General features: G+C 40.3%; 1 protein-coding gene and 1 long non-coding RNA gene across 2 annotated transcripts; both read left to right on the top strand.

Annotated features, from left to right (window-relative positions):
• Positions 1 to 24,851: 24,851 nt before the first annotated feature.
• LOC110874597 (myb-related protein 315) lies at positions 24,852 to 25,987 on the top strand. The gene is made up of 3 exons (XM_022123152.2): positions 24,852 to 25,023; positions 25,131 to 25,260; positions 25,361 to 25,987. The coding sequence occupies exons 1-3, from the start codon at positions 24,891 to 24,893 to the stop codon at positions 25,893 to 25,895; spliced, it is 798 nt and encodes a 265-aa protein (XP_021978844.1). The 5' UTR covers positions 24,852 to 24,890; the 3' UTR covers positions 25,896 to 25,987.
• Positions 25,988 to 34,408: 8,421 nt separating this feature from the next.
• Positions 34,409 to 36,063, top strand: LOC110874598. Its single transcript, XR_002556075.2, has 2 exons — positions 34,409 to 35,646; positions 35,727 to 36,063. It is a non-coding gene; the product is annotated as an uncharacterized LOC110874598 (long non-coding RNA).
• The last annotated feature ends 36,026 nt before the right edge of the window (positions 36,064 to 72,089 follow it).

The following is a 72,089-nucleotide window of genomic DNA, read 5'->3' as shown; positions in this document are numbered from 1 at the left end:
GGAAAGTCACGCACTACAGGAATATCCTCTAATCTCTTCTCTTTCGATGATGCGTCAGTAACCAGTGCCAAAATGGCAGTGTGGCCCTTTCGTAAACACTTCTGGGCCTTCAGGAAGGAGATGATGCCAACCACGGCACCACTCTTGTCGCCTTGAACTTTGAGAGGTTCTTTACCAGAACTGGGAATACGAACAATCTTCTCCTTGCATAAGATCTCCGCTTATTGTTGGGATAACCAATCCATCCCAATGACGATGTCGAAACTACCCAGAACTATGGGAATGAGATTGATAGAGAAAGTCTGACCAGCGAGGACAAGATTACAACCCTGAACTATGTGTGTGGCCTCTAGACTTATACCATTAGCTAACTCTACGACATGCTTGGTGTTTAAGGGTGTTGGTGTACGCTTTAACAATTGACTAACTTTTTGAGACACATAACTGGTATCGGCACCCGAATCAAATAATACAGTAACATAAAAGTCGTCGAGAAGGAACTTACCCATCACGACGTTAGGATCATTCCTTGCATCACCCTGACCTAGCACAAATGCTCGACCCCTAGCGCCGTTGTTATCATTGTTTCCCCCGTTGTTGTTCCCATTGCCCTGATTATTGTTGTTGTTGTTCTTGTTAGGACCTGAGGCCGTCTTGATTGTGTTTGTTTGCATAAAATGAACATTCAAAACATATGTGATGATGTAAGTGCAGCGGAAATGAGTAGCAAACTTTGTAAACACAATCAAAGGAAGAAAATAGTTTGATAAACACATGCTTTTCATTGAGTCGAAGGATTAAACAATACAAAGCAAATGATTACAGCATGTTTACATACTAAACTCCCCCTCAGCCTGATACTCTAGAGTTGGTTGCACAAGATGAAAGGATTGAATTGAGGAGGAGAACTCACTCAAAACGAATCAAATGTAACAGTACAAAGTACCGCTCCATTTATAGGCAAACCAAACTACTGATGTACCTCAGCTGACGTCACCATGATAGTGACATCTAACGACCTAACAAACTATAAACACTGACCTATACAAACTACTGTTGTCTAAACAACTGATTGATAATACAATACAAAACAAGTCTAACACTGTTCACGTTCCACTATTGTAACCTAAGCACTGATTACTTGAACATCAGTGCTTTCTTCAAAAGGTGATCAGTCTTTGAATGAGCAGTGCTTGAATCTTCAGCAGTACTTATGAGACAGCAGTAGATAGAGCTCAGAGTTTGTATTCAGCAGTCTTTAAGAATATCATCAGTGTTTGGTTCATCAGTTGTTGTAGTTGAGCAGCACTTAAGGTCCATCAGCTGTTAGATAACCACTGTCAAGGGGAGAGCTAAGAGTAAACTGCTGCTTATTGGTAGTCCACTGATGTGATCCAGTTTTGGCTTTACATTATCTGTTCCTCTGGTAGGGTTCAATCCCAACAATCTCCCCCTGGAACAGATAATGCCAAAACCCTTCATTATTCAGGACCTTTATTACTCATCAAGAGTGTCTTAGCTTGATCCTTGAATTCAGCTTCAAATTCTTTGGCACTCTGGTCATCTTCATCCCTACACAGTGAAAGTTCAAGGAGATCCTGCAAATCTTCAACACTAAGGCCTAGTGCTTCTTTCCTTGATATGTACTTCACTTCGCCATTGGCTCTGACCAGGGTCAATACGTGGGTCTTTTGATCAGACATCCACTTTAGTATTTTTAAGCCAAGTGGGTTTCTTGGGAGAGACTTATTTGCTGATGAGTTGAGGGATGATGGCCTTGAGAACACATGCAAACTATCAGACATTCTTTTGAAGGCTTCTTCAATGACTTTGTTTGCTGCAGCTATGTCTTCTGCAGTTTCTTGTTCAATAAGCTCTTGCCTCTCAGTTTCTGATATGTCTGTTGCAGTGTTCGGTGATGCAGGTTTGTTTAACACCTTCTCAAAAAGGTTCTGAAGCTTTGTTGAGCTATCTTCTTTCAGACCCATTTTCATGATGGTGTCCTTGAAGTACTCTGCTTCTTTTTCTTTGACCTCTTCTTCAGTCATCTGTTTACCTTCTTCTTGGTTTGACACAAGAGTAGGTTTGTACGCTGATTTGAACATTGTTCTGAGGTTTTCTATTTTCTGTTCAAGCTTCATCATATGTTCTCTTTTCTTTGAAGCATCTGAAACAGTGATCTTCCTTTTCTTTAGCCTCTCATAGGCTTCATCAGTTTGCTGCCTAGACCATTTTGATATGGCTTCAGCAGTGTCCATCTTAGCATCCACTAGCTCCTTTTTCTTTCCTTTATATTCAGCAGTGAGGTCAGCAATGAGCTTTTTGTATTTACTCCAATTTGGAGCTTTTTTCTTCTTTGAAGGATCATTCTTGATTCTTTGGATTCTTTCAGCTTCATGCTTCAAAGCTACTAATGGCCATTCTTTAAACTTTTGTTCTTTAGCAGGATAGAACTTTTCTTTCATGATGAAGGCTAGAAGTTGTTCTCTTAACTTCTTCTTTTGATCAGCCTTTTCTTTTTCTAGCTCTTGTGCAAATTCTTCTATCTGCTTTACCTTTGTAAGGTAGAACTCCAGTCTTTTAGCAATGCCTTCTTCGCTTAGAGTTTCATTTTCACTGTCAACCTTAGCTTTAACTTTAGCTTGCCTTGTCTTTATCTTGAGGTAATCATTTATATCTTCTGGAGCCATATAGCCTGTGAGTGAGGAGAATTTTCTTTTTGAGGGATCTGCTTATGTATAAAACTGCCTCATCTCATTTTTGATGGCTTCAAGCTCCAGTGGATACTTTGCAGCATTTGGATCATGTATCCCTTCATTGGCAGTGATTGGCTTTCTTTTTCTGCTAAAGAGCTGTGGTTGTGATATAGGAGAGAATAGAGCAGTGGTGGATGGTTGACTAACAACTGTTGAAACAACTGGTGTCTCAACTGCTGTTGTCAATACAACTGCTGATGTATCAGCAGATGTCTTCTGCTTTTGAGCAGGGGTTATTGTGGTAGTTGTTTGGGTGGTGATCAGTGGTTGACTAGGAGTAGTTGAAACAACTTGTGTTTCAACTATTGTTGCCATTACAACAGATGTTGTGACACCTGTTGTCTTCTGCTTTTTGGCAGGGGGTGATGATGGTTTGGTAGTTTTTGGTTTTGATGGAGGTTTTTGTGCTGTGGACACAGATGGTGGTGGTGGAACAGTAGTTGTGGTGGTGTGTGGTGATGTGGTGTGTGTTGGAGGTGTTTGTGTTGATGATATGGCAGCTGTTTGGTTACAACAATAGTTTTTGTAACTGTTGAAGTATCAGCTGTTTGATTTGAAGATTTTGTATCAGTTGTTTTTGTAACTGCTGATGTATCTTTTGGTTCAATATATATTCCATCTTCAATTCCTTTCTTTCTTAACCTGATTTTTAGGAGAATTTTCTTTTTGAGGGATCTGCTTCTGTATAAAACTGCCTCATCTCATTTTTGATGGCTTCAAGCTCCAGTGGATACTTTGCAGCATTTGGATCATGTATCCCTTCATTGGCAGTGATTGGCTTTCTTTTTCTGCTAAAGAGCTGTGGTTGTGATATAGGAGAGAATAGAGTAGTGGTGGATGGTTGACTAACGACTGTTGAAACAACTGGTGTCTCAACTGCTGTTGTCAATACAACTGCTGATGTATCAGCAGATGTCTTCTGCTTTTGAGCAGGGGTTATTGTGGCAGTTGTTTGGGTGGTGATCAGTGGTTGACTAGGAGTAGTTGAAACAACTTGGGTTTCAACTATTGTTGCCATTACAACAGATGTTGTGACACCTGTTGTCTTCTGCTTTTTGGCAGGGGGTGATGATGGTTTGGTAGTTTTTGGTTTTGATTGTGGTTTTTGTGCTGTGGACACAGATGGTGGTGGTGGAACAGTAGTTGTGGTGGTGTGTGGTGATGTGGTGTGTGTTGGAGGTGTTTGTGTTGATGATATGGCAGCTGTTTGGCTATTGACAGCAGTTTTTGTAACTGTTGAAGTATCAGCTGTTTGATTTGAAGATTTTGTATCAGTTGTTTTTGTAACTGCTGATGTATCTTCTGGTTCAATATATATTCCATCTTCAATTCCTTTCTTTCTTAACCTGATTTTTAGGAGAATTTTCTTTTTGAGGGATCTGCTTCTGTATAAAACTGCCTCATCTCATTTTTGATGGCTTCAAGCTCCAGTGGATACTTTGCAGCATTTGGATCATGTATCCCTTCATTGGCAGTGATTGGCTTTCTTTTTCTGCTAAAGAGCTGTGGTTGTGATATAGGAGAGAATAGAGCAGTGGTGGATGGTTGACTAACAACTGTTGAAACAACTGGTGTCTCAACTGCTGTTGTCAATACAACTGCTGATGTATCAGCAGATGTCTTCTGCTTTTGAGCAGGGGTTATTGTGGCAGTTGTTTGGGTGGTGATCAGTGGTTGACTAGCAGTAGTTGAAACAACTTGTGTTTCAACTACTGTTGCCATTACAACAGATGTTGTGACACCTGTTGTCTTCTGCTTTTTGGCTGGGGGTGTTGATGGTTTGGTAGTTTTTGGTTTTGATGGTGGTTTTTGTGCTGTGCACACAGATGGTGGTGGTGGAACAGTAGTTGTGGTGGTGTGTGGTGATGTGGTGTGTGTTGGAGGTGTTCGTGTTGATGATATGGCAGCTGTTTGGCTATTGACAGCAGTTTTTGTAACTATTGAAGTATTAGCTGTTTGATTTGAAGATTTAGTATCAGTTGTTTTTGTAACTGCTGATGTATCTTCTGGTTCAATATATATTCCATCTTCAATTCCTTTCTTTCTTAACCTGATTTTTAGGAGAATTTTCTTTTTGAGGGATCTGCTTCTGTATAAAACTGCCTCATCTCATTTTTGATGGCTTCAAGCTCCAGTGGATACTTTGCAGCATTTGGATCATGTATCCCTTCATTGGCAGTGATTGGCTTTCTTTTTCTGCTAAAGAGCTGTGGTTGTGATATAGGAGAGAATAGAGCACTAACAACTGTTGAAACAACTGGTGTCTCAACTGCTGTTGTCAATACAACTGCTGATGTATCAGCAGATGTCTTCTGCTTTTGAGAAGGGGTTATTGTGGCAGTTGTTTGGGTGGTGATCAGTGGTTGACTAGCAGTAGTTGAAACAACTTGTGTTTCAACTACTGTTGCCATTACAACAGATGTTGTGACACCTGTTGTCTTCTGCTTTTTGGCAGGGGGTGATGATGGTTTGGTAGTTTTTGGTTTTGATGGTGGTTTTTGTGCTGTGGACACAGATGGTGGTGGTGGAACAGTAGTTGTGGTGGTGTGTAGTGATGTGGTGTGTGTTGGAGGTGTTTGTGTTGATGATATGGCAGTTGTTTGGCTACTGACAGCAGTTTTTGTAACTGTTGAAGTATCAGCTGTTTGATTTGAAGATTTTGTATCAGTTGTTTTTGTAACTGCTGATGTATCTTCTGGTTCAATATATATTCCATCGTCAATTCCTTTCTTTCTTAACCTGATTTTCTCCCCCTTTTTGGCATTATCTGCCAGGGGTGTATACATGAAGAAGATGGTAGATGGAGCTTTTTCACTCTGGGCAGTCTTTTGGATGCTAGCCTTTATAGCTTTGATATCTGCTTGAGTGTCTTTGAACCTTGATTCCACCATGTTGGTCAACATTTGTACTTGAAGAGCATGCTTTTGAGCAGCCATTTGTTGCTGTTTTTCAAGCATGGGTTGAAAGATATTCCATAGCTCATTTGCAGCAAATGCTTGTGGAGCAGATGCTTGAGCAGGAGGAACAGTTGATTGGGCTTTTTGAGCTTCTAACAGCTGCTGCACCATATCTTTTATCTCGGCAACAGAAGTTTCCAAGTTTTCAACTCTGGCCGTCAATTCATTATACTTTGAATCATCACCTGAATTAACAGGATCATATGAATCCCCACCAGTGGTGGTTGTATCAATGTGTGACTTAGGAATAGAGTCCCAAAAATCATCCATTGATGCCCCTTTTTCTTGGTACTGGGGACTTCTTTCTTCAGCACTTGATAAAACTTTGATGGTACCAGTGTTTAAAGTTAACTCACTGGTGGTTACCGAAGTTGCCATGGAAGAAATTGCCTTCAAGGGAGTCTTATTGATGTAACAACTGTCCAACTGAAGATCTGTTGATCCATCAGTTGTAGTTGCTGCTCCACTTGAACTACCTCCGAGAGTTACTTGTAACTCAGGGGGTGTAACCTCCTCAACTGTTGCTGGGATAACAGAGGTATTAGCATCAGACCCAGTCACTTGTGGTGGTATACTCTCAGTAATGGGTGATTGAGAGGAACTGGTTTGTGTCTGTGCAATAACAACTGCATGCAACAGGGGTATTATTGATTGTGGCAGTATGATTGGTGAGGGTATGGGTGTTGAAAGAGACATGTCCTTGGGATCAGGACTGTGGAAGATAGATCCGAGTGGATCTAGAGCTTCATATTGTGGTGACCCTGTGCTTACAACCTGATCCTTTTGTGAGGATGCAGGAGGAGTTTTAGGCTGGGTTTGAAATCTTTCTTCCAACTGCTGTGAGGAAGTAGCAGCAGTGGTTATTGGTGACTTTTGTGCTGTCACTGGCATTGTCTCTGGGATCTCATCTTCCAAAGATGCCTTTGATTTGGGTTTGGTGGGTTTTCTGGATGTTTTTCTTTTGGTCTTTTTGGTGGCAGGTGTGGGTTTCAAAGCAGTGGGTGTGCTACTTTGATCACCTGGAGCAGTGGGCTCAGCAGAGGTTGCCTGAGGATCAGTGGCAGTTTCTAAAATCTGCTCAGGCTCCTTTGTTTTTAATTTTATTGGTGCCATCATTCTTGAAAATGTTTCAATTGTTAAACCGTTTATTTTGAAACAGACACCTTGTTTGGGCAATTTTGCATCTTTTTCTACAAATATTTGTTCAAAATAGTAGCTTAGAAATCTTGGAAAGAGCAGAAATGCCTTATTATCAACTTTCTTTACCAAATCATCAAAAATTTCCTGGGAGTAATTATAGTTTTTATCGTTTAAAATTGCATACCACAGGCATTGGATTTTTGTTGGTATCTCATTAAAAGACGTTGTTTTATTAGAAACACACATGAGTAGTGTGTGGAATAAAAATCTGGGTGCAGAAAGGAAGTAACCCTTTTGTAGGGTATCCCTATTTGGTTGTTCTGCATAGCCCCTGTTCATGAAATCCTTTATCAACTCGTCTTTAGTAAATGAGGTTTCTCCTTTCAAATCATCGAGTTTAAAGATTTCAGAGATGGATTTTGGAGGGATTTGTACCTTCTTACCCTGTATCGAGGAGTTGATGGCGGCGATGATGTCTCCTTGTTTTTCAAGGGTGGCATTTTTCCAGAACTCTCTCTGGGTATCAAGGTAAATGGGAGCGTCTGCTGTTATCAAAGTTTTGTACTTTGATGCAGAAAGGATGTCAAGGATGGAGTCGAAGGTGTGGTTATCGGTAGGTTTTGTGAGTATACCTACATAGTTGTGTGGAGCTTTGTAGCGAATCTCCGGTGTTTCAGCGGCCATTTGAGTGGCATCTGCTGTTGTGGAGGAAGATGATGGTTTTGATTTTGTTTTCGATTTTGGTTTCGTCATTTTTGATGAAGAAGATCGAAGAAGATTTTTGGAGTTATGAGAGGGAAACTGCTATGAGAAGAGAACTTTTGGAATTCAATTCGATAGTAAAACCCTGTTTTGGTGTTAGGGCAGAGTTTTATTTAGGAAGAAAAAAGGTGAATGCTGATGTGAGAGCGGTTATAATGATCTGACGGCTAAAAGCTGACCACGTGCCAACCCCTGATGAAATGGTAAATAATGGAGGACAGTTGTTTTGACAACTACTGATGGAACAATCATCAGTAGTTACAACGGTAATGAAATGAACAGTGGATGTATCAGTGGATGAAACAAAGATTTTAAACATCAGTGTTTTGAAGAAGCAGAGGTTGACTCTCAGCAGTGGACAGGCTTTAGAGAATAGATGTTGAGGCACAACAGCATTTTAAGAGCAACAGAGGATAAGGACAATTTGTATAACAACTGGTTGTGCAGAAGTGTTTTGACTACTGACAGATAATTTTAGCATCTGTTTGTTCAGATATAGGAATCTATCATCTGTTGAGTACCAGAAATGCTATTCTTAACAAAATACATTTTAGATGTAAAATATTAAGATTAAATTGTCATCAGTAAACTTCAGAAATTTTGTTCAAGGTTTTGCCAACTGTCTAGTTTTTCAGACAGTGGTTTAGCATCTCAAATGATGAAGACTTTTCTACTAAAACTACTCATTTTGTGTCTAATTACTTGAACTAGAACATGAGTGTCTAGTAGTTCAAAATTAATTTGTAATCAATTTTTGATCAGTGATAATCAAACTTGAGCTTAACATGACCTTGATATGAGTGTCATTTCCTTTTGTTCAGTTTTAAGGATAGTAATTTCACACAAAAAATTAGGAAATTCCATCCTGACCAGAGATGAACTTTTACTATAAAAAATGAGTAAAAGTACAAAATATATTTTATAAAAAGTAAAACATATCTGGTTTTATTTAGAGAAAAACACCTTAAGAAAAATTAAAGGAAATTTTGAAAAATAAAAGGATCTAACAACTTTTCAATTAGGTTCATGATCATATCATTCTCAAGTTATTTTGACCATAGTTTGGGGTCATTTTCTTGACAATTGATTGTAAATCCTTCTTTTAAGAGCTATCACTGGTGATGCCATTGTTACCTGAACAATTCCTGTATTGATGAATGCACACAGTTGCATGACTTCATTGTTTTACCCAACTGTAACCTCAAGAGTGTTTCATGCTTATACTCTTTTCCTTTTGGATACAAAAGTTTTGAGATAGCCACACTTTGAGAGTTGTTCCTTTTCTTTTTCCCTTTCTACCCTTTTTATTCATATGTTCAAAAATGCTCACTAGGAGATTTTATTTTGAACATGCTTAGTCCAGAATCACTTTGAAGTAATGTTTTGAAAGATCTAGTCATATTTGTACATGTTTCATTACCAGATCTCACATTACGCATGATTTGGACTATTTTGACACCTTATTTTCTTAATGTGTTTTGACAAAGTTGATTTGGTCCTTTTGAGGATACTCAACCTACCTTTTAGCACATAAGAATTTTTTGACTAAAGCTTTATTTCCCTCTTTTAGAATTGGCAAAACACTAATGGTTATATGAACTTAGATTTTGCTAATTCTGAGGTACATACTTTAGTGAAAAATATGAAAAACATCACAAATAACAAAGCAACAACTGAAATCAATTTGAAAATATTGAACGATCCCATAATTTATCAGATACTTTACAGATCTGAAAACTATGAGTTACATGTGAATGATAACACTTGTTGTGTGAGATTTGTGTGTAATATGACATCTTGGTTGATATACAGAGTTTCTGAATAATCATTTTGATCATGATTCACTCGTTACTCTGTTTTTCAACTGAATACAACCATCCCTTAGTATCAATGAATTTTGAGCTGAACTGTTATGTCAAATTGATTGTTAGATCGAATTTGACTGTCCGAGCTCTGATACCAATTGTTAGGATCTGAGGCCGTCTTGATTGTGTTTGTTTGCATAAAATGAACATTCAAAACATATGTGATGATGTAAGTGCAGCGGAAATGAGTAGCAAACTTTGTAAACACAATCAAAGGAAGAAAATAGTTTGATAAACACATGCTTTTCATTGAGTCGAAGGATTAAACAATACAAAGCAAATGATTACAGCATGTTTACATACTAAATTCCCCCTCAGCCTAATACTCCAGAGTTGGTTACACAAGATGAAAGGATTGAATTGAGGAGGAGAACTCACTCAAAATGAATCAAATGTAACAGTACAGAGTACCGCTCCATTTATAGGCAAACCAAACTACTAATGTACCTCAGCTGACGCCACCATGATAGTGACATCTAACGACCTAACAAACTATAAACACTGACCTATACAAACTACTGTTGTCTAAACAACTGATTGATAATACAATACAAAACAAGTCTAACACTGTTCACGTTCCACTGTTGTAACCTAAGCACTGATTACTTGAACATCAGTGCTTTCTTCAAAAGGTGATCAGTCTTTGAATGAGCAGTGCTTGAATCTTCAGCAGTACTTATGAGACAGCAGTAGATAGAGCTCAGAGTTTGTATTCAGCAGTCTTTAAGAATATCATCAGTGTTTGGTTCATCAGTTGTTGTAGTTGAGCAGCACTTAAGGTCCATCAGCTGTTAGATAACCACTGTCAAGGGGAGAGCTAAGAGTAAACTGCTGCTTATTGGTAGTCCACTGATGTGATCCAGTTTTGGCTTTACATTATCTGTTCCTCTGGTAGGGTTCAATCCCAACAGTTCTGGTTCTGGTTTAACTGGGGGCAGTCTCGCTTGAAGTGGCCTTCAGCACCACACTGATAGCATCCCCTGTTGCCTCGTTGCTGCTGGTTTCGTGGAGCTGGTGGTTGTTGTTGCTGGTTCTGATTCGCAGGTCGTGAGCTCCTACAATCTTTAGCTTCATGGCCCATCTTGAGACACCTCTGGCAACGACCCTTGTTGCACTGGCCATGGTGGTGCCTGTTGCATATATTGCACCTTGGGAGGTTTCCTCGATATCCACCCTGCCTTTGACTACCAGAAGATTGCTGACCAGGGCTCTAGTAGTTATCAGTCTTTCGCTGTTGTGCCTGGGACTGAGCTGTAGCTGAACTCTTGCTGGAATCCCCATCCCATTTCCGCTTGTTGTCACTGGGAGTAGCGGAAGTACTATCATTAGTAGCACCGATACATTTGGGCAGCTTGTTCTGTTCCACTGCCTGATCTGTGAGGCGATGAGCAAGACGAGTAATATCTTGGATATTAGCAAGGTTGGCCAATGTCACATGACTCTGGATTTCTGGTGCTAGTCCTTTGAGATACAACTCAATACGTTTGATAGGAGGGTCCACCATAGTTGGACACAAGATGGCCAGTTCGTTTGACCTCTTCGTATACGCCACAATCTCTAACCCCGTCATTTTCAAATTAAAGAATTCCACTTCTAACTTGTCGATGTCATCCCGTGTGCAGTATTCCTGCTTGATCAGTTCCTTGAAATCATTCCAAGGGGTGGCATTAGCAGCTGCCAACCCTAAAATCTGAACTTGCGCATTCCACCAGGTCAGTGCAATGCCTTCGAGAGTACCAGTGGCATACTTCACCCTGCGAGCCTCAGGGCATTCACACATCTCAAATACGGACTCGAGCTTTTCAAACCAATGGAGGAGTCCAACTGCTCCTTCAGTGCCACTGAATGTGCTTGGACGACAGTCCATGAAGGTCTTAAAGGTGCATACAGGTTGCTGAGCGTGTTGACCTGTTGTGTGTAAGAACAGGACAAGGTTAAGCACAAGAGTTGGTTTAGGAGTGTAGGATCTAAAGATCCTAGAGTGAGTTGCTACTGCAGGATATACCTACTGCTTGGGCGGCTGCAAGTGCCGCAGCAACTTGTTCGTTAATCAGAGCCGTCAACTGGGCTTGAGTCATGTTAACGCGTCCACTCATGATCTTCATATCAAAGGGAACATAAATGAGAGAGGTTCGCGAAAATTGCGATGACAGAAGAGAGTAAGCACGCAAGTGTTCTCAAGCAGTAGTGGTTATGTTTATCTAAGCATACCATGAGCAAAGTTCTATGTAATCTAGCAAGTAGGCAATATAAACATGAATAGCAGTACCTATAGTGTTGAGTCTTGCACGTGGAGCGAAGCGTCGTTGTGGATCGTTGAGCACTGTACAGGTTATAGTCTGGTTTCAATAAAAACATTTTCCCCTTATTAAAACCAAGTTCACTATAACCAATGGCTCTGATACCAATCTGTCACACCCCCAAAATCCACACGCGGAGTATCACCGCCTGGAGGCATGACATGACCAGCATCAAGCCACCAATCATATTGAACAATGTAAATAGTAAATGTAATTCGTCCCAACAATATGAAAGGTGCTCCAAAACAAAAGTATAGTTTCAATGTTTAGCGGAAGCATAAATGTAAAACCCAAAATAAGTAATAAGTTTGAAATGTCATAAATGTTTAACATGGCATCCACGATCCATGTCCCACAACGACTGCGCCTCCCTGTGCAAGCTCCCTGAGTACCTATTGACCTGCAAGGCATGTAACAACGAGTCAACAACAAAGTTGAGCGAGTTCACAGCTGATTGTTTAGTTATAGTATTCGTTTCGTAATTCACATGTTGGTTTAAGTAGTGCACGTGTATGTTCTAAACGTATTCTAACAAGTTGTGTACAAGTATTGATCATGGCATACACATGTAATTATGGCAGTTAACATCAGTTCATACGAATTCAACAGTTAGCATGCCCACAAATATACACAACCCAAATGTGCGGCCCAAATAGTTGGGCTCGTAACAGTATGCAAGTCCAAAACAGTGTGCACGTGTATATGGTCTCGAGTAGAGACTAGATATCCCGAGTCGAGACTGTGCGGTCTCGAGTTGTAGCCTACGAGTTCTCGAGTCGCAACTGAGGAGGTCTCGGGTCATTCGTTCATCACTCGAGACTAGGCAGTCTCGAGTCGCAACAAGACTCGCAACCATGATCTCGAGTCATGTTGTTTGTGCTGGTGGGGAGTGGCTCGAGTCGAGACCGTGAGTTCTCGACTCGCAACCCGTGTCGAGATCTAGAATGTAACAGATTTCCTTAATTGCAGCTCCCTAAATTTCGTAACAATTGCAAACAACTTTGGCAGTTTTAAACCGGATCAAACAACATTTAATTCAGAAATCAATCATATTCATTCAACCCTAATCATCATCTAATCAAGAACAATTAATCGGCATCATATGAACATACAACCGGATCATCCGACTCACGAATTCAAGGACTAACATGAAATCCTAAGTCATGATCTAAGCAAGAAACAATCAATCTATTGTCATGCGAAACATACGATCGGATCGTTAAACTAGCAGATTCTAAACTAACATGCACCCTAGTTTATGTGTACATCAAATCATCCGAATCGTATCACCTCTCGGTTCCTCATACAACATGTGTTCAACAGTGATTTCTTCTAACAAGAACCCTCATCATTATACAAGTTTGTAACAATCCCCATGTCAACTAGCATTTAGTCATAACAACCGCACATCATGTAATACAAACAACAATAAACACTAACCGGCTTAGAGAATAAAACAAGGGTTAATCCGAGCCGCAACGATTTTCGAGAGGTGGAGGTGAGGTCGCCGGTTACAAGAGAGAGGAAGAGAGAGAGAGGTGTAGGGTTTGTGTGTTTCTAGTTTTGCAAGTTATGAGAATCAAACTCCCATATTGGGTTATGTGTCTGCGCAAAAGGGGAAGTGGGCTGAACCCTTCACTGGGCTGCCCCCTGGTCTCGAGTCTTAGTATAGTGAGCCGAGAAAGAGAAGTGTACGGCCCAAAAGGGCTTGTGCAATTAGGACAAGTGTTAAGCAACTGTACTTATAGCATTCACATAAAATCACGTAGCACATAATATAACAACGTCGTAACATACATTGAAATCAAGCACATCAATAAATCAAGTAACGTTCATACAGGTTGCGTCAAAACACAAAGAAAGGTTCTGGAATACGGGTTGTCACACCGTGTGCTTCGCCTGCACCAGTTCCCTAAGGTTGTTGTATAGTGAGGTCCATATTTGTTCCATGAAGTAGCAAATATCGTCCGACCTGCCAAAGGTTGCTTCCCCATGCCCCGCATGGGTCAATCTTGAGAACTTTCTTACTTCAGTCCTTCAGTTTGAACAAGGCAAGTCTGATCAGGTATGTTAGAGTGGATAGCGAGCTGCAAAGCTCGTGCACGTCCAGGTTTCACGGTCGTATTCATTCAAAAGTTCCACCCAGCGTTGCCAACACGTGTTTAGCTCTTTTGAAACAACGGTATACGGGAGGCCCTTGTGATCGGTCTAAGCAGTGCATTTGGTACCGTCCAAGTAATGCCTCCAATTCAAATCCAAAGACCACGGTTTCCTCCATAGGTTGTGTGTTATGCAGTTCCGCTGGTTAATCCACCACGTGAGCCGTCACCTTCTCGTGTTGCATCGGCGTGTAACCGGGACTCTGATTCGAACCATCATGGTATACCACTAGATCACTCGCACCCTCGGGTATAAGATGATGCTCGGTGCATTGTAGAGTTGGGTTTCGCAAGCTGAAAAGACGTCCTCCTGTTTTGTCTTTCCCGAACACAACACCCTACTGTGCTAAATAGGTTTAAGCTGCGCGATCTTCGAAAATCCTATGGTGAATCTGCGATAGATTCTAGTGTGACCAAGAAATTGCTGCATCCTCGAAGGGATCTTTGGTGCCGAACAATATCTAACGAAATGGATCTTTAGCGAGATCCACGTGTATTCACACTTCGTTGATCATATGACCAAAAAGGTATCTCTCGAATCCAGAAGTTACCTTTAACAAGACTTCGCGGGGAGTGGCTCCTCCCTCAGGAGCTCTAAAATAAGATACAAATGTCGCCCTTGATGTTCCTTCCTCTTGGAAATGATCCAGTACGTCATCCATAAATACGGTCGATTCATGTGCTCCATAAAGCTGCTGGTGTGTTGATTAACTCAATGGTCATGGTGCACAAAGTCGCAATGGCCGTATTGCATTCGATATGCCATTTCAGGAACATTCTCCTCTTGGTCTTCCGTCAATACATAGTCGAGGCAAACAGCTCTTGATTGTCACCTCGCTGAGTTCTGGATAATCAGTACACATGTGAAAGGCTTTATCTTCCCGAATATAGCTGGGGCTCCCCAAAGCGAACCAAACTATGTCCAATAAAACTCCTGTCCAACAGTTCCTGTAGATAGTCCTTGCAACCCTCCTGGTGCAAGACAATATGTAGCACAAGTAATCAGGGCTGCCCCTGTCGTGAGATTAAACTGAGATTCTGCCTAACAGTGGTGGAAGTAAGTCTGAAAGCTCCTCGGGTAGCACACTGAGAGGAATCACGAACAATTGGTGGATCCTCGATCCTCTTTTCCTTAGCCTCAACATCAGTAACGGTTGCTAACATAGCGGGGTGATCCCTCCGTAGACACTTCTGGGCCTTCATAGTTGAAATGGCGCTAACCTTTGCACCACTCTGTTGCTTTAGAACAAATAACGATTCTCGACACAAAATTTTCTCCTCACAAGGTATGTCTGCGCGATTTATGAATAACCAATCCACACTAATTACTGCATTGTAACCATCAGGGGGTAGTAGAAGGAAGGCCGATGTTGAACACTTGTCCCACAAGGTCGAGTTTGCATCCCAACAAACCTATGAGGTTTAGATTGTCTTGCCCTCAGTCCATTACACAACAGGTTCAGCTTCAAGAAACGTCAGGGTTAAACAGAACATAGACGAAGCGATTTGCTACCTATACTAGCTACCATGTTGCTATTATCCTTGCGTCGCCCACGCCATTCCTAAATGCCCTTCCACGAGCATCGTTCCCAGTGTTTGTTGTTTTCATTACGAGAATTTCCAGTACTGTCGTCGTTCCCTTGGTTGTGTGTCGTCTTGATTTAACAACGACCAATCCATGTCGTAGGCACCTTCGTTTTCATACTGTAGGCTACGATTGCGAGCGCCTCAATGTCGCCATGATTGTTGCCCTTAATGTCGCTACTTGTAACGGGGTCCTGTGGCATTTCACCAACAGGGTACATCTTTCACGTTCCGTGTCACGTACTAAGGCACTACTCACTGCGTGGGAAGTTACACATTCCACTCTATAGTCATTTGTCATCGCTTATGTCCCGATTGATTCGTAGGAGTTGACTCCCATGAGTCGCTGGCTAGGGTTAAGGATTCGATTGAAGTCAATTTGCTGTTGTTCGTTGCTGGTAACCAGGGCCGTTCTAATACTGAGGTCAGCGAGATACTACGCTTATCCTCTTGTCCATTGTTCTTGCAAGTCGACTGGGGTAATACAAGGTATGTTGCTAGAGTGTTACAGAAGTGATCGCACTTCGGGATCTAAGGCGCCAATATACTGAATTCCAACCAAAGAAGAGGAGTGAGAAGGGTATCGACCAAACATTCGACGCTGTGACATCCAACTCAGGGATGTCCGTACAAGCACCTAATATTCTATCTAGTTTGCTAGGCATTCAGATGGGTGTTCAGGTAATACTCGATAGCATCAAGATTCGTAAGGGTTCAGAAAGGAGTGAAAAGATCATGTTCGAGTAAGAGACAATCACCGCTATGACTCCTATAGACTGTTATGTTTCACATCGATCAAATAACGGAACAGAACCCCTTTTTCACTTGTTAAGCCTCATTGGGACTCGCATGCACCCCACATTATTATTATGTGTGCACCCACAATAATATTGTGATTTGCATGCTCATCTCAGTTCCTCCTAACTCATGTTAAATGGTTCCTCGAACTCGAATGCCAAACAGAGGTTTTCAAATGATGAGATCACAAGGATCTAATGACTACGACATACTAACAACGCATCATAATGTAAGCAAGCAAATCCAGGTAGTCATGCTATAGTGACGAGTGTGTGTCCGTATGCTACATCATAAACAAGTGTTCACTAGTCATACAGTGTAATGAGTAAACGAGAGACAAACCTTGCAATCTGGAGCTGAGTGTCATGGCCGTATTCACGTATTCAGAACTGTTCGGTTATAGTCTGGTTTTATAAAAACACTTTAAAACCAAGTTCACTATAACCAGTGGCTCTGATACCAAACTGTCACACCCCCAAAAATACCACAAGCGAAAACCCCCGCGAGGCGGGGTGACGTACCAGGATCTAGCCACCAATCACATTGAACTCATACAGGATTTTAAATAAAACTTTCATTCATTAACATAAAGAGTTACAGGACAGTAATTGCAAAACATCTTATTCAGCGGAAGCATAAATCCTTAGTCATGTGTATCATAAACCATACGTATGATAACCATTAAATTCGTCTCGCGATTCCATGCATCTCGACCCATGACCACTCCAGCATCCCAAACAGCAAGTTCCACATACACACGTATCAATAACCTTCGAGCATGCACACACATGTATCAGACAACGCTGGTGAGTTCATAGTTTTACGAAAACGTTAGTTACCAAGTGTTTAGTTAATCCATTGAATTTAATTCGAAAGTAATGTTGATAATATCTCGATAATGAACAAGATGGCTCCTGATGTATGTTTTGCTCGTTCCCCAGTGCTCCTATCAAAACACTGGGCCCGACTGGGTCATTAGTTCACACCCGCCCTCTCTCAGGAACGTGGTGAGGGTGCCAAACCTAAGTAGCGCTACCAACTAATACCCCGCTACCTCCCCGGTAACAAAAGATGGGACTTAAGAATGATAGAATGAGAATATTATCCAATATATACCAGTTTTTACCCAAAAGACTTATCCCTCCCCGGGATACCCACCGACTGTCCCAAACCACTGGAACGCATGCTCAAAAGTAATGAACTCACCTTAGACTACTCGGTATGTCACATCACTTTACCCATTCCAAGTTGGTCAACCAAACCCTACCGTGGTTACCAAAGACAATCAGTTAACATGCACAACAATCACATATTCCGCATTCACATTGCACAAATAGCATACACACCTCATCATATGAGTTATATCAGCCGTTCATGAAATCCAACAGTAACATATGTCATGCTATCACATAATTATCATATTACACATATCAAATTCTAGCAAGTCTTAGCAGTTAATTACCCCACATTCAGTAATTACCCCACATTCAGTTTACCAACACCTAACATGACTTTCTGTTCACAATCTACGGCCCAAGAATCCTAGATTTTCACTTAGTGAGGTGTGCTACTCATTTTCTGGGTACAGTCCATGATCAGCTTGTGGCCTAGTCACTCCGGCCCAATTAACAGTGTACATTAGATGGGTTGGTCCCTAACTATGCTCGGCCCAAACGTAAAGCATGCATGTGTCTCAACTATTACCAGATCCAGCTCATCCAAAGCCCGGCCGAGACATAACATGTGCGGCCCAACCTGTTGCGGCCCGTGAAACTGAATGGGCTTTCAGCTCGTGAACCTGGTTACTCAATATGGTCCAGTTAATGCAGTATGGACCATCTCGTTCACCAACTAATACACATGAGAGCCCGCATGGTTACTTAAGTTTATGCATAATTCATCAACGACCCAAACTCGGAGATTAGTCTTTTACGAGTCCCTATCCCTATGGCTTCGGTTCATTTAACCAACTCCCATTAACTCGACAAGACTAATGTACAATCGTGCTAATTCAATAAGTGTTAACCTATCCCATTAATCAACATGTGTAACTATAAATCAAGGCACTATTATGCAAATATTCATGAATAGATTCAAATCACACGTCTGTTATCAAGCAATCAAACATCATTCAGGCGTTACACATGACTATACATATTAATCATCGGATCTCTAATAATTGATGACAAGCGTTCAAGTTTGCATAACACCCTAATCATTCATCATACAATTCCACATGTACACTGACTTCAAACAAAACATCATGGCATTAATAAGTACACCTATACCCTTGGCTGTCACGACAACATCATTAGAATACTCACTTGGCTTTTGATTAGATTTAAGCTCACATGGGCCGACACTTTTAGTCTAGGTTATCAATTTTAATAAACCACTTTCCCTCAATTGTATTGGACCATCAAGGCTACTACATACTAGCAATCGGTTATAGGAATATTTGTGAATTTTAGTGGGCACTTTTAGTCTAACTTTACTTTTGTAGATTAGTCAATTCAATAGTAATGTGGGACATCCATCACGTCATTATAATTGCTACCATGTTAATCACCCACACAATCTATTATTACATCAACAAAGGAAATCAATCATTAATATCAGTTTCATCATGCATATGAACATAAATCAATCATCAAATAAATAAATCATGGACATTACACAAATAGATAAATCAAGAAGTTATAACCAGCAAGTTAACAATTTAAAACTAACATAAATCAACTAACCAAGAGGGCTCGAATAAGGATGATGATGCTTCGAACAGTCCTTATGCCGTCGCTAGTTTTTAGGTGGGTATAGGGTTTACAAGTGATTTAGAAATCTAATACATGTTGTACGTAGATAAAGGGGCTTGGATTGGGCTCTTCCTGGGCTGCGGATCAAGGTGCAAGTAGTTAGGGGTATATATGTGGGCCGAGAACTTGATGTGTGGCCCCAACATAAAATAATGTGGTATCCGGCCCACATTTTTGAGTGTGTGTATGCTAAACGGTTGGCCCAATTACACGGAACACCAAGACGGCCCAATCACAAGGATGGCCCAGTAACACACTCAAGCGTAACCCGACACGGTTACGTTAACTAATTACGTTAAATAATTAATCGTAGCAAAAAGTGAAGGGGAAATAACGAGGGATCAAGATTACAAGACTAACCTTGGAAGTTCGGGTTATCACATCATCCCCAACTTGAAAGAAATTTCGCCCCGAAATTTGACAAGTAAGTACAGAGAGGTGAAGTGATAAATTAAGACATTTGCAGGTTTTCCTCAGGTGCCACAGTTTTAGGTTTTTTTTTTTTTTTTTTTTTTTTTTTTTTTTTTTTTTTTTTGGTTTGACAAAACTATAGTAGTGCTTTGTTTTAATTGTTTGACTTGGTGTAATTTTTAGTTGTGTCAGGCGGCTGCCTGGTACACGCTCATTTATCCTGAAAAATTATAATTTTGCCCCCAGTTTAAAATTATTGTTGTTTAAAATTATAATTTTTCTTAAGCAAAAGTATAATAGTGTTTTAATTTAATTGGTTGACTCATTGTAATTTTTTTGAGACCGTGTTATGAGTAGTATGTACAAGTGACCGAAACACAGACGTACATATTATGAGAGAGAAATATTCGGCTTAGTGCCCCACAACGCGGGCGGATCAAAATCTAGTGTATAATACAAAGTGAAAACATCGTTGCTACCTAGGGTTAACACGTGTCTACGGGAATAAAGGATTGTTATTTTGGACCAAATAATTTTATATACTACCTAAACATTCAAAAAATAAAATTAGTTGACATTATTAGCCTTGTGACGAGCCATGTAACCACTAATACGAAGTCACAACCCTTTACTCCCCTAGAAACGTGCCAAACCCTGATATTGTCATGTCGTGAAATATTTACATGATTACATTACGTGTCGGTCTGTCCTGACAAGTTGGTCTAGTGGTTAGTTACTTGGTTTTTCTCTTTGAGATTCCAAGTTCAACTCCCACTAGCATCACTTTGAAGGACATTGGTGGTGGCAATGAAGTTTAGAACTAGGCCTCTCTGGAGGTCGCCAGTTTGAAACCGAGCCGAACCGGATTTTACCACGGTGGGCCTTCGGGCGGCGGGTTTCCCCTGGAACTGGTGGCTTGGTGGCTCGGGTATACATCCAACTCTGACCGTTATAGAGGAGGGGATGCATTTACTCGATTGGGGGCATCACAAGATGCATATCCGATGATTTAGTTGACTGATAAAAAAACATTACGTGTCGGCCTATTGTTGGTCCGAATGGTCAATGTTTGTGAGAGAAATTTGATTAGTCGATATCATTTTGATAAGATACATGCTTAAAATGTTATTTCTGCTATTTTCTTTTGAAATTAATAATTTACATCAAGCTCCTAAACGAAACGACAATGACTACATGACACGTAGTTTCAAAGATTCCATGTAATGATTCCTTCATCTATTACCCAATAATCATTGATTTACATTGTAAAGTCAGAAAGCAAGTTGCTTATGTGTTTTTAATGCCTAATCCTTACATTTAGTATTCCATTCCATTCTATTTCATAACTTTTGGAAATCATTACACAAACCAATCTAATGAATGTGGTAAACCATGAAAAGAAAAGCCTTAAAGCTTTAGGATTTATGGAAATCATGAGAACTAGGGTATGTTTGTTTTTAGGTATTTGGATTTATGTTAAAATTATTAAAACGAAGAGTAGTGCATTATAGCAAGTTCTCCATAAAGGTTAACTGAAACACCACAGGGTACAGAAAAAAAACATATAAAGAATGATCCACTCATTGCTAATCCAAGAGGGATGTATCATGTATGGTTTTTAGATAACACTTGTCCTAAGAAAACATCACATGTTTTATGCCTTATGGTTGTGGATGATAGGAAAAATTCATAGTTACTCATGTATGGGTGAAATAAATTCTAGAATGGGTGGCCTTTAGAAAGTTTTCACCCCAAGTATTGATGCGTCAAAAAGCAAAGTTGTGAGATCTTGGTTGCGAACTCATGTGAAACAAAACATGCAATATTGACCGGTATGAAAAGTCAAATGTTACAAGTAAAATCGAAGCAACTTTAGTGGCTTTGGTAAGAATTATTCACACATTCCTGACCCACAAGGGGGGTGATGCTAGGTTCATAATAATAATAGACCTCAAATATCATTTGTGCCTTGTATGTGCAATTGTTGTAGATGATAGGATAGCTCAATTGTTGGAGTTACACACCTATAAAGCTCAAACGAATCTTGGAATCACAAATTGACACGCATGAGGATATCACTACCGATCTACAACCCAATGCTAGACCTTTATACATAATAACATAAGTTGGTCACAGTCTCATAGACCTCGTCAAGAACTTGATAGATAAGATATGCATTGCTAATGTCGACGATGGATCAATGTAAGTCCACAAACTACAATGATCTTGTAACAAATCGTGAATCCCACGATTGCCTTAAACCCAACTTACTGAGGAAAGACCCGAAAGTTTTGTTGACCCAAAGTATTCTAATTAACAACAATGAGCACGCTTAAAAAGTCAATTTATGAAACGAAGAAAAATTCAAGAAGCTGTATCTTTGATTAGAAAACCAATAAATTAACAAAGATGAAGCAACAGAGAAAAATAAACTGAAATCCTCATGGAGACTTTTTCTCTGTCGGATTTTTATTAATACGTACACGTCTAAAATTATCCTTCAGGAATTTAAAATCATATGAGTATTAAATTGAAATAAATTCAGAAAAGCATTTTAAGAAGCCTTGAACAAGTGACCTGAATTATTATAAAAGGGTCAAAAGGCTGATTACAAAAAACAAATGTTAATTTTTGAAAAGTCAAGAAATTATATATCAAGTTGTTAAATTTCTACGAAAATGATAGATATCCATCGTATGCTCTTTCAGAACCGCGACATCATATTTGTTCTCAACAAGAATTTGATTTCTCAAAGAGATAAAATCTTGATCCTTTGGTTCTTCAATTCATAATTATAGTTAATAAGTAAAAATCAAATCCTATGCTCATTTGGATTAGTGTGTTATGAGGGAAAATAACGAATCAATACCATTCAACTTATTGCTCGATGTAACAGAAAAGACAACGTTGTCGATGGACTTGGTTCTCGAGAGGAAATGCATGAATATAAGACCAAGTGTTTGAAATACTCTTATTTGAACCACTATTTTGTTATGTTCATTTTCTTTTCTTTCTATCTCTATCTTATGCTTATATGTTATTGGCTTAATATTGCTTGATGTTGCTTTATTTGTTGAAATATCATATGATCAAGTGTCAATAACCTATTAATTGTTTTATTTGTTGAAATATCATATGATCAAGTGTCAATAACCTATTATTAATTATTGAAAAGTTTAATAAGTGATTGGCAAATAACCCGATAGACTTGACAAGCACCAACTGGTAACAAGTTGAATTATAGTAATGCACTACATGACATGTCTTTTCGTCTAATATTTCTGTCTTTTCCCATATAGTATTATCTGTTCACCAAAGAACATAAGTACTTTGTTTATTTAAGGGTTCATTTCATGCCTGTCTACTTCATGTTCAATATATTTTTACTCCATGTGAAACATTATTCAAGACATTAATAAACCAAAATTCGACCGGTTTTCACCACTTAAAAACCATTTTTTGACTTCGAATATTGACCCAAAAAATGTCATCACTCCACTTGTGTCCCATTTCTATCAAGAGAACAACATGTTAATCGACAAAATTAAATAATTAATGATTATAAAATTAATGCACGAATCAGGAAGTGCAAAAATGGCATCTATGAGGTATGAAGAGTTTGCCTTCAAAGACAAAACTGGCCAGCTCTTTAAGGGGCCAAAATAATATCTACACTCATCAACCCTAATCTTATTGGTTTAATATTCTCCATGCTTTAGAATCTCAAACTTAGAAAAGTTTTAACGGACGACTTTTGGGCTTTTGTTGCATAATAAATGTTGTTTATGTTTTCACACCATTAGATAAAGATTCTAAGATCTAGTATTAAGATACTTGAGTACGTCTCAATCTCATATATAACTGATTTTATGTTTGTATCAAATTACAACCGGTGTCCTTTAAGTTAAAAAATTACAGGCTTTGTCCTTTATGTTTCCAGTTTTTAGCATGTTATGTCCTTTAGCCCTAACCTAGTTAATTTTTTTGGTTAAGTCATACCATGTGCCTCTCACATGAGGGCAAGTGGGCAACATGGTCTTTTCATCTCAATTTAACATGAATTTCGATTTCCCCCTTGCATCTCATAACATCTGAGTGTTCATATTCATCTCAAAAACCATCGTTACTGGCTATGTCTCTCAAAAACTTCGATAAAAAAACCGTACAGAAAAAAGGAACGTGAATCAAACCTTGCAATGGGTGCCTTCTACATACAAGTATTAATCCCATCATAGTTTTCATAAGAAGTTGTTTGCATTTGAACCGACCATTCTAATGGTTAGTTCTCTTGATTGGTTTGATAAGAAAACAAAAATTAATTTCAAAATATTGTTCCATTGTCAACAGGTAATGAAGAGATAAGACTACTAATTATTTAAATATTTTACTTTGATTTTATAATTCCAATTCCAACCCATGCATTATATTTTTGTTTGGATTAATTGAAAAAAAGGAGCGATCGACTGAAAAAATGGAGGGGCTAAAAAGGATTTATTTATTTCGTTTTTTAATATAAAATTGAGATGAAAAGACCATGTTGCCCTTATGTGAGAGACACATAGTAAGACTTAACCAAAAACACTTAACTAGGGTCTAAAGGACATAACATGTTAAAAACCAGTAACATAAAGGACAGAGCCTGTAATTTCTTTAGTTAAAGGACATCGATTGTAATTTGATACAAATGTAAAGAACACCAATTATAATTTAATCATTGATTTTAAATAGCGAACTATGCACACTTGCACACTTTGCTAGAAAATGTGGCGTTAAGTTATTTCTATCTCTTAATATATTTATCAAGCATTATGTACAAACGGATTACACGATTCTCGCAGTTTAAAACTTTGTACTGGTTATTATTGAATGCTACATTGAAAATTTATCTTTGTATATGATTATTACATATGTTGTTACGGTTATCCGACATAACTATTTATAAAGTGTGTTGTGGCCCTTTGAAGTTAATTAATATAGCATACATAACTTTCATGCTATATATAAAATGATACACTAATATAAATTAGCTGGATTATTTAGTAATATTTACCAAATTACAAACACAAAGAACCCAAAGTGACAAAAACTAAAATAAAAAAAGAGTGGGTGACCATATTTTTTTGGGTTTTCCTTAAGTCGTCATGTATACAATATTCATCAACATCATCAACCTCTTTCCAACCAAACTGTACTTGTTTTTTAATATTCATAAATGGCCTTTCAAAGGGAATCTTAACTTTGTTTATAAAGGGGGGTTTGTTCGGTTTGGGTGTGTACGGTAAAGAAGGAGACCAAGAACACACAACGGTTCTAGTTATTTGTTTTGTGGTGTGACTGGGGTACTCATGGGAAGACAACCTTGTTGTGATCGAGCAGGATTGAAAAGAGGTCCATGGACAATGGAAGAAGACCGAAAGCTTATGAATTTTATCGTCAATAACGGCATCCAATGTTGGCGAATGGTTCCTAAGCTTGCAGGTTTATTCTCCTTCTTGTAACTAATGGCGGGTTTGTAAAATGCGCATAATAAATAAACATCATTACTTAAAATAATGAAGGTTTGTTTATATGTTTTGTTATTGAAGGTTTGCTAAGATGCGGGAAAAGTTGTAGATTGAGATGGATTAACTATTTGAGGCCGGACCTCAAAAGAGGTACATTATCTGAAGCTGAAGAGGATCAGATTATTGAACTTCATGCTCGTCTTGGTAATAGGTAAACTAGCTAGTTGTTTATCTTCGTTTATGTGGTATTATCTTTAATGCAATAAAGCATTTATCTAATAAATCACATTTTTACTTTTGAACTATTTTAGATGGTCTAAGATAGCCTCACATTTTCCTGGGCGTACCGATAATGAAATCAAGAATCATTGGAATACTCGAATCAAGAAAAAGCTAAAGCTTCTTGGAGTAGACTCAAATACCCAAAAACATGTTATGGAAGACAAGAAACAACATGTGGAAGCCATAAATCATGAAGAATGCGACATTGTGTCAACTAATGAAAATACCCAAGTGGATTGTGCGAGGATAGATGAACTTACACTTGAAAAAGTCATGAACTCCAAGGAACATCATAACGATAGGGTGTGCAAGATCTTCGACGTGGATTCATGTACAAACACGAACCAAGATAAACCAACATCAAATTCGAAAAGTGATTCTAACTCACTTTCTTTTGAACATTCAAGTTCCATCAACCCTAACTCTTCCCTTGGAGAATCCTTTTTAGTTGAAGGAGATGATTCTTCACAACAATGGGTTGATGATGTGGATTCATTGTTGTTATGGGATTGTTTCAATCAACAAGATGACCTATTTTTCATTTTAGGAAACAGTTCTTTGTAATATGTAAATGTTATATTGTTTTCATTCATTTCTGTTGTACTAGGTCATTGTTCAAGAAAAATTATTTTTTTATAGAATATATTTCATTCCAATCATCAGGGCAAATTACATAAGGATAGCAGGTAGGCGAGCAACAAACTGCGCCGCCATCCCTTTCTGAATAGAAAACCCTAATCTACTAAAAACAAAGCCTCGCCCCTGAGGGGTCGAAAATGTTGTGGACCACACGACAAGAACCGAACTGCCTCCGGCGTCAAGGAGCCGAACGTGTCAAACGCCAGGGGGACAAAGGCATGCTGATTATCCTCACAAACTAGCATTCGAATAGGGAACAAGTAGAATATTACGATTTAATGGTTAGCTTATATACCTTTATACTTGATTACCCTTTTTCTGACTTTGTAACACATACCCTATACCCTATATGAGGGGCGGACCTATGTGTTCTTTTGGGTGGACGGGCGCAACCCATGAAAAAAAATTTGTCACACCCCCAAATTACCACTTAGGGAGTGTCCCTGTTAGGCGTGTGACATACCAATAACGAGCCACCAATTACATTGAACCCATACAAGTTATAATTAAAATCCCCATTATTAACAAAAACATCTTCAATAAGTTTAAACGAAAATCAATAAGTTCAGCGGAAGCAAATAGTAAACGAAATTAAACTGTTTCAAAAACCAAAGTATAGTATCAAGAAATCAGTCACATAAATCCTTCCTGTCGACCCATGACCACTCCAGCTATTCCAAACAGCAAGTTCCCAATTCCAAGTTACCTAACGACCTGCGAGCATGCAACAAGTGTATCAGACAACGCTGGTGAGTTCATAGTTTTACGAAAACGTTGGTTACCAAGTGATTAGTTAATCCATTGAATTTAATTCCAAAAGCAATGTTGAAAACAATGTTGATAATACCCCAATACAAGACGGCTTCTGATTATTTTGCCCTTTCTCCAATGCTCCTATCAAAGCATTGGTCATTACTAGGTCATTAGTTCAACACCCGTTCTCCCAGATACGGGGTGAGGTTGCCAAACCTAAGTAGCGCTACTAACTAATACCATGTTACCTTCCCGGTAACCAAACAACACGGAGGGACTTTAAAGGTGATAGGAAGAGTATATTATCCAACATTCCCGTTTTAACCCAAAAGACATGTCCCTCCCAGGAATACCCACTGACTGTCCCAACCACCGGGACGCATGCTCAAGAAAGATGAACTCACCTTAGGGTGCACAGCGACAAGTAAACAAATATAGAAGCTTCCACGTTTGGTAAGCCCTGATATACATATTATCTCATTATTAGAAATCTAACAAGAAGGTCGTTGTACGGTTTCAGTTTATCGCCTCAACTTCGGATTTGGGACACCTAGGTACATCGACAACTAAGTTACCCTATCCATGCCACTAACACCTTTTTCTATACTGGTTCACATCAACGCAAGTATCACACCATGTATTCATATTCGTACATCACACCTAATCACATATGCTCATTCAAGTTCACCTACGTATACCATCCAACTAGCACCACCCCCCACAACCCATTCTGTCCACATCCCCATATATACCCGCACAACAATCAAACCCAAAGTAACATATTAACTAACTAATTTATCTATTTAAATATATATATTTATTTGTTTACATGCATGCACCATAACTTAAACCATTACCACATACATTAAATAATCCATTTATGTATATATATATACCTCACGTTTACATACATACATGCACCAACCAATTCATATACATTAAATATCTCATATATGTGTAGCATATAAATATCTCACTATGAATCACAATGTATTCAGTTATTATCACAAATATTAAGGAATTTGTATAATGTAAAAGTAAACTTAATCACATTGTATAACACTTTACAACAGACCTGTGAATGCCCATAACCCTTTTCTTGATTAAGAGATACTATTGATTTCAAATGGAAAGGTAGGACAAAGTCAAATTGGTGGAAATTTGTTGAAGAATGAAACCATCATAACCCTTTAATAAACCATGGTATCTGAAGTTATTATGTATAGATAATGCACACAATATGAAATACATATCCTCACAACTCTACTCAAAATAAAACTACAAGAAAGATCAGTTTATATTCATACCACACATTATCGATTTGCAAGGTTCGTACGTAGTCAGTCCGCATCACTCATGTGTTCCTTACTTATAAACAACCCGTCTAGGAACATGTTTAATCATATTATCTTGCAACCGAAGTCGAGATTAACATTCACATATAAACACATCATCTACGCCACTTAACCATATAACAGGTTTCGCGTCAAGCATTCATCGGCATCGATTTTTCATTATGATCAGACTTAAACAAACAAACATATACTCGTCACGGCTGCTATAATACATAAACATTCATAGTTCGTTCACATATGCTCAGCGCCGTTAATCCGTTTCATGCGTACACCTACATGAAATCTACGGCTATGTTTACACGTATAATCCGATCAACAGTTTCACATAGTATCATATACACATCAACGAGCATGTACACATCATTCATCACGTACACTGTTCCTAATCATTCGATAAGCTTTCATGTGCAAACACAATTACCAATCGTCCATGCATAAATATTCACATATAATTTATTCTATGCTATCATATTACACCTAATATTCACAACAGTTTCTAAAAAAAAAAATCATATTTTCATACAAATATCTGAGTCGATGACGAACCGAAACCGAACCGAGACAACGTGAGCTTAATTAAAAACAACTGGGTGAGTAGTACTAACCGATTACGTATTGACCTCGGGACCTGACCTCCGTCAACCGTGGCGAAGAGGGAGAAGAGATTGCAGGGATGTCGCAGGTGTGTTGCGGGTATGATAGGGTTTATAGTTGTGAGAAGAATGCTTATCACAATACGTAATATATATGTTTTCATATTGAGGTCGGTTTGGGTTATTGACATTTGGGCCGTAAGTAGTTTAGGTGGGTATGATCACTTGGGCTGAACATATGGCTAGGGACAAAAGAAAAAGGGCTGATCGAAATATGAGGGAACATGCAACTGAAACTATACGAAAATTAATGTGGGGGCGGTTCCTACTTGGTTAGTCGAAGTGGGCTGGAGCCCATTACATGATATTAAATGGTTTCATGATCATATCTTACATGTGGGCCGGTGATGGTTTGCCAGTCAAACTCTGACTTGGGCCGATTGCGGTTTCTAAACAAAGCAATGTTTTGGGCCAGTGCTAGTTACAACACAGATCAGTATTTGGGCCAAGTCCAACAATTTATTAACTGACGTTACATGTTATATTTGGGTCGAGTTCAAGCAAATATGTGATACATGATATTCTAAGATAATTTTTATTACCAACAAAGTTGTATTTACAATGATCTATTTTATTTTCGATATAAGGTTGCTAAGATTAATGTATATCGGACACGCGGAATGGCAAAGAACCATACGGACAGTAACAAACGGCCAACCGCCCACACACATATAATACAATTAAGTCTCATATAGCCAATCAAGTATAATTCAAGCACATCAAGCACATTTACTAGAATCACGCAATGAGCACGCGTAACAATACTCGTTTAACGGTCGTGGAACGAGGTAAGACTAACCGTAAAAGTTCGGGTTGTCACAAAATTAGTGTATTTTTAGGCAAAAAAAAAAAAAAAAAAAAACCCGACCGTACCCCTTGAATGGGGGAAAGGTATTTGCATGATAAAAAAACTCATTACAACAATGGTTAAATCAAACCTAGAAAGTTCAACGTACTTTTGTAACGGGTTGGTGGAAACCAAATTTCTATCAGTTATCTTATATAACCTAAGATATAAAATTAAAAGGATCGAATAAAAAATGGAATTTAAGTCTAACTTTACATGTGTACCTCTAGTTCAAGTTCGCGAGTCTGAGTTGGCTTCAACACGAAGAAATTTCGTTATAAGCAGGTCATATCCCTTAGCTCAGAATCACCTTCTCCTCATACGGTCAAGTCAATATGTATGCGTAGTGTGTACTGTGTAACATGTACCTTAAAGGAAAATACAAAGTAAAGAGTACATTCGAGATCTTTAATTGGAGAATAGAGACTTGTTCCACTCAATACACGATTTTTTATAAGGGGCGGGGGATGTGGGTCGGATTGAGCTTAATGAGTTGATCCTTATCTCGACTCAAATCTATACACTGAGCCAGGCAAAGTAGAGGTGCACAAATCGAATTAAAAAAAAAAAAAAAAAAAAAAAACTAATCGGATTTTATCCGATTTGGAAAAGTCAAATGATGGTCAAAACTGGATTGTGAAATAGCATCCGGATCGGATTATCCAAATTTGATTTTTCTAAAAATCTGCAAATTAATCGGAATTATATATATTAACACAAAGTTACGATAAAGAGTACTTGAAGTACTTAAGTATTAAACACTACAAAGAAGCAAGTTATATCTACATATATGTGTTGTAAGTTAGGCTTTGGAAGTTTTTCAAAAAAAAAAAGGAAAATTTTCTTTTTAACCCTAAAGTTTTAATGTTTGACAATTTAAGTTTAAACTTCTAATTTTTGTTTTCTTTTAATCCTAAAGTTTTAATCTTTGACAATTTATCCTAAAGTTTTAATCTTTGACAATTTAACTTTAAAGTTTTAATTTTTGGTAAGTTAACCCCTTTGATTAATTTGATTTTTACTTCTAATTCAAAAGTTTCCATCTTTTGCGATTTAACCACTTTGATTTTTTTTTACTTATGTGTTGTAATCTTGACTTTGGAGGTTTTTCAAAGAAAAAATGATTATACATATGGTTGTTGTAACCTTGGCTTTGGAGGTTTTTAAAAAAAATTGATTTTTTTATTTTTCACCCAAAAGTATTTCATAAATTACTTTTAACCCAAAACTATTTGTTTTTTTACTTTTAACACAAAACTTTTTATCTTTTGCAATCTATTCTCACAACTTTTTTTACTTTCAACTTTGGTCCTTTATAGTTTTCATTTTCCGCAAATTTTTCGCTATATGCTTCGTTCTAAATTTTGTGACTTAACACATCGCAACGTGCATCTTTGGTTTAGCATTTTTACGTTTCATTCTAAATTTTGCGAGTTAACAAGACGCAACGTGCGTGTGTGGGTGAACATTTTTACATCATCTACGTTTTTCCCGTTTGACGGGTTCAACATAACATGCTTGTCCTAAATCGATTTAGTTATAACTAAAGAATCCCCCCGCATTGCGGCGGGTCGTAATTCTAGTTTGTTTTTATTTAGTAATATTTTCTCATTTATTCATTTAATTGTTTAGTAATAAAAAAATTATTAGGTATTTATTCTTTTTATTAGTAGCATTTTAGTTAGCAATCGGTTTGATTTTTTTATAGTAATTTACGTTCGGATCACTACGATAGCGACACGATATATGTTATCAAACAAAAAAACATAAAAGTTAATACATACCAGTACCAATGTTGTTCAGTTCGGTACGGTATGATAGCAATACGATCTTAGTTTATCGAAAGGAAAAACAAAAAAGAAAATAAATCCCGGTAAGGATACAAATGTTGTTTAGTCGGTTTCAGTTTGGGTTGGTACGATAGCGGCACAATAGCCGTTTTCCATAATGTTTATATGGCAACGTTGAAAAAAAATTAATCCTAGAATGCAAACCAATGAAACTGATATCATCTGAACAACATACAAATCAAATGATGTGTTGTGAGGGCTGATGCATTGTATTGCAAGCAGTCGACGCAAGTTCGATTATTGTTGTGTTCGATTCTATGTTTTGCCAATGTGGGGCTAGCCCACTTGGTAGAGGCATATGCCTCTTAGGGGAGATGTTCCAGGTTCAATCCTGGGTAAGGGTGATAAATATTAGAATTATTGGTGAATAGAGCAGACCAGATGTTGTCATTCAGAAAAAAATGAACATCTGTACTGGTATGGATATTCGTTTTTATTGTTTTCGATCGATGTAAGATTTTCTCTTTCGACTACTATAGCAAGTATAGGTACCATAACGAACTAAACAGATACTAACCGAATTTTCGCCGCGAAGCGCGGGTGGAAAATCACTAGCTTTGGATTATAATCAATCAGTCATACACAGTAAAATCCCACAAATAACAAAGCTATTGGTAGGGTCTGGGGAGGGTGGGATGTAGACACACCTAACCTCTACCCCTAGGGATAGAGAGACTGCTTCCAGTGAGACTCTCGGCTCCAAAACACCCAGGAAAGAAATAAATAGAACATGAGTTGTGTGCGTGTGTGAAATTTTGGATTATAAAACAAATAAAAGAAATGATAAATACATAAAATAAGTGTAAAGATAAAATACAAATGGGTCTTAACGTGAGAAGTGAATGAAGACTTTACTTTGTTTTTTGATTTTTTCACTACTACAAAAAGAGGCATTTGCTATGAAATTTTGCTACGGAAAAAAATGATGGCAAATTTTGCTACGAGTTAGCTACGGATTAGCTACGAAGACATTTTGCTACGAATTAGCTACGGATTAGCTACGAACTTCCGTCGCAAATGAATTTCGTAGCAAAACTCATAGCAAATCCGTAGCAAAATTGACGAAATTAATATAAACCATATAATGTAGCAAAACCGGTAGCAAAATCCGTAGCAAAACCATGAAAATAAGTATTTAGAAATAAACTAAAAAAAGTAAAATAAAATCTGTAGCAAAATCGATAGCAAAATTGTGAAAATAAATATAATAAAAAAACTTAGTAAAATTGGTAGCAAATTCCTTAGCTAAATAATAAAAATAAATATTTAAAAACTAACTAGCTGAGGTTTAAAAAAATGGTAGCAAAATCGGTAAGTAAATAGAGTCCGTAGAGAAACTGGTAGCAAAATCTAGAAAAATTCTTAAAAACTAACGTAGCAAAATCTGTACCAAATCTATAGAAAAATTCATTGCAAAATAAGAAAAAAGAAAATATTCAAAAAATAATTTACTAATATCCATCGTAACATCCATAGCAAAATACGTTGCGAAAACAAAAAAAAAAAAATTAAAACTAACTAATAATAGTGGTAGCAAAATTCATAGCAAAACTAACAAAATAAATATTCAAAAAACAATTAAAAAGACGTGTAAAAAAACCCATAAGCAAAAATGAACAAAAGAAATATTAAAAAATAATTAATAATATATACAATAGAAAAATAAAAAGCAAAAATATTAATTACTTAAAAATAGTTAAAAAAAGTCAATTTTACACGGACTGTTGTAAACATAAATACATTTAATATAGATATCTCATACAAATAATACGTACTAAATTAAGCATAGGAATGAGCAAATGGTGTTGGGTACCGGTACCGAATATATTTGGGACCGACTTTTGACGTTTTTGGTACCGGTTTGGTACGGTACCGGTATTCCACTCAAATACCAGTACCGTACCATGTATTTTCGGTACCGGTGCCCATTCTTGGGATTTTCAGTACCAGTTGACACCGAACTCATCCCTAGTTAAACATATTAGATCATTCTGGTAATTGATTTCTATAACGTTTTCATATTATTTGCACTCATTTTATAAATATACAAAAATCCATGGAGGAAAATAGTGCTAGGCAGCTGTCTGACACTTCCCCATTGACCCGAACAAATTATAATTTTACCCCGCTCAGAATTATGATTTGGACCCCAGTTAATATACAAAATCAATATACAAAATCCATGGAGGGGAATAGTCAGGCAGCTAGCTGCCTTGCACTTCCCCGTTGACCCGAACAAATTACAATTTTACCCCAGCTTAGAATTACGATTTGCCCCCAGTTCAAAATTGCAGTCTTACCATCGTTGAAGATTTCGACAAATTACGATTTTATCCCGCTTTAAAATTTCGTTTTTACCATCAGTTCAAAATTCTGTTTTCCCACTTAAAAATAAATTGGCAAATTGGAAATAAATAATCCCAACTCACTGTTATTGCCCAATAATAATCCCAACTCATTTAATCACCAATAATAATCCGAACTATTCACATTTGTTTGTAAAATACCCCCACGTTAAAAAAATACTAACTAGGTTAAAATATTGCTGATGTGGCTTAACATGTGTGGACTGACGTGGCTGGTTAACATCTTACTTGTGTATAAAATGATTATCAGCCTCATTTGCACACACAATCGACTGAATTTGCCCAATTTGTAGAATTAGGGTTTTGAAGGAGAGTGCGATTGGGTGTGCAAATGAGGCTGATAATCATTTTATACATAGGTAAGATGTTAACCAGCCACGTCAGTCCACACATGTTTAGCCACATCAGCAATATTTTAACCTAGTTAGTGTTTTTTTAACGTGGGAGTATTTTACAAACAAAAATGAATAGTTCGGATTATTATTGGTGATTAAATGAGTTAGGATTATGATTGGCCAATAACAGTGAGTTGAGATTATTTATTTCCAATTTGCCAAATAAATTTACGCTTTTGCTCTCAGCTAAAAATTTCAATTTCGCCCTTGATTTAAAATTACGATTTTGCCCCGTTTAAATTTATTGTTTAGCCTGAAGTTTTTTTTCCTCCCAGCCAAGTTACGATTTTGCCCTCAACTTAAATTTACATTTTTTCCATCGTTTTTGTTTGTTTTTCTAGTTAAAGTACAATAGTATTAAATTACAGTTATGCCATGTCATTGTTTTAGTTTTTTTTAACTACTGCAGTGTTTTGTTTAAATTGGCTGACTCGATGTAATTTTTATTCGTGACATGTAGCTGCCAGACACACACTCATTTGTCCTGAAAAATTATAAGTTTCCCCCCTGTTTAAAATTTTAGTTTTTCTATCTTTTTTTAGCAATAATATGATAATGGTTGATTCGATGTAATTTTTTTGAGATCGTGTTGTGAATAGTATGTGTAAGTAAAAAAAACACACACGTACATATTATGAGAGAGAAAAAATCGCCTTAGTGCCCCGCAATGCGGGCGGAGCAAACACTAGTTCATTACAAAATAGAAAAATAAATGTTTAAAAATTAAAACTTTTTATTATTAAATATTATAATCCGTAGCAAACACGATAGCAATATCAGAGAATCTATACTTAAAAAAAACTGAATTAATAAAACATGTAGAAAAAAGTCCAGATATAGATATAAAATATCGGATATATTTTTTTTTAAATTGATAGCAAAATCCAGAATTAACTAGGCAATAAATTATAATAACTAAATTAGAGGTATAACTCATTAACACCAACACCAAGTAAAAATTAAAACTTCCACGCCTGATTTCCGCCCCCTAATGCGACCACACCCCTACATTTCCCCCAATATATCTATAAAAAAATATATCTAAACATTAATGAAAATAACTTTATGAACTACTTAATGTTTCCCTCACAAGTCACAACCACCACAAATTTTTCCCACCGTACCAAAATTTTGATTTCACCAAAAGTTCCCTCTCATTTTAATTACCGCTAAAAGTTTTCCTTAATTTACGGAAGTAACTGAATTCAAACCCTTATATTTTAATACTCCCCCCAATTCCTTCAGTTACTTATTTCTTCCACCTTGTAAAGAACGCCCCTTTACTCTTATAGCCCCATCGTCTCTTGCTTATGGCCATCTTCAAAATTTTAATGCTTGATTCGATGTCATGTCCTCCTTGTTTGGAATGTACATCCCGGTTTGCCATCATTTGTTGACTTTTGAAAGGGGATTTCTCATTTTGAATTTATAAGAGAGTGGTAAAGCCATATGATAAGGTGAGATTATGTGCTAACTTTATTGAACACTATTAGTATTTATATATTGTTTAGGCTAAAGTCTACTTTTTAAATCTCAGGCTGCTAAATGTACCAAGTATGATACTGATATTTGAAGAAACAAGCAAAAGCATTGAAGATTACTGTCTGCCAGTTATAATTGAAGGAGTGCAAAGGGGAGGGAAAACTAGATAGTCAAACATTCTAAAGTTATACTTGAAGGATGTGGGGATTACCTTATTTACCATTAATTTTCAAACATTCTAAAGTTATACTTGAAGGATGTGCAATCAACACAAGATAGATTTGATGAAATCCACGTTCCTTCTATATTTTTTTAAGTCACTTTATTTGTTTTTTAGTTAAATAATTTATTTTACTAGTTGTAATGTTAACCTTGGAGTTTCATTCTACTCACATATATACATACATTCATATTCGTTTGATTACCTTATTTATCATTAATTTTCAATACGTGTTTGAATTTGAATATGGTTACACGAATTTAGAACAGTTGTTAAAAAATGGGGGAAACAAAAAGGCTTTTTTCTTAAATTCTGCAAAATAATCCATTACAAAATCCTCATCTATTTTTCATAGCAAAATCCGTATCCAAAATTTATAGCAAAATTTGTAGCAAAGATCATATTTATAAATACCTCGCAAAAATGACGGTTACATATTTTTAGCAAAAATGATAGCTAAAAATCCGTAGCAAACATTTCCATAGCAAAAATTCGTAGGTAAAAAACCATAGCAAATATTTTTGTAGCCAAAAACTGTGGGTAAAAATCCATAGCAAATATTTTTGTAGCAAAAGGCCGTAGGTAAAAATCCGTAGCAAACATTTTTTTGTAGCAAAATCCGTAGCAAACATTTTCCGTAGCAACACATATAGCAAAAACAGCGACACTTTTTTCTGTAGCTAAAGTCGTCGCAAAAATACGAATTCGTAGCAAAATCCGTAGCAAATAAATTAGCGACGGGACTTGTAGCTACGAACCAAATCCGTTGCAAACCCGTAGCAAAATGGGTATTTGCTACGAAGTTGCTACGGATTTGGACGTAGCAAATACCTATTTTTGTAGTAGTGTTTTTCCCATCTACTTAAGCATAATGTTTAGTTGTAAAATGCCAAAAAAATCGTGTATTTACTCTAGTAGAGAAATTATGTGGAGTAATTATAATTACCCTACTAGCGTAAATACATGATTTTTTAGATTTTGAAACTAAAATACATGTTTGAAATAAACATGAAAAAATATAATCTATGTACCTTATTAAGTAAACTGGGTTTTTTACCCTTTTGGTAATTTTACCATGTGTACAAGTTTTGAAACCACATGTATAAATAAAGCAAACAATTTTAGAGGGAGTAAACTTGGACATAGTGCAAAGTTTTAAGACACTTTGAGGGCAATATAGACATTTGATCCATGGAATTTATACCCACTTATGTCTTCCATTAATTGAATTAAATTAAGGAATTAAATAAAAGTTTTAAGAATCACGCTAATTATCTTCATAAATTAATTATAAGGAACTCTTAAGTTCTTGTAAATAATGCGTTCAATTGAATTCACTAATTGATTAAATTAAAGGTTAGACATGCAACCTGTGAGATTTTCATGATTTAATAGTATGTATAAATATAATAAATAGATTTATATGGACTATAATATCTATACTATATTATAATACATTTCACTATAATACATTCACAAGGATGACTACAAAATTACAAATTTGTATGCTTACAGTACAAATACTAAATGAGGCTAGTTGAGGGTAAAGTGGTCTTTCTATATAATAATTAAATTGAAGAAGAAAAATTAATTAAATAGATTGTGAAATTAACGACGTAATTTGAAAGGTCTATCCTTCCACTCATCTATATACATCCGGAAAATTTCAAGATCACCATCACAATAACTAATGTTGTCACACCCTGGCTTTGCGGAAGCGTGAGTTTATTTGGTGTGACTTCTTAATACCATAGCTTAATCACAACAAAGCTATATGAAAGTAAAACCATGATGATCATCCATTGATTCAAGTTTTAAAATAAAAATACGACAACATTGTTTTAAGAGTTGACACATGAAACGGAATTTCAACACAACATAAATAAAAAAACATTGTTCATAAGACACAACCATAAAACACGAAACAAATGCAGTTTAAGTCTTGTGACTCGTCCAGGCAAAAGTCACAATCCCTAAACTTGGATGACATCACTTCTCCTACGCAGCATGAAGACATAACATACCTTGCTAGATCCCTAATTCCCTGAAATACATGTAATTTGAAAAATCAACAAAAGCTGAGCGAGTTCATGTAAAAGTGAGTATGTAAAAACCTTTGTAACATGTTTGTATGTATGAAAATCCATGGTATGTAGCAAATAAGGAAAAAAAAGAGATCACCATTGGGTTGCAAAGCCAATGATATGTGTGAAGTGCTGTAGGAAGACTCAAACCTAGCAGATTTTTGCGTCGGCTCAAAGTCACCCCAAGGTCCGTACAATGGGCCTGGAGTTGGGCTCGCTACACCCAGATAGATCTACCGCTACTGACCCTCGGTCCTACAATGAGGATTAATGGCCTCTAGTTCCAGCCTACCCACTCACATGATCTAAGTAGTAACCCTCCTTAAGCTAAGCACACCATGTATAAAAGTATCCGTAATTACTGTAACATGTATTCCACCCCCGAAGTATAAAAACTGAAAACAGTTAAGAGAAAAGGGGGACATGAACTCACAGAAGTGCGTCTCGAAATAGTCCGTCCCAAAATAACCTGCTGCGTGACGACCTACACGTACTAACTTTTATTAGACGGACGGCCGTGCCTTGGCTTAAGGTTTAACGTTTTTGGGAAATAGTTAGTCAACTATCTCGTATTTACACTTCTTAATTATTTTATAAGTATATTCCTTCCCACAGATGGGGGTATTAATACATGTATGTTTTATAATTCCGAAAATATATTTTTAAGTCTCACTTGAAAATATATTTTAATTACTTTGTCTAAAACGTTTTAATTCCCAAAATATTTTTCCCAAAAATATTATATTTTATTCCATAAGTTTTCCCAAAATAATATTTCACCAAAAATATTCTAATAAGAGTATTTTTCCGAAAAATACATAAGTTACATTTTTAAAGTTCGCGTTTTATTATGATACTTATATAACTTACATATTCATTTTTGTGAGAGCATTGATATTATTTTGGAGATCGTAACTTTATGATATTTTCAAGTTATATTATTTTTACCCTAAAAATAATATATATCTAGTTCACAAAATAATCACACAATCATACAAGCGTTTTATTATGAAATATATATTCTAAATATATATTTAACAAGTTTTATTTACGAAAATCCACCTCCGAATACTTGGTAATTTTGTAATAAAAATCATGGCGAAGTTTATTTTGAAAACCAAGTCAAAAACATATTTATGATCAAAAATATTTCTAAGCGTTATATTTCTAGAAAAATTTCGCCAGAGTTTCCTCTGTAACTGGAGGTGGCCACGCTTAAAAGCGTATCATTTTCTTTTCAAAATTCAATCAAGCAATTTAACAATCACCAATATACAATATTTAAACATCGAACTTGACAAAACAAGCCTAAATCACAAACTCATGAACTTGAAAATTGTGTAAAAATATGTAGTAAGTTTCTAGCGTATTTAGTAGGTGTCGTTATCTTTTAAAAATAAAACTAGTTTCGTAAAAACTTTATTTTTAAAGAACTTGAAGTTTTACAACTTCTAGTCACGGTTTACAAAAATATTTCTTTACGAAATTTCATTGTTACACAAGTGTTTACACACTTGTTTAGTTACTATAAATGCTTCTTGTTTATAAAATACCCGGGTTTTAACAAAACTAACATTTTCCGCTTGGTTCTTCAGAAAAACCACTTGTAGATCTTTAGATCTACTAGTTTAGAACCTTATTTTACAAGAAAAATTATAGTTATTCAAGTTCATGTTTCATGGATGGAAGGTTTCATCATCTTTCATAATTCTAACACTAACATACTACTAGTTCATGTTCTTGAACATGATCTAGTGTGGTTAGATGATGATCCATCCCACTTTTTGCAACAAACAACATGAAATAATCACAACTAAACAAGATTTGCATGATTTACACAACTAGCTTCTCTTTATCCATCTTGTTTCATCTTATGTTCAAGACTTTATGTGATGTTCTTTAGTGTTTCAAAGTTTTAACCATTAAATCACTTATTAACCACCATAAACAAGATCAAGATGATGTTTAGAGGCACTTACTACTAGCTCGAGGCTAGGGAAGAAACAAGACGTAAACGAGGTGGATAAAAGAAATCTAGAGAGGTTCTTGAGCTTCCGAGTGCACCGAGCCTTCTTGTATGATCTTTAACACCCTTGGGTATGTATGGTTTGCTTGTAGAAGGCTTGATGGTGGTGGTATGGTGGTGTGGTGGTGGCGGACGGACAAGAGAGAAAGAGAGAGCAAGAGTTGTTGAGTGTTTTGTGAAAATGAATGTGATTAACTCTTGAGTTTACTTATAAACCAAGTTCCTATTATCCACCAAATATTGTGTCACCTAGATATCCAACAAATGACAATTAAATAATCAAAGGATTGTGGGGTGTGTCCCCACTCGACAAACCGGTTCGCAGGGGGGGAGGGGTATGGGGTTGGATTTCAAATCCTTAGTTACTAATTAGTTAGATTAAAAAGGTTAAGTTAGAGATTTAAGTGTGTAATAGAATATGAAGGGTGTTAGGGTGTTCGGGGACCCTAACTAGCTCAGAAAAGTATAATATTTTTATGTTCTGGGTAAAGTCTGGTTGTTCGGTTGGATATTGATCCGTTAAAGTGTCAAGTAAAGCTTCAAAGTGTCTTTTATAGTGTTTTTAGTGACACAATACTTTACCAACACTTTGGAAAGTGTCTAGAATTATTTTACCAAGTTTTTGCACTTTACTAGTTATGTTAAATGATGAATTTTTGTATAAAGTGCAGAATTTTGTAATTAAAGTATGTTTTAGGCACATCCGGTCACTATAACTATCACCTAGTGACGCAGTTTTATAATCCTCACCTCCCTACACTCCCTACTAGTGTAGTAATCTATTCCCGGCTCATACTGGCCTCAGAGACAATGTCTGTCTAGTGCTGGCAATGTCAGCATGTTTACTGGGTTATCCGCTCACTGTGCAAACTGTGCTTTTGTGCATCAAGTTTGTCACTATTGTTTTGTGTGTAACAAATGGAGTGACAGTAATACAGTATGATGCATGAACATGTATGTATCAGAAAACAGGAAGCAGTTTATTCGTATTGTAATTAAGCACAGTAATTAAGCACTAATTAAATATTAATTAATTTGTACGGATACCTGGTTTGGTGAGGGTTGTCACATTCTCCCCCCGTTAAGAAAATTTCGTCCCGAAATTTTTAAGTTCTGCTTCTGGTCGCAGGGGTCTTGGGAAATAAATGGGGGTACTTTTCTTTCATTCGGTCCTCACGTTCCCAGGTGTATTCTGGACCATGTCTTGCATTCCAACGAACTTTGACGAGTTTAACACTGCTCCTGCGGGTTTTGTTTATCTTCCAATCCGTGACCTCAACTGGTTCCTCAACGAAGTCGAGCGTGTCGTCAATATGAATCTCGTCTGCGGGAATGACAACAGTTTCTTGCGTTGGACTCTTCTTCAGGTTTGATACATGAAACGTATCGTGAACACCATTTAGTTCGGCAGGTAAGTCCAACTTGTATGCTACTAAACCGATTCTCTTCAGAATCTTGAATGGGCCAATATAGCGCGGATTCAACTTTCCACGCTTTCCGAAGCGTGCCACACCCTTCCAGGGTGATACCTTCAACAATACCATGTCTCCTACCTCAAACTCCAGAGGTTTCCTTCTTCTATCCGCATAACACTTTTGACGATCCCGAGCCGCCTTGATGCGCTCTCGGATCTGTGCAATCTTGTCTGTGGTTTCCTGGACCACTTCTGGACCAACTAACTGTCTATCACCTGCATCTGACCAACAGATCGGTGATCGACACTTGCGTCCATATAGAGCTTCGAACGGTGCGGCTTGAATACTTGCGTGATAACTGTTATTGTATGAAAATTCGACCAACAGTAGGTGAGTATCCCAACTTCCACGTAAATCCATAACGCAAGCTTGCAGCATATCTTCTAAAGTCTGAATCGTCCGTTCGCTCTTCCATCGGTTTGTGGGTGAAAAGCTGTACTCAGGTTCAACTGAGATCCGAATGCTTCTTGGAAAGACTGCCAAATCCTTGACACAAACCTTCCGTCTCTATCAGAGATGATCGAGAGAGGCACTCCATGACGTGCAACGATCTCTCTCATGTAAATCTCAGCTAATTTGCTCATGTTGTCTTTCTCTCTGATGGGTAAGAAGTGCGCAAACTTTGTTAACCGGTCCACTATTACCCAAATAGTGTCATGACCTTTTGGCGTTCTTGGCAACTTTGTTATGAAATCCATTGAAATCTGTTCCCATTTCCACTTGGGAATCTCAGGTTGTTGCAGAAGTCCTGAAGGCTTATGGTATTCAGCTTTTACCTTGGCGCACATTAAACACTTGCTAACGTAAACCGCAACATCGCCTTTCATCCTAGGCCACCACTAATAATCCTTAAGATCTTGGTACTTCTTATCTGCTCCTGGGTGGATAGAGTACCGTGATTTGTGAGCTTCATCAAAAATAGCTTTTCTCAAACCACCAAACAGAGGGACCCAAATTCGTCTCATGAAACATAATGTTCCTTCCTCGTTTGGTACCAACTGTTTCTCCATTCCACGGAGATATTCCTCTTCAATGTTCCTTTCTTTAAGAGCTTCTTTCTGCACGACACGAATGCGCAGGGACAGATCTGTCTGGATAATCATCTCTAAAGCCCTAACCCTTATGGGCTTGATCCTTTCTTTTCGACTTAGGGCATTGATGTATTGCAAAATACATCGGTATTCGCGTCGGTTTTAGTCGTTAGTTAGTTAGTTTTAGTGTCGTTTTAGTTTAGAATGTACATACTATTGATCTAAGTTGTGTTTCCAGGTCTTTACAGCCAAAAGGAGTGAAAACGAGCAGAATCTGGAATGGCGGAAGGCTGGCACGGAAACCGAGGAAGTCGGGAGCTGAAACGAAGAAAATTGGCAATTCTGGAGCTTCCAGGCGACCCGCGTTGACTAAACGAGCATTTCCAAGCGGGCCGCCTTGACTTAAAGAAGGAACAGAAGAAACATACTCTCTCGCGCCCCGCGTAAACTTGAACAGAAATATGAGGCGGGCCGCGAGTGTCGTGTAAAACAATTCAGGAGTTTTAACTTTAGGCGACCCGCATAAGATCAAGTTAATATTCCACGCGGGCCGCCTAAAGCTGTTCTGTCGGCAAAGTTGCGAGGATTGCATGGCAAGTTAGGGTTTTCGGTTATAAAAACATATGTTCGCATCAGCAGCCGATTATTGACGAACTAGGGCATCTTTGGGGCTGTTTTAGCTGCTGATTGAAGGCTGTGAACGTGTCGGAGGCATACCGGAAGCTAGGAATCATCGGGAAAGCATTCTTGAGCATTCGGGAGTGAAGATTCGGGTTTTATACACCTATTTCTTGCATTCTTTGTTTGTTTATACTTTGTTAACGATGAATTCAGTTGATACTTTGGTTTTGACTTTGTTTTTGATTATGTTTTCCGGCTAAAACTCATAAACTACCTAGGCGATGATTATGGCATAACGAAGATTGGATTTTTATATGATTATTGATGTGGTTGTGATTTTTCTTGCATTGTAAACACTATGGTAGTTTGTCTTGGTGCGTTTGTATACTTGTGATTTCTTAGTTAATCGTTTATTTGTTCCATTCAATTCTTGGTGACGGTCTTTATCACGTAATAGAGTTGAATTAGGGTTTTTGACTTAGGTGAGTGTCTATATCACATAATAGGTCATTAATTCTCTAGGGTGAAAAGTGCACTAGTAACCTTAGGAACAATATTCGGTAATTAATTAAAATCAAGTGTGCTGCTAGACTCGTCGCGGAAAGGCTCGAGGATATTGGTAGGTCTAGGAGTAGTTAAAAGGAATTAATTGCCCATTGTCTATCAAGCCAAGTTTAAACCCATAGTTGCTTTAGACGTTCGCGCGGCAAAGTAGAGCGTCTTACATAAGCACTTTCAAGAAACTAGAGGACGGACAAGAAATCTAGAAAACCGGTAGTTTAACAACCTCTAGGGAATCTTAGTGTGCTCTTGAGAGGGATTAGGGGTCCTTAGATCTCCCTAGGGGTGAGAATTTCAAGATCCCGGTTTCACACCACATCATTATCATTTAGGAATCCAATCCGAGTTTAGCCTGCGTCTAGCCTAGGTAGTCTTCATTCTCACTGATCAGACCTTTTGCTTGTGTTCGTGTTTTGCTTGTTAGTATTATTTTATTATTTTATCTAGGATTTTTAGAAACCCCCCCAAATTAATAAACAATTTAGTATGTCGTGTCAGTCCGAGTCTAGATAGAGTCTTAGCGTAGTCAGTAGAGTCCTGTGGGTTCGATACTCGGACTTACTTTAGCTTTACTACATTCGATCGGTTCACTTGCCGATTGTGTGTTTAGGGTTTAGGTCGAGTCTTAGTTTATAAATTTAAAGCTTAGAGAGTCTAGAATTAGGGTATTTTAGTTAGTTTTATTTAGCCCATTTTCAGCACATCAAGTTTTTGGCGCCGTTGCCGGGGACTCTTGGCGATTGCGCTGATTACTTTGTTTGGACTTACTTGACATATTACGTGCTATTTTGTTTCTTTGTTTGAGTCATAGGTGTCTAAGTATTTCAGTGTTTTTTTTTATAGTTAGTCGAGTCGTTTAGTAGAGTCTTCTTACTTGTGTGTTTTCGGTTTTTGCAGTGGATGCCCCATACGCGCTCGCAGGGACCGCCGCCGTTGCCGCTTGCACTCAGGTCTTCCTTCTCGTCATCTACGTCTGAGGTACGTGCTTCTAGCTCTACTTCATTTTCTCAGTCCACCCCAGTTTTCGACTTTACACCCAAGTCTTCACCCCACAATTCCCCGCCTCCTTCCCGTCCACCCAGTCCACCACCCGTAGTTCACATGGCCCGTAGGACAGTTTACGACCAGGCCACCACCGGCTTCGCCGGTGGTAATTCCCCCATCACCCTTCCTGAGATTCCGAACGATCGGTCCTGGCAGATACCTTCCTACATTATGACCGCCATCACCAATTCCTGCCAGTTCCATGGTCGTGACGACGAGGATGCCCCCGCTCATATCAATCGCATCACTCGTCTCTGCAGCACCTTCTCCATTGAGGGTGTCAATCTTGACGCTAGGTATCTTCAGGTGTTTCCGTTCTCACTCGCTGGACGCGCAGCCGTCTGGTTCGATTCCCAGCCTGCTGGCACTTTCCGTACTTGGGCAGGCCTTCGCGATGCATTTTTAGCCAAATATTTTCCGCCAGCCAAGGCATCTCGCCTTCGTGACCAGATTCACTCATTTCGTATGGAGCCAGATGAGCCGTATCATCTGGCTTGGGAGCGTTTTCAGACCCTGATCACCCGTTGTTCTCAGCATGGCCTATCTGATTGGGCGTTAGTGGAGAAGTTCTACAATGGACTTACTCCAGAGATTAGGGCTCGTTTCGACACCTCAGCAGGAGGTCAGCTTATGGGGAAGAAGACAGTTGCAGAGTGCAACGATTTGTTTGAGAGTTTTGCCCACTCCGATATGGACTACAGCACTACCAGCAGGACTTCCATTCCTGTGCGTACCACCTCGGCCGGTCGAGGGGTAAACCAAGTTAGCTTGGATTCATCGGTAGCTGCTGCGGTCGAGAGGGCGAAAGAGGAGATTAGGCAGGAGATGAGGCAGGAGTTGAGTGAGATAAAGAAGAAAGTCGATAGGTGTGAAGTTTGCCGAGGAGGTCACGACACCATAGATTGCCCCACGCTCACTCTTGAGCAAGTAGAGTATATAGCTGGTCAGCCTAGGGGTCCCATGAATCCGTTCAATAATTCTAGTTCCAACTGGCGAGGTAGTGGTAATTCGAGTGGGTATCGTTCGTCTGGAAACCCCCCTGGGTTTTCTGGTCAGTATCAGAGTAGAGGGCCCGGTATTTACACGCAGTCTAGTTCAGGGCAGTTTAGTGGGTCGGGGTCTAGTGGTCAGTTTTCGAATAGGGGACCGCCTCAGGAGAGTCAGGGTGGTGCGAAAGCCCCTGAGGTTAGCACGAGTAGGTTAGAGGAGATGTTTGCTCAGATGATGACGCGTAGCGATGCATTCATGAAAAATCAGGAGCAAATCAATAAGAATAATGACCTTCAGTTCAAAAATCAGCAGGCCGCCCTCCTCGACCTTCAGAGGACAGTAGGCGGAATTGCTCAGCAGTTACAGGAGCACCCACGGGGTCAGTTTTCGGGAAACACTTTCCCGAATCCAGCGAATCAGTCAGCGAAGGCGATTACGACCCGTAGTGGGAGGAGTGTAGGAGAGGTAGCTAGAGAGAGAGAGGTCGAAGAGGTAGAGGAAGAGGTTGATGAGGAGATTGAGATGGAGGCTCCAGGCAAGGTGCACACGAGGCTAGCCCCAGCAAGTACAGCACACGCCGAGGAGTCGCCAGTAGAGCAGAGAGTGGAGAGACAGCCGACGAGAGGTCGGCCGGCACCCGTGATTGATCATTCCCGCCTTCCATTTCCCGCTCGTGCCAGGCAGCAGAAATATGCTCAGGAATACGGGAAATTCCTTGAGATGTTTACTCAGTTGAAGATAAATCTTCCGTTCATCGAGGCGCTTCAGTCTATGCCTAAATACGCGAAATTTCTTAAGGATCTTTTGAAGCGTAAGGAGAGAATCGGTGAGCTTTTGAATATTCCACTGACAGGGGGTTGTTCTGCGGTAGTCTTGAATAAACTACCAGAGAAGTTGACTGACCCCGGCACATTCACGATTCCATGTTTCTTCGGGGGAGCCGCTACCCCTTCTCACGCCTTAGCCGATTTAGGAGCCAGCATCAATCTGATGCCATTCTCGTTGTATGAGCGTCTTGGTTTAGGAGAGCTTACCCCCACGCGCATGTCATTGTCCTTGGCTGACCGATCAGTCAAGTATCCTCGGGGGGTAGTAGAGAATTTGTTGGTGAAAGTCGATAGGTTTGTGTTCCCAGTAGACTTCGTTGTGCTTGATATGGAGGCCGATGAGAGAGTTCCTATTATTCTTGGCCGTCCATTCCTTCGAACCGCAAAGGCGATCATTGACGTCTTTGACGGTAAGATTTCTCTTCGTGCGGGTGACGAGGTTGTCACATTTGAGATCGATAGAGCGATGCAGCATCCTAGTTGTGGAGATGATGTTAGTGGGCCGTGTCATTCCGTCTATTTTCTTAATTCATTCATGTCTTGTGTCGACACGTGCTTCGAGTACATTAGTGGAGCCGATCTGGTAGGTGAGGGAGGTGTTGACGAGCATTCTAAGGATGAGGTAGACGAGGTAGAGGAGGAATGTTTAGATGAGAGCGATGAGGTTAGTGCCGAGCCATTAGGGCTAGATGCGATTAGTGATGAGAGTACTCCGGTAGAGATCCCACCGCCCTTAGAACTTAAGGTTCTTCCATCCCATCTCGAGTACGCGTTCTTAGGAGAGAAGCCGGATATGCCTGTCATCATTTCGTCGAAGTTGACAGAGGAGGAGAAGTCGAGGCTGATTGAGGTGCTTAGAGAGCACAGTGATGCGATTGCATGGAGGCTATCCGACATCAAGGGCATCAGCCCTACCTTTTGCACGCATCGCATTCTGATGGAGGACGTCTTCAAGCCTGTAGTGCAGCCACAGCGTCGGTTGAATCCGAATATGCAGGAGGTAGTGAAGAAGGAGGTGATGAAGTTGTTAGCGTCTGGGTTGATCTACCCCATTTCTGACTCAGCTTGGGTGAGTCCTACGCAGGTTGTCCCGAAGAAAGGGGGGATGACGGTTGTTCTGAATTCGAAGAATGAGCTTATTCCGTCTCGCACTGTTACGGGTTGGCGTGTATGCATTGACTATCGAAAGTTAAATGACGCCACTCGTAAAGATCATTTTCCGCTCCCATTCATTGATCAGATGCTTGAGCGTCTCGCGGGTCAGCAGTTCTATTGCTTTCTCGACGGGTTTTCGGGTTATTTCCAGATTCCTATTGCACCAGAGGATCAGGAGAAAACCACTTTTACATGTCCATATGGCACCTATGCGTACCGACGCATGCCGTTTGGATTATGTAACGCTCCTGCTACATTTCAGCGTTGTATGATCGCGATCTTTCAGGATATGGTCGAGAGTTCGATGGAGGTGTTTATGGATGATTTCTCAGTGTACGGTAATTCTTTCGATCAGTGTCTAGTGAATCTTGAGAGGATGTTGAAGAGATGTGTAGAGACGAAGTTGATGCTGAACTGGGAGAAGTGTCACTTCATGGTGACCGAGGGGATTGTGCTAGGGCACAAGATTTCGCGAGCAGGTATTGAGGTTGATAGAGCGAAGATAGATACGATTAGCCAGCTTCCTCCGCCGACTAGTGTCAAGTCGGTTCGTAGTTTTCTCGGTCATGCGGGATTTTATAGGCGCTTCATTAGGGATTTTTCCAAAATCACTCGCCCCATGACACGACTGTTGGAGAAGGACATTCCTTTCGTCTTTGACGAGGAGTGCCTTCGAGCGTTTGAGTTTCTGAAGGAGAGGTTAGTGAGTGCACCGATCCTCGTATCGCCTGATTGGAGCTTACCATTCGAGCTGATGTGCGATGCGAGTGACTACGCAGTTGGTGCGGTGTTAGGGCAGCGACGGGAGAAGCATTTTCACCCGATTTACTACGCGAGTAAAACGTTGAATGATGCCCAGGAGAATTATACCACTACGGAGAAGGAGTTGTTGGCGGTGGTGTTCGCGTTCGATAAATTCCGATCATATCTCGTTCTTTCGAAAACCGTCGTGTTCACTGATCATTCTGCTCTTCGCCACTTGTTTCAGAAGAAGGACGCGAAGCCGCGTCTCATACGATGGATTCTGCTTCTTTCCGAGTTCGACATTGAAATTAGGGATAAGAAGGGGGCAGAAAATGTGGCGGCAGACCACTTGTCTCGCTTAGAGGATCCGAAGCGTGAGGAGATTCGTGAGGAGGCGATAGGAGATAGATTCCCTCACGAGTCCATTGATGCTGTCACGGCAGGAGCCGTAGACCTCCCGTGGTTTAGCGATATCGCCAATTATTTGGCCGACGGGTTTGTGATGGAGAGTTGGAGCTTGCAGGAGAAGCGCAAGCTGACGAGGGACGCTAGGAAGTACATTTGGGACGATCCCTATCTCTTCAGGATAGGCGGTGATAGAGTCTTGAGGAGATGTGTGAGTAGAGAAGAGGGCGAGAGTATCCTGAGGCACGTGCACGAGGGATTGACTGGCGGACACCATGGCGCGCATGCAACCGCGCAAATTGTGTTTGATTGTGGTTTTTATTGGCCGACAGTGGTAGATGATGCGGCCGAGTTTGTGAGGAAGTGTGACCGGTGTCAGCGAACCGGTAACATCTCATCCAAGGATGAGATGCCCCAGAATCCCATTCAGGTATTAGAAGTCTTCGACGTTTGGGGCATCGATTTCATGGGACCATTTCCATCTTCGAGTGGAAATCGGTACATCCTCGTTGCTATTGATTACGTTTCGAAGTGGGTGGAAGCTCAAGCTTCGCCCACTAATGACGCACGAGTGGTGGTGAGGTTCTTGAAGAAGTTGTTTACGCGATTTGGTACGCCTAGAGCCATTATTAGTGATCGCGGCACACATTTTTGCAATGCGGTTATGGAGAAGGCGTTGGAGAGATACGGGGTTACGCACCGCTTGTCTACCGCGTATCACCCACAAACGAGCGGTCAAGTGGAGAATGCGAATCGAGGAGTGAAGCGAATTTTAGAGAAGACGGTGGGGAAGAGTAGGCAAGATTGGTCCGACAAGTTGGACGATGCGTTGTGGGCTTTCCGAACCGCCTACAAGACGCCATTAGGGACGACACCGTTTATGGTCGTCTACGGGAAAGCGTGCCACTTACCGGTCGAGTTAGAGCATCGGGCTCTTTGGGCGCTCAAAACGGTGAATTTAGATTTGACCGAGGCCGCTAGGAGACGGTTTTTCCAACTCCATGAGTTAGAGGCGCTTCGTGACGCCGCGTATGATCGTTCTTGGGGTATCAAGGAGAAGTCGAAAGCGTTGCATGATAGGAGGTTGCGGAAGTTGAAGGAGTTTAAAGTGGGCGATCGGGTGCTATTATTCAACTCGAGGTTGAAATTGATCGCCGGGAAGTTGAAGTCGAGGTGGTCCGGGCCGTACGTCGTGAAGGAGGTTTTCCCGTATGGTACCATTGAGTTGTTTGATGAGGAGAGTTCGCATGTGTGGAAGGTAAATGGGCATAGGTTGAAGCATTACATAGGAGGCCCCATCGATACCACCGAAGAGGAAACCGTTCCTCTTTCGGACCCGCCTAGCACCGCCACGTAGGTTCTTGAGTGAAAACTCAAGTGTAGAGTTTGTATTTTGCGTCATTGTCCGTGTCGTGTCTTTAGTTTAGTTTTTGTGCGTTTTTGCGTCATTTGTGTCGTTTTGTGTGTCTTTGCGTCGTGTGTGTGTTTTGAGTGTTTTTGCAGGATTCATCGCCTTTATCGGAGCCGACATCGATCAACCAACAGTAATGCAGGTACGTTTAACGCTAAAAAACTCGGAAATTAACGCAGGGGGTAAAATGGGAATTAAAGAAAACGAATTGTAGTTCAAACATGCTGTTACTGTTGACAAAAGTGCAGTTCTGCACTGTCCAAGCGGCCCGCGTAGTGTTATTCTCTAGTTCACACGGGTCGCCTGGACTTACAAACGTTTTCAGCAATCAACAAACACTCGCGACCCGCCTTTACTTTCTCTTATCTTTCACGCGGGTCGCCTGGTGGTTAAAAGATAAAAAAAAATTAATAAAGATGAAGCGACCCGCTTCATATTTGCTTCACACTTCATGCGGGTCGCGTACATCATGTTAGTCGGTTCCCCTTTCAAAACCCCCAAAATGCATTATTTGAAACCCTAATTCCTTTGCACCTTCCCCTCCGGCGAACCAACACCTCATAACCGCCATTTCCATCACCGTTGTCCACCACCTGCCACCTTCTATCCGCATCAGCCATCACTACCACCATACGCCACCGTTTTTCCACCACCCCCACCAACTACACCATCCCTTATTACCTCCGGTCACCACCACTCTGTACCGACAACCACTACTTTCCACCACCGATCCACCACTGCCATCACCACTACCCACCCATCCATCAGCCACCCGTCACAACCATCCCACTACCACCGTCATACCCCCTGAGACCACCGTACACCACGCACCACCTGTCGCTGAACCACCACACCTGCTGTGCATCCGCCATCTGTTTTACCATCGGGTTCTGAGTCGTCGGTTACCAGGTATGATTCTTGCACTCTACTCTTGTGTCGAGTCCGTATTTTAGGTCTGTTTTGTTTCGAGTCAGTGTCTCGGTTAATGTTAGGTGTCGGGTCAGTAGTTAGTCAGTGTTTTGGTCAATGTTAGATGTCGGGTCAGTTCCGGTTCAGAGTATGGAGTCCAGTTTTCGAGTCCGTATTTTCTGCATTTTTGAATCCTTGCCAGGGTGCGGGTGGACCGGGTTGGTTTGATATGAGGGATTGATGTCTTGTTTTGAGCGACGTGCGCGTCGGGTATGATGGATAGAATAAGGGGGGTGGTTTTGTCCGCGGATTGTGCGATCACATTACTAGGCGCGGATAGTTGTTTTAAGATAAGTGTGGGGAGGTTTTTCGCGCCATATCATAAAAAAGTACCGTTTTCACCCATTTTGCGCGAATGGCCTCCATTGCTTCCACGCTTCGAGGTTAGTCTTGATTTCTCGGCACTTCGGATTGCTCGGGGGCGAGCAAGGTGCCGGGAGGGGGTATATGTTGTAAATTTTTTGTAAAATGAGTCTTAAGTGTCGTAGCGTCTAGTTTCGCGTCATTTAGGGTCCTTTACTTGTTTCGAGTCATAGTCGCGTCTTTTTCGTTTCGTGTCGTGCGCGTACTATTGCATCGCTTGATTTTAGGCCACGTCGCCCGTACTCAATCTCCATTCGGGCGAGGTTGGCCTAGTTTCGAGTTGTTGTGTGATATGCACTTGTATCGAACGACGGCCGCGAACGAAATGCTATACGGCCGTCGTCCGATTGTACACTATTATAATATTATTTTATTATAAAAAAAAAATCAAAAAAAAAAAAAAAAAAAATTCAAAAAGAACAAAAAAAAAAAAATAGTTTGTGATTACTAACGGTTCACCTGTTTTGCGTGTTTGTTTGATTCTTTGTGAACAGGATGTCAGGTGAAGGAACGTCGTCGGGCACAAAGCGCAAGAGGCGCACCACTCGTTCACAGATGGCTGCATCGGAGCAGCCGGGTACTCCGGTACTTCGGGAGATTAGGTATAGGGATGCTGGGGTCCCACATGGACAGAGTGATAGGTTGGTTCAGAGTCCGTTGTTGCGGTTTGAGGTAGGATCGTACGAGTTTATGAAATTTGAGGCGCTGAAGAATGTGAGGTTGTTAGAAAGTAAGCGAATTGACTGGGAGTTGCTTAGGAGGTTAGGGCAGGTTGAGAGAGTTCAGGAGTTGCTGGGTGATAAGTTTAGGTGGGCAGTGGAGTGTGAGTGGCCGCAGTATTTAGAGCTGACTATGGAGTTTCACTCCACGTTTATTTATAGGCACCCAGGGGGGTTTGATCAGTCAGATTTAGTGTCGTTTGCATTAGGTAAACAGATTTACAATATGAGCCTGATTCAGTTTGCAGAGGCGACAGGGTTGTATTCAGCTGAGGAGGTTGGGTCAGCTGAGTTTAGGAGTTTACTGAGGCAGGTGATGAGGGACCCAGCGGAGGCGTGTGTTGTGAAGGAGGATTTAGCACGTTTCTGGCTCACCATTGCTATTTCACCGTTTTCTAGCAATTTGGTGGCGTCGGACATTAGGGATCCAGTTTATAGGTTCGTGCATAAGATTCTATGTTCTACGCTGATAGGAAAGCACGAGGGAGATAAGGTGAACCAGCATAGTTTGTTCTGCTTGATGTGCATGGTTGAGAGGCGGCCAGCCAATTTAGCTAGTATTTTGGCGTGGTCTTTGGCGAGGCCGAAGAAGGGGGGTAGTACGGCCAGGTTGTATGGTGGGCCGTATATCACTTTGTTGGCCGCCAATTTAGGAGTGTTTGCTAGGTTTCCAGCTGATAGGATGACTGCGGGCCCCGCTCCATCTCTTGTGGAGTTGAGGAGTCTACAGCTAGCCGGGATTGTCACATTCATTGAGCCGCTAGCGTGGACAGAGGTTTTGCCAGCACCACCGCCTCCGGATCCGACTGCCGAGGAGGCAGCGACCACTACGATTCCAGAGCGGTACCAGGTGCCACTTCAGCGACATCAGCTCCCGGCTCGGGAGTATTCACTTAGGCAGCCGCGGTCAGAGCCGCTTACGTTAGAGGGTTTGTATGATCGGGTCGAGCAGGTGAGACATGAGATGCAGCTGGGTTTTCAGGGTCTGTATGACCACTTTCAGTTACAGCTACCACCAGCACTGCAGCCACAGCAGGGGGGTCCCGCTGGTGGAGAGGAGGAGCAGGATAGTGGAGATGCATGAGGATGAGCAGCAGTGATAGCAGCGGTTATATCTTTTGTTTTATTTTTATGCTGTTTTAATCTTCGATAGTCGGTTTGTATAATACGATATATTTGGTTGGTTGGGTTTTTGGGTTGGATGATACTTGTTGGTTGATGCTTTGATCGTATATATTATTTCGGGTTTGGTATGTGTGATTTGTTAGGTTGTTTTGCCGCTTCCGTTCGCGTGTCCGAGTTAGTACAGTTTGCTGAGCGCGTTTTGGATTGGAGGGCATGTGTGGTATCGACTGGCATATTGACAGTCTCACATATGATTCAGCTAAGTCGTTCCACTTGTATACTTGTATATTATTTTATTATATTTTTGTTTAGGTTTTTAGGAGTCCGGTTTCCATTCTTGCATTAGGGACAATGCAACATTCAAGTGTGGGGATGGGAACTTATAGTTAGTGAATCTTATATAAAAAAAAAAAAAAAAAAAAAAAAAAAAAAAAACAAAAAACAAAAAAAAATTTCAAAAATCCAAAAAAATTAAAAAAAAATAGAAAAATGTCTTTTGAAATAAGGAGTTTGCAAAATAAAAACGGAAAATGATAGAAAAGTCGGGTTTTTGATCGGGCTCAAATAATAATAATATGAGATAAAATATTCGTGCTTGTGTCTAGTTTGGGATGCGCGGGTAGGCTTGATTCGGTTTCGGGTTCCTTTGATATTAATTATACCTAATTGTCGGTCTACTAGTGGGTTCTCATCTAGGGAAAGTGGGGAAATTGAAACCGCCAATAATAGTATAAGGGATGCCGTTATAAGCTAAGATCGTTAGAGTTTTTGGTCATTATCTCGTTGAAAAAAAATAATAAATAAATAAGCGAGCTAGAAACTAAATGAAAGTAGCCATTCTATGTAATCTGTGGTTGGGGATAGCGACTCTACAGCCGGAATACCGCTAGAATGTGTGAAATCGACCTTGCAAAATAAAAAGTACCGAGGCCTATGTAATCTGTGGTTGGGGATAGCGACTCTACAGCCGGAATACCTCTAGGATTAGGGAAAGCAACGTCTACGCTCGTAAATGAAAAAAAAAAAAAAAAAAAGAAAAAAGAAAAAAAAAATGGAAAAATAGATTTGATTTTAAACTCTCTTGATCTTGGTATAAGGCGGTTAGGAAATAACCCAGTGGTGGTTCCTTTTGTCCTATAAGCTTGAGGGGGGAGTAGGTGGACTTGCAATTCGTAGCGTGAGACCCTAGGTGGATTGACCGAACTTGAACCTAAATTGCATGATAAGGGCTTGAAACTGGGTTGGGTTTAAGAGGATCATTATACTTGCAATCGCGGCTAACACGAGTATCGATTTAATAAAATAATCTAAGCGTTTGTCCCGATCGACTATCTTGACTATGATTCCGTTTGCATTATTCTTTTTCGAGGACGAAAAAAAGATAAGTGTGGGGATATTTGATGTATTGCAAAATACATCGGTATTCGCGTCGGTTTTAGTCGTTAGTTAGTTAGTTTTAGTGTCGTTTTAGTTTAGAATGTACATACTATTGATCTAAGTTGTGTTTCCAGGTCTTTACAGCCAAAAGGAGTGAAAACGAGCAGAATCTGGAATGGCGGAAGGCTGGCACGGAAACCGAGGAAGTCGGGAGCTGAAACGAAGAAAATTGGCAATTCTGGAGCTTCCAGGCGACCCGCGTTGACTAAACGAGCATTTCCAAGCGGGCCGCCTTGACTTAAAGAAGGAACAGAAGAAACATACTCTCTCGCGCCCCGCGTAAACTTGAACAGAAATATGAGGCGGGCCGCGAGTGTCGTGTAAAACAATTCAGGAGTTTTAACTTTAGGCGACCCGCATAAGATCAAGTTAATATTCCACGCGGGCCGCCTAAAGTTGTTCTGTCGGCAAAGTTGCGAGGATTGCATGGCAAGTTAGGGTTTTCGGTTATAAAAACATATGTTCGCATCAGCAGCCGATTATTGACGAACTAGGGCATCTTTGGGGCTGTTTTAGCTGCTGATTGAAGGCTGTGAACGTGTCGGAGGCATACCGGAAGCTAGGAATCATCGGGAAAGCATTCTTGAGCATTCGGGAGTGAAGATTCGGGTTTTATACACCTATTTCTTGCATTCTTTGTTTGTTTATACTTTGTTAACGATGAATTCAGTTGATACTTTGGTTTTGACTTTGTTTTTGATTATGTTTTCCGGCTAAAACTCATAAACTACCTAGGCGATGATTATGGCATAACGAAGATTGGATTTTTATATGATTATTGATGTGGTTGTGATTTTTCTTGCATTGTAAACACTATGGTAGTTTGTCTTGGTGCGTTTGTATACTTGTGATTTCTTAGTTAATCGTTTATTTGTTCCATTCAATTCTTGGTGACGGTCTTTATCACGTAATAGAGTTGAATTAGGGTTTTTGACTTAGGTGAGTGTCTATATCACATAATAGGTCATTAATTCTCTAGGGTGAAAAGTGCACTAGTAACCTTAGGAACAATATTCGGTAATTAATTAAAATCAAGTGTGCTGCTAGACTCGTCGCGGAAAGGCTCGAGGATATTGGTAGGTCTAGGAGTAGTTAAAAGGAATTAATTGCCCATTGTCTATCAAGCCAAGTTTAAACCCATAGTTGCTTTAGACGTTCGCGCGGCAAAGTAGAGCGTCTTACATAAGCACTTTCAAGAAACTAGAGGACGGACAAGAAATCTAGAAAACCGGTAGTTTAACAACCTCTAGGGAATCTTAGTGTGCTCTTGAGAGGGATTAGGGGTCCTTAGATCTCCCTAGGGGTGAGAATTTCAAGATCCCGGTTTCACACCACATCATTATCATTTAGGAATCCAATCCGAGTTTAGCCTGCGTCTAGCCTAGGTAGTCTTCATTCTCACTGATCAGACCTTTTGCTTGTGTTCGTGTTTTGCTTGTTAGTATTATTTTATTATTTTATCTAGGATTTTTAGAAACCCCCCCCCCCCCCAAATTAATAAACAATTTAGTATGTCGTGTCAGTCCGAGTCTAGATAGAGTCTTAGCGTAGTCAGTAGAGTCCTGTGGGTTCGATACTCGGACTTACTTTAGCTTTACTACATTCGATCGGTTCACTTGCCGATTGTGTGTTTAGGGTTTAGGTCGAGTCTTAGTTTATAAATTTAAAGCTTAGAGAGTCTAGAATTAGGGTATTTTAGTTAGTTTTATTTAGCCCATTTTCAGCACATCAGGCATCGGCGACCACATTCTCCTTCCCTGGATGATACTTGATCTCACAGTCGTAATCGTTCAATAATTCGACCCAGCATCTTTGTCTCATTTTTAGCTCCTTCTGGTCGAATATGTGCTGCAGGCTCTTATGATCCGTGAAGATTGTACACTTTGTACCATACAAATAATGTCTCCAAATCTTCAACGCGAATACCACTGCGCCTAGCTCCAAGTCATGCGTGGTATAATTCTTTTCATGGACCTTCAACTGGCGTGACGCGTAAGCTATAACCTTCTGGCGCTGCATCAACACGCAACCCAATCCTTGACGCGAGGCGTCACAATATACCACGAAATCATCGGTTCCCTCTGGTAGCGATAAGATCGGCGCATTGCAAAGCTTGTCTTTCAATAACTGGAATGCTTCTTCCTGTTTGATTCCCCAATCAAACTTCTTATCCTTCTGCGTGAGGAAGGTCAAGGGTTGAGCGATTTTTGAGAAATCCTCAATAAACCTTCGATAGTACCCAGCCAAACCTAAGAATTGTCGAATCTCGGTTGGCGTCTTTGGAGTCTCCCAATTCTTTATTGCTTTGATCTTGGTGGGATCCACGTGGATTCCATCTCCATTAACCACATGTCCAAGAAATTGGACTTCGCGTAGCCAAAACTCGCACTTCGAGAACTTGGCATACAACTTTTCCTTTTTCAGCAACTCCAAAATAGCTCTTAGATGCTGTTCGTGCTCAGCCTTCTTCTTTGAATAGATCAAAATATCGTCGACGAATACAATCACGAACTTGTCGAGATATGGCTTACAAACTCTGTTCATCAAATCCATAAAAACAGCTGGCGCGTTTGTCAACCCAAACGACATAACCAAGAACTCGTAATATCCGTATCGGGTTCTAAAAGCAGTCTTGGGAATACCTTGAAGCTGATCGAATAAGTCATCAATCCTTGGCAGAGGATATCTATTATTGATCGTCAACTTGTTCAACTCTCGGTAGTCGATACAAATACGGAAACTGCCGTCTTTCTTCTTGACAAACAGAACTGGAGCTCCCCAAGGTGAGAAGCTTGGTCTGATAAATCCCTTGTCTAGCAACTCTTGAAGTTGTGTCGATAATTCCTGCATCTCTGACGGGGCAAGTCGATAAGGTGCCTTAGCCACAGGCGCGGCGCCTGGAACTAAGTCAATGTGAAACTCCACTTGCCTTTGGGGTGGCAATCTCGGCAAGTCTTCTGGAAAGACTTCAGGATACTCCTTCACGACAGGGATGTCTTCGATCTTCGGCTCGGCAGCTTCTTTGTCCACGATGTGTGCCAAGAAGGCAACACATCCCTTCTGTAAACACCTTCTAGCTTTCAGGCAGCTGATGATTCTTAGAGGCGTATCGCGCTTCTCTTCGTGAACCACGATCATTTCTCCATCTTCTGTTGGGATGCGAATGATCTTTTCGCGACAAACAATCTCAGCCTTGTTGCTTGACAACCAATCCATCCCTACCACCACGTCGAAGCTTCCCAACTTGACCGGTAGTAGATCCAGAGTGAACTCACGCTCTCCCAACTCGATCACACAACCTCTGACAACTTCATCAGCTTCAACTAGCTTTCCATTAGCCAGTTCAATTGAGTACGGAATATCTAACTTACTAGCAGCTAACCCAAGCATATTCTTAAACTCTAATGATACAAAGCTATAGTCGGCGCCAGTATCAAACAGAACAGATGCAAAGCGTTGATTTATAGGGAAGGTACCAGTGACAACGTTGGGATCGTGGCGCGCTTCCCTCGCTCCGATGTTAAAGACTCTTCCCCGTGCTTGGTTCAATTTTGGGCATTCCCTCTTAAAGTGCCCAATATCTCCAAAATTAAAGCATCCTGGCCCTTGGCCATTTCCCTTCCTAGCTTGAGTGTTGTTTTGGTTGCGATTTCCATTCCCAGCTTGGTTCGCAACGTTCCCACGGTTTCCATTTCCGCCATTATTCCCTTACGGACGATTGCCATTACCACCACGGTTGTTGTTCCTATTACCAAGACCTCCTTGGCTACCCCGGCCAGCACTAACCCAGCAAGTATCCTTCAAGTGACCAACTTTCCCACAAGCTTCACATGTTTTTGGTCCACATCGGCCAGAATGATGGCGCTGGCATGTGTTACACTTGGGCAGGGTGCCCATATAACCCTTTCCTTTGTTTTCAACACCGGTTGCAGCCTTTGCCGGTGTGCTTGATTCACCTCCCTTGCCAACATTGCTTGTACCCTGCTTGAAGTTCGAGAATTTCCTTTTATTCTCACCAGACGACTCTACGTGAGTCTCCTTCTTCTTCTGCTCAACATTCGAAAACTTGTTCAAGCGAATGGCCTCCTCAGTAAGCGCCACACTAAGATCAATGGCTTCTGTGATTGTCCCAGGCTTGGAAGTAGTAACCATACTCATGATCTGAGGTGCTAACCCCCAGATAAAGCGCTCGATGCGTTTGAACTCCGGTGTAACCATGTATGGCACCACGTGGGACAAATCGTGGAATCTTTGAACATACTTCGCAATCTTGGGACCTTCCATTTTCAAGTGCCAGAATTCAGTCTCCAGCTTTTAAATTTCAGTGCGTGAGCAGTACTTCCTTCGCATGAGCTCCTTTAGCTCATTCCATGTCATCGCATAAGTACCGGCTTCACCAAGAGTTTGCACTTGTAAATTCCACCAAGATAGGGCTCCATCCAGAAATAGCCCTGAGATGTAAGTCACTTGTTGCTCGGGAGCGCACTTGCTCATTCGAAGAACAGACTCAGTCTTCTCTGCCCATCTTACAAATGCTACAGCACCTCCGGTGCCGTCGAAGTTCACGGGCTTGCAATCGAGAAATTGCTTGTAAGTGCACCCTGCACATACGTGAGAATATACAAATGGTATTAGCGGACGTGCTATAAATATCCAAATGTATCGTAGTATGTCTCAAACGACTTAACATTACCATGGGGTGGATTGTTATTGCCGTTGTTGTTCGAATTGCTCCCGCTGGTTCCTCCTTGTGAGGCTGCATACTGCGCTATGGCGGCAGCAATGATTCCTTGGAGTTCTGCCTCGTTGGTAGGGATGCGTGGACCATGTCTCGGTGGCATCTTCTAAAAGATGGTTCACGTTGGTCAGGTCATAATAAGTAAATGAATCATACGTATACCATTTATCAAACACATAACATCTCATGTTACCAATAACTCAAGCACATAACATCACATGTTATAAACAATCAATCCAACATCACATATAATGAGAATACTGCGATTGCGCTATCATAAATCAAGACCACAATGTAAGGTTTACAAGTTCATAACTGTATCATACATCATCAGTGACTAAGGGCCGCATCGCCCTAGTCCAAACTATCTAATCAGTGATAACCACAACCAAAATACAAAACATCAGAAGTCACAACGTCAAAATGCGGTCTCCAAAAAGCTGTATAGTCTGCACAATCGCGGTCGTCTCACCAAAAGTCTACATGCGTCGAATAAAAAAGCCTATGCTGATGGCGGCGGAGGAGGAGGAAAATGAGAGAAGAATAGGCGACGCATATGCAACCAGTCCTGCTCTAAAGCACAACTGGTGCGCAACGAATATGCTATCTGCTGCTCGGGAGTCATGAAGCGAACATCTGAGTCGGGTGAAAGTGGATGCGGAGGGTGTGATGCTGCAGGTAGGGTCTGACAATGGCACGGTGGTCGCTGAGCTCTCTCCAGCTCCTGTATGCGACGGGTCAGCGCCTCTTGCTGTATCATCAACGAAGTAAGGATGTCCTCCGTGGAGTACCCAACATGGTATGGGTGATACGGGTCGGACAGTGGCATGATAGGGGGCGTAGTCCATAGGAATGGCTCGCTCGACGGAGTGAAGGACGGTGCAGTGGGTGGTGCAGCAGAAGGAAACTGTGATCCAAATGAAAAAGGAGATGACAACATAGGTGGAACAGGAATAGGCGGCTGCCTAGACAACCCCTCTCCAGGGCGCGGCGGAGGGATGTCCTGAAGAAATGTAACAGGAAGATCTGTGCGATGAGCATCTGTGATGTGTGTGGGAAGCAAAGGAACATCAATGGGAGCTGAAACGGGGGCTATAGGGGGTGTAACAGGGAACACGAATGGTGGGTAATCATCGTCATCATCTATCCACCCGTTACGGGTGTCAGCGTAACGTGGATCTATATGGGTCGCAAAAGGTGCACGGTCGAACAGCACCGGCACTGGATCAGGAAGTGGTGCAACAACAGGATCCTCTATCAAGAGTGGAGCACTAGCAGGAACGTCAGCAATATGATCATCCACCAACGGTGAAGCAACAACAGGATGATCGTCAACAGGTATATCATCAACAAAAGGAGCAACATCAGGTGCATCGGCATGAACAGGGTCATGCTCTAATGCAGGGTCAGGAGCAACGACTGGCTCAGGGGCCACAGCAGGCTCCGGATCAACAAACTCCATATCAAAATCAGCTGGATCATCAAACAAAGGATCGATAGGGGCTACAGGATCCTCCAAAGGCTGGTCTAAGTGAATGAACTCAATATCCTGGCCAGGATCAAAACCAGGGGGAAAAACAGGATCCAGATCATCATCAACGTCGTGATCAAACTCGAAGCTGTGTGCGGGTGCAGGTGCAGCTGATGACGCCATGTCAGGGTCGGCGTCGTGTGAGTGGTGCTGCACTCCCTGAGTGTGCGAAGGTGTGGACGCCACAGACTCAAAGGAGTCTGGAACAGGTGAATGAACAGGAGCCTCCTCTGCAGGAGCATCAGCAATGAGTAGGATAACATCTGCAGCAATTGGGGCCTCACCCTCATGGTCAGCCTCAGGTGGGTCCTCCTCAAACAGATCGACATCGTCGTCAGAAACGACATCGAGGGGCATATCAACAACCGGATAAGCAGCAAGGGGTATAGGAGCAGGGATCACCGCGAGTGGTAAATCCCCAGTGAGATGGCCATCAGCAGGCTCGGCTACGACGTCCGGCAGCGCAAAGGGCTGGAAATCGTCATCATCGGTGCTGGTAGTATCGGAAGTGTAGACCTCTCGCTCCGACGAATCTCTGTCATCTGATACTATCGCCATGGGATCTGTAGTGTCTGAAACTCCAGTGTTTGATGCAGAAGGCATGATGTCTGTAACACAAACACACATATGCACAAACAATCAACATATAATCAAATAAACATGTTAGTCACCAATAAGCAAGCAAGCATTTCTTCCTAGTCCCACTAGACTACCCTCCCAGCCTCTCAGACTGACCCTCCTAGTCTCTCAGACTAACTCCCTGGCCTCTAAGACCAAAACCTCCCCAATCTTAATGATTGGCCCCTCAGTCTACATGACTGAACCTCCTCAATCTCAAAGATTGGCCCGTCAGTCTATATGACTGAACCTCCCAGCCTCTAGGGCTGAACTCCCTCAGTCTCTAAGACCGAACTCCCCCAGTCGTGGCGACTGAATCATAATTTTTGAAAAATGTGCTCATACTTTTTGTTTGTAAAAATATTTTGTATCCTGGATCTGGACGTAGTGTATGCAATGTAAAAATGTTTTCGTGAGAGCCCTAGTGATCATAGTCTAGACTCGAGAAGGAGTCCTAGTTCGCTATGATCAAAGCTCTGATACCAAGCTGTCACACCCTAGCTTTGCGGAAGCGTGGGTTTATTTGGTGTGACTCTTAATACCATAGTGTAGGATCGTTATTGACGATCAATCGAGTCAATCTGAGCTAAACACCACTGTTTATGCAGCGGAAATACACAAACAGCTTGAGTCAAAGCAGAATGGAGTAGAAACAGAATGCAGATTACTTTAAACACGTTTTCTCATTTATATTTCTCAGAAAAATTCGGCAGCAGTTCGGCTACACGGTCGACATTCAGATACAAAATGGAAACATCACAACTATATATAGGGGGTGATTTCGCTCCAAATGACATTGAGTCATTTTGGGCGAAATCAGAAAGATGTGATTTCGATCCAAATGACACAATGTCATTTGGGGCGAAATCAGGACATTACAACACAAACTTTACAATCAGCCCCCTATACTATACATAATTAACACTTCTGACCCCTAGACCCTATACAAGCTTAACTAAGACTAAGACGCAGGCTTTAGACATTCGTGCACCAACAAACTCCCCCTTGGATACAGCCGCAATCTTCAGTCTTGTCTTCGGGTCTTCAGAGTGACTTGAACGTTTCTTCTCTAGGCTTTGGCTTCTTCCTAAGCAAGTTCCTCATCCTGTCATTATCTTTCTTTCTTTTCTTTTCTTCTTCAGCTTGAATATTCATCCATTTTCCTCTGTTTTCTTCAAGCTTTCTACGTTCACGTTCAGCTTTCCTCTTTTCTTTCTCTTCAAGCGACCACCAAGTTGACTTCCATTTACTTTCAGAATTTATGCCTTTCTGAAAGCAAAGAGTAGCAACTCTTTGAAACTGCATCGCCTGTTCTTTATCTTCAGCCTGATAGTGAATCTTGTTAATGAATAAACATTCAATATCTTTCGCTGAGCAGTTCACTAACCACATCGGGTCATAAACATGTATTTCTCTTATCTCACTACCAGCACGATAAGTAATAACAGCCTCAGTCGAGATGTAACTGTATACCCAGCCCAAAAAGCCTTTATAAAAATCCTGCTCCATCTTTGGCACTGGTATGTTTTTCATCGTCTTCGGCTTTTTAACATTAAGAATAATCTCTTCGACTCCTGTAACTGGATCTACCCTTCACACTCTCTTTGGATAATGCGGCTTCCAGTGTCTAAATTCTTTCAACGATTCAAACTTTATGTATCCCCACATCGGAACATCATTCTTGCGAACAGGATACCCTAAAGTTCTTACTTTTGACAACTCCTCAACATCCCACCATGGTAACGACATTATATCATATAAACGTTCAAAGTATTGCACTCCAAACTCCCTTCTGATCGCATATGCATTAACATGAGGCAGGAAACCCCAGCTAATGATGTCACCAAGTGAAATGCTACGATCTCTCTGATAGAACTTCAACGGCCTTTTGAATTTTCTCTCGTGACTGTCTTTAAACCACTTTTGCCATTCTTCTTTCTGCATATCCTTCGGAGTACCATCGAAATTTTTGTCTTTTAAGATCTCAGCGACTTTTCTTCTCAACTCGTCTCTATTCTCTTCAGTAAAGAACTCCATCAGCGTAGGATACTGAGAAGTATCTTCACTAACACTCTCATCATCTGTGCAATCCTCAACCTCAACCCTGTCGTACATGTCAGCATCCTCTACATACTTATACTCGTATTCTGGTTGGTGGTTGATGTCGAATGCATTTAATTCTTCTTCAAAATCAAACTTGAAATCAGGATCCACCATACGTGTCATTTCTTTAATCTTTTCCAATGTATACGTATGAAAGTGTTCACCTTCCTCCCTATAAGTATCCAATCTTAGAATTAACTTTTCAGAATGTTCAACATTTTGAGCATCACCAGACTCCCCCTTTCCTTCAGCTCCCCCTGACTCTTCATTCACAGAATCATTCAGAAAATCATCAACAGTTCTTTCATTGGAAGCTTCAGTTACTTTAATTCCCATACCACCTTGAGCATCGTCATCATCATTATCAGAACTATGACTACTAGCAGAAAAGACTTTCTCATCATCGTCGTCTTCCTCATCATCACCCTCTTCCTCATCACCCTCTTCATCGTCATCCTCCTCATCATCTTCCTCATCATCATCAGCAGCAAGATCTTCTAGAGTTACAGGATCTTCGAAGATTGCTGATATGGAAGATATGGGAACTGGATTCTCAATCACTAAGGATGGAACAATTGATCTCTCAGCAGCTGCCACACTGCTTTCAGCACCCTTACCCTTATCTTTCATTTGTTCGTCAATCTCAGCTTGGCGTTTTCCGAGCATATTCTCAACAACTTTGTTCAACATGTAGAAATCATGCTCTTTCAATGCTTTTGCAGCCTCAAGCTCTTTGTTTTTCATCTCGAAATATTTGTTCTGTTCATCTCAGCGAGCCTTTTCTTCTTCAAGTTCAGCCACTCGCACCTTCAGGAAATCAATCTCAGTCTGATCAGTATCAATCTTCTTTAACAATGCTTTGTTGTCAGACTCTAATTTCTTCACTCGCATTTCGAGAATCTTTTCACGTTCAGCAACTTTCTTGCTTTCTGCTGCAATAACTTTGTTTTCATTCAACACTTCATCCATCTTCTTCTCTAACTTCTTAACTTGTTCATCGTTTGCAAAGCCAAAATCTCCAATATCTTCAAGATTATCCGGAGGAATATGAAGACCTCTGTGGCCACAAGAACCAGGAGTTAGTTGAATTTGAGTAAGTGGTGGTGTTTGAAATATTTCTTGAGATGTAAGTAAGGTTTGTTGTTGTGGTGGTGAGAGATGTAGTGGTGAAAGATGTAGTGGTGATGGTTTTCTGGGTGGTGTAGGTTATTTTGGTGGTGAAGGTTGTCTGGGTGGTGTTGGTTGTCGTGGAGGTGATTGATGTGGTGGTGATTGTATTGGTGTAGGTTCAGGTGGTGGAGTTGATGGTTTACTGGATTCTTTGGCTGGCTTCTTCTTCAAGACAATCTTTGGCTTTGTAATCTTTGTAGTAACTTTCTTGATTTTCGGAGATACAATCCTTTTCTTTGCACCTGCTTTCTTTTTGCCACTCGAAGGTGATTGTGATTCAGAAACGTGCTCTGGAGATGGAACATAGGCAGCATCATCTTTCTCCTGTCTCTTCCTCTTCCGTAATTATTTCTCTTTTTCTGTAGCCTCTTGAATTCTTCTTAGACATTCAGTCTCATCTACTTCATCATCTGAAGAACTCGAAGAGCTTGTTGTATCTTTATCAACATCATCACCTTCGATATCGTCAATAACCTTCTCTTTTTCAACTTCCACATTAACTGCTTGATCAGACACCAAATCATCAACATTCAACATAACTTGATCAATATCAGCATATGGATCTTCTTCCGCAGTAACCACCGGCTCATCTACCTCAGGTTCATCAACCAATAACGTCTTTGTCACTTTCTTTTGTTTCTTCTTTGCCAGCGATGAAGACCCCTCACCCTCTTGTGATTTAGGAGTAACTTTCTTGCCTCTCCTCCTTGTTTCTTTCACAAACCAATCATTTCGGGTGGTTTTGAACTCCTCAAGAGTTTTTAGCTCATCAGCATAGGCTGCTTCCTTCATTTCTTCTTTGTTTCTCCAGTTTTGATGAACAACTGGATCAGGATCAACGTAATTCGCATTCTTTATAAATCCGAAGAATTCAGCTACTACTTTTGGTTCAGGGTGGTTTGGGTGATATCTAGCAAGCTGCTTGAGAGAATCATTGCTCATGTGTGATTGCACTAACAAATCATTCTTCAAATCACGTTCAATCTCTAGATATGCATGATCGATTAGCATCTGCACAAATCTTGGATAAGTCCAAGTCCGACTCTCTGTAGTAATATTCTCGGCCATATAATGAAAGACAGTGTGCGAGAAATTATATTTCTTGTTCAACACCAATGCAGTGACCATGTTCATCTGATAATCGCGCATTGTATCGTAGCTTCCCTTGGTATGGCTAAGTGACATCAATATACAATGAATAATAAACTTGTAGGGTTTCTGGAATTTCGACTTCAAATAATTTCCAACATTCAGAGCACCCTGGTAACCCATCCTGAGCATACAACCCTTTACCATCCGTTCTGAAAACTTTGTTGGCGACTCTGCATCGTCTGGGAAATTCACAACCTCACGAATAAGTGCCTCAGTAATAACAATTTCTTTCTTTTCATTATGCACCTTCACAATCGAATGAATTACTTTATTTGCCTCATCATACTTTGAATGCTTCCAGAATCATTTGATATGTGACTTGTACAATGGACGTTGATCAGTCAAGGCCTTTTGAATTGGGATTCGACCCATAAACTCCAGAATACTGCTAAACTTAGCCAACTCTGTATTTTTCTCCACATCAAGATCACAACAACTGTTGTGAAGTGGATCAAAAATCACCTTTGAACCCTGCATAACATCAAAACACAACATTAATCACATACTTAGAAAAAATCTTAACATGATGCACCTACAAGCGAAATCAGACAAGACACTTAGAAGTGAAATCACACAACTGATGTAGGAGCGAAATAAAAAAATACACTAGGAGCGAAATCAGGTTGACACTTAGAAGCGGAATCAGACATGATACATTGGAGCGGAATCACCCAACTTTCAGTTTGGGGCGAAATCACAGACAAACATCAGGAGCGGAATCAACATTCTTTTTCACTTACAAGCGAAATCAAAATAAAACATCTCAAAACGCATCAGATCAAGAAATTGAAACCATTAACCTGTTAATATGTTGATTCCGAACAAAGGGTTATGTTTTGATATTACTTTTGACCTCAAATATGCCTTAGATCTATGATTTTATTATCAGTTCATCGACAATTATACAAACTACACAGATCTGGAACAATTACCTCACAAATTTATGATCTACACACTAACCGACTACATATAATTGATTTCATGTTTAGATTTAACAGATAAAGACCCTAAATCTAGGTTTCGTTCATCAACAATTGCCGACAGTTAACATAACACATGATTTCGGTCTAATTAATCTTCAAACTACCTTGCCCATGATTAATAGATGAGATAAACACAAGATCTGATAAAAATCGGGCAGCAATTCGGTAGTAAAACAAAGAAATCAGGGTTTCGCTCTTGGTCGCTGAGAGAGAGTAAGTTGGGGTGAAATTAGAAAAGTAAGGGTAGGAGCGAAATCAGGTGGCTTTTATAGCATGTCTGATTCCACTCGAAATGGTCCACATGGTCTCTCGAGCGAAATCAAAAATGAAGCTACAAGCGAAATCAGCTCAGAAGCAGCCAGGAGCGAAATTAGATTTTAAGTGCTATTATGAGCGAAATCAGCTTTTAGTGTGTTTAGGAGCGAAATCAGAAAATTATTTTCAAAAATTTTAACTTTTTAGCAATTTCTGATTGTTCACCGACACACCCAGTTAACCAAGTCCAAGTTAATGACCTTGGTCAACTGTTTGGCCCACCAAGTCCAAGTTAATGACCTTGGTTGACCAGATTATGAAGTACGCTGATGTTTAGATCTGAAAACAGTTCAAATTAATGAACTTTCAAACTTTTTGCACTTTTTCAATCTGACACACAAGTACCAATCACAGTTTAGCATTTCCTGCTTACCCAACCCTCATCAAACAAACATGATCTGCACAAGGCTTTGATCGTCTGATTCCCAACATCGGTTGTCGAAAAATAAGATGAAAAATAAAATCTTTTTGGATTTTTAACAGGATAAACTGAAATATGTACACACAATCTTTTTGTGAGCGTGTTAGGGGATTATATCAGCATTTGACAGGACACAAGCACCGTTAAGCTACTATTTCATACCAAGCCTTAAACAATTCGCGTAGATTGCCGATATTCTGATCCTCTTAAATTTTTACAGAACTTTCAAGCTGTCTGGGATACGGAATTAATGTTTTAAGACTTAAACCTCTACATGTGTCCCACCTCAGTATATACTCCCGTATCCAGATCCCAATATTCAGTCTTACAGGTGAGTATACCTAGATGATATCTGTAATGGGGTGAGTTGCGAGGGCCGTGAGAGCTCAGGTCGATACTTCCGTATACGCAGAGAGATGACGGCTTCGACTTTTGGTAGGTCCCCTTTGGGGATCTTCTTTACAACAGCACATGATTATCATTTTGCAATGTTTAATCATTTTTTATGCTGAGGGGAGGCTTTACAAGTAAAGCATATGCGTAAAGTATTATCCGGGGACTAGGTCGGTATTTCCATACAGCAGAAGTCCCGGGATAATACCCCAGATATCACTAAGCATAAAGACCTAGTATCTCAAAATAAGGGACCTTTCAAACGAGATTTCGGGGGTTACCCATATATCCTGGAGGCATGGTTGCAAAAGTCGCTAGGCGCTCTCTAGTCGGTCGACCGGGGAGTTGAGAGTACTCGGCCTAGGCGCAGAGTACTCGGGGAGTACTCGGACATGTTAAATTATAAAGAAATTAGTTTTCAGAAATTAAATATAAGTCAAATAACATAAATTTACTAATATTTAAAACAAAATACGTGAAAATAATATTCATTCTTTAATATGATAGGTATAGAATTTATGTTTTATTTTTTTTTAAGTCAAACTTGGCCCGAGTTGACCTACTAGATCCGATTCTGGTCGAGGTTGACTGCTTTTTATTGATTCCGAGTAATTAGGCGGAGTTGAAGAAAGTCGTCTCGGAAGCCTACCTTGTAGCGACTACTCGGAGAGTACTCGGCCTTGGAGACCTTGTTTTACAACAATGCCTGGAGGTGTTCCCCACGTAAAAGCAAGTAAATTTTAGGTTTATATCCCAAACTGATCTACTGATATTGCAAAAACCTATCGGCACATCTTTAGCGAGACTGCTTAATTGCATTTTAAACGTTATATTTCTTTAGCGTACTTTGTCCGTCTAGCTGATGTACTATCATTTCCCCTATTCTACACAAACTCATTTTGAAGTTTTCTAATGTTTTTGGATTTTTGAAATTTATCATGTTTTTGTATTTTTCTGCGAATTTCTCCCCCTAAAAAGAAAAACATATTTTTGTGTTTTTGTTTTTATCGAAAAGCAGAAAACAAACTATACAGAAATTTGACAACACGACATGGTTCATGTCTGATCGCCGCCCTCCTCGGCTTCACATTCTACTACCCTCCCAGAACTCAGATTTTTTAACCCATTCAATTTTAGAAGATAGCAAAATCTCTTTTTGTCAAAGGGTTTTGTATAAAAATCAGCTTTCTGATCATCGATGTGTATGTGCTCAATCCGGATTAACTTCTTCTCGTGACAATCACGGATGAAGTGGTGACGGATTTCGATATGTTTCGTTTTAGAATGGTGAACCGGGTTTGTAGTGATGTTTATAGCTGCTTCGTTGTCCACATAGATCGGAGTATCCAAGAACTGCAAACCGAAGTCGCGCATTTGTTGTTGGATCCATAGGATCTGTGAGCAACAGCTGGAGGCTGAAACGTTTTCAGCCTCACACGTAGAAAGCGCCACTGCGGTTTGTTTCTTGCACTGCCAGGTAACGAGTCGAGTTCCGAAGAACTGACACCCAGCAGTGGTGGACTTTGCGTTCTGCTTGCAGCTTCCAAAATCAGAATCAGCGAAACCTGATAGGGAGAAGTCACCCGAGCGAGGATACCACAAGCCGATGCTTGGGCAGCCTTTCAAATACCGTAAGATACGTTTGACAATCGTCAAGTGTGACTGCTTCGGGCTCGACTGATATCTGGCACAGAGACATGTCGGGTACATGATGTCCGGACGGCAGGCAGTGAGATACATCAGAGATCCAATGGTTGATCGGTACAGTGTCTCGTCCACTTTCACTCCACTTTCGTCTGAACAAATCCCGTGGTTCTGTGCAAGGGGGGTTGCTGCAGGACTGCATTCAGTCATGTCAAACTTGTCAAGCACGTCCTTTACGTATTTCGTTTGGTGAATGAAGATTCCATCGGGCATCTGCTCCACCTGCAGCCCGAGGAAGAACTTCATCTCCCCCATCGAACTCATCTCAAACTTTTTCTTCATCACTTTCTCAAACTCTTTACAAAGATCGTCGTTGGTGGAACCGAAAATGATATCGTCAACATAAATCTGCACGATCAACAAATGTCCTGCCACTTCCTTTGTGAATAAAGTACTGTCTACTGTCCCTCTGATGAACCCGTTAGCCAACTGATATTGGGAAAGCGTCTCGTACTAGGTTCTCGGGGCCTGGTGTAGTCCGTAAAGCGCTTTGTCCAGCAGATAGACCTTGTTTTTGTGCAGTGGATCTGTGAACCCCGGCGGTTGTCCCACATACACTTCTTCTTTGATTTTTCCGTAAAGGAAGGCAAATTTGACGTCCAGCTGGTACACTTTAAAGTCTTTCCATGACGCAAACGCCAGGAAGATCCAAATCGCCTCGAGTCGAGCAACAGGCGCGTAAACTTCGTCGTAGTCGATGCCTTCTTGCTGACTAAAGCCTTGTACCACCGGTCGTGCTTTGTTTCTCACCACGACTCCTCTGTCCTCCCTTTTGCACTTGAAAACCCACTTTGTTTTTATCAACTTCTGATTCTGTGGCAGATCGACCAGTCTCCAAACACCCAGTTTTTCAAACTGTAATAGCTCCTCCTGCATCGCATTTACCCAGCTATCCTCCGTCAACGCCTCTTTTTGTAAGTCCTGGGCTCGATCTGCGAAATAAAACACTTTAATGAGAATTCTTCCTGCAAGTGAGCAACAGAAGAATAAAAACATGTAAGAGCTCGGTTTATTTGGTCTCGGGTTTTGACACCACTTTGCAGGTCACCAATTATTTACTCTGACGGATGGTAAGACAAAGTCCTAGGCATCATGGTGTCAGGCACATTCACTTCCGATTTCAAGTTCGATATATCAAGATCAACGGTTTGATCCTCAGCTTCCATCGAAGTATCATTTGGATCCTAGTCAATGGTCGGAGCGGGTTCCGCCTGTGAGTCGTCAGAATCATCAAATGTCGGAGCTGGTTCCTCTGGTGGTTCGTGAGCTGTTCCACTCAGTCCTGATTCATCATTGTGAGTACCCTCGGTGGGTGGAGGAACCACTAGCGGTCTAGGCACTTGCTCCTGTGACATATATTGCTGGTACTGGTACAGAAGTGTTAGTTCCTCGTCACTCGGCTGAACCGGTAGTTGAAACGACTCCCAGAGCTTGTCGTAATCGAACAGGAATCTTTGTCCGGGAAGTTGCGGTGATGGAGTGTGCTTCTGACAATCCACATGCTGAACTTGAATCACTTTCCCCAGGCACGGTACGAACACCCTCTTCAGCGGGCTTGCGTAACCTACAAAGAAACCCTCATTTGATTTAGCACCAAATTTTCCATTCTCATCAATAAACGTACACGAAGACCCAAATGGCTTCAGAAATTCAAGATTCGGCTTGTATCGGTGCAGCAACTCAAAGCATGTCTTTTTGTACTTTTTGACAGTGAGTACACGATTCAATGTGTAGCAGGCTGTAGATACTGCTTCACTCCAGAAGAAGATTGGTAGTTTGGAATCGGCCAACATTGTGCGAGCTGTCTCTATTAGGGTCCGATTCTTTCGTTCAGCAACGCCATTCTGTTGTGGTGTATACGGCGCACTGAATTCATGAAGAATTCCCTTCTCATTGCAAAACTCATACATTTTGTTGTTTTTGAATTCCGTTCCGTTGTCACTACGAATTCTCTGGATTGGCAGCTTATACACCATTTCCATCTTCTTGAACAACACCATCAACGACTCAAAAGTTTGATCTTTTCTTTCTAAGCACACGACCCACGAGAATCTTGTAAAGTCATCAGTCACCACCAAGCAGT

The sequence above is a fragment of the Helianthus annuus genome, chromosome 9, assembly GCF_002127325.2.
Source record: "Helianthus annuus cultivar XRQ/B chromosome 9, HanXRQr2.0-SUNRISE, whole genome shotgun sequence".
NCBI lineage: Eukaryota > Viridiplantae > Streptophyta > Magnoliopsida > Asterales > Asteraceae > Helianthus > Helianthus annuus.
This window is presented reverse-complemented; position numbering and strand designations above follow the sequence as displayed.

What these genes read in the sequence shown, in the direction of transcription:
- LOC110874597 (XM_022123152.2), top strand. Translation starts at nt 24,891, where the DNA reads ATGGGAAGACAACCTTGTTGTGATCGAGCAGGATTGAAAAGAGGTCCA. An exon ending in AATGGTTCCTAAGCTTGCAG is followed by an intron (nt 25,024 to 25,130) that starts GTTTATTCTCCT and finishes TTGTTATTGAAG; the next exon opens with GTTTGCTAAGATGCGGGAAA. An exon ending in CATGCTCGTCTTGGTAATAG is followed by an intron (nt 25,261 to 25,360) that starts GTAAACTAGCTA and finishes GAACTATTTTAG; the next exon opens with ATGGTCTAAGATAGCCTCAC.